Source organism: Arvicola amphibius, chromosome 10 (assembly GCF_903992535.2).
Source record: "Arvicola amphibius chromosome 10, mArvAmp1.2, whole genome shotgun sequence".
Classification (NCBI taxonomy): Eukaryota; Metazoa; Chordata; class Mammalia; order Rodentia; family Cricetidae; genus Arvicola; species Arvicola amphibius.
Window position 1 is genome coordinate 99074345 of NC_052056.1, and position 67224 is coordinate 99141568.

At 54.0% G+C, this 67224-nt stretch overlaps 2 protein-coding genes across 2 annotated transcripts; one reads left to right on the plus strand and one right to left on the minus strand.

Moving 5' to 3' along the window:
• The first annotated feature begins 12672 nt into the window (after nt 1-12672).
• Lfng (LFNG O-fucosylpeptide 3-beta-N-acetylglucosaminyltransferase) lies at nt 12673-21004 on the plus strand. The gene is made up of 8 exons (XM_038345673.1): nt 12673-13153; nt 17190-17238; nt 17631-17730; nt 17825-17978; nt 18112-18197; nt 18521-18686; nt 19705-19790; nt 19899-21004. Exons 1-8 carry the CDS (start codon nt 12725-12727, stop codon nt 19963-19965), a joined length of 1137 nt encoding a protein of 378 aa, XP_038201601.1. The 5' UTR covers nt 12673-12724; the 3' UTR covers nt 19966-21004.
• Nucleotides 21005-25989: 4985 nt separating this feature from the next.
• Ttyh3 (tweety family member 3) lies at nt 25990-55220 on the minus strand. Its single transcript, XM_038346319.1, has 14 exons — nt 54926-55220; nt 42602-42771; nt 42198-42309; nt 41872-42092; nt 41452-41547; nt 40258-40330; nt 39931-40006; nt 37961-38016; nt 37208-37300; nt 35541-35633; nt 35211-35347; nt 32210-32383; nt 31496-31571; nt 25990-28953 (listed from the first exon to the last, which is right to left on the minus strand). The coding sequence occupies exons 1-14, from the start codon at nt 55046-55048 to the stop codon at nt 28879-28881; spliced, it is 1575 nt and encodes a 524-aa protein (XP_038202247.1). The 5' UTR covers nt 55049-55220; the 3' UTR covers nt 25990-28878.
• Nucleotides 55221-67224: the final 12004 nt, after the last annotated feature.

Below are 67224 nucleotides of genomic sequence, written 5' to 3' on the forward strand. Positions count from 1 at the left end.
GAACAACTGCCAACACGGAGATCCAAAGACGCCGTTGAGCAAGACTTGGTAGCAAATGTTATTGTTTGTTTGTTTGGTTTGGTTTTTCAAGACCAGTTTTCTCTGTGTAGCCCTGGATGTCCTGGAACTTGCTCTGTAGACTAGGCTGGCCTCGAACCCAGAGATCTGCCTGCCTCTGCCTCCGGAGTGCTGGGATTAAATGCAATGCATGCGTGCTACCATTGTCCAGCAGGTTAGCAAATATTTGTAAATCCAGCTACTGGTAGGTGGAGCTGAGGAGAAAGGAAACCAGGTTCAAGTCCAGCCTGGGTTACTGAGTAAGTTCAGGGACACCCTGGGCAACTTAGTGAAATCCTGTCTCCAAATAAAAAGTAAAATGAAGTTTGGCATAGTGGCACATAGTTGGAGGCAGAGGCAAGCTGATCTCTGTGGGTTCGAGGCCAGCCTAGTCTACAGAGTGAGTTCCAACACAGTCAGGGCTAAATAGTGAGATCCTGTTTATGTTTATTTGTTTTTAAAGTGGGCTGGAGAAACAATATTTTCAGTGGTAGAGCCCCTGCCTAGAATCTCCCAGTGAGGGGCTGGGGTGTGGCTCAGTGGTAGAGCACCTGCCTAGAATCCCCCAGTGAGGGGCTGGGGTGTGACCAGCGGTAGAGCACCTGCCTAGAATCCCCCAGTGAGGGGTTGGGGTGGGCTCATTTGTGGAGTACAAGGCCCTAGGTTCCATTCTCAATATTAAAACTTCACTTGTACAAGTGCAGGCAATAAACCACATGATCTCCTATGTGTGTGTAATGAGGCACCAGGAGAAGGCAGCTGGGCTTCTGCACAAGGCCAACAAGGGGGTCTTCTACCCTCAAGGGGGGCAGGTAAGATGGCCCTGGCTATCTAAGCAGGCATGGGTAGGAGGATGGGTGGGGACATTGTCAAAGAGAGCAAGGAAAGCTGAAGTCTCAAGATCACGAAGGTGGGCTGAAGGCATTGTCAAGGCTTCTATACACCTATGTGTATGTTGCACACTGGCTAAGGTCACACATTGGATGTCCAGTCACTCTGCGTGGAAACACAAGGAAGCCATCCCTTGCCCTCAAAGCAGTGGCCCTGAGCGGCAGACAAACTGTAAGACAGACCTGGGGTCCATGTCTTCCCTGGCGCCCACTATGGCTACGGGAGTTTCTCCCACTCCTGGCCTTCCAAACAGCTTAGAGGATGCTGGGACCCAGGGGCAGGCAGGCCAGACTCTCTCTGTCTGGGAGGCCTAGGTTCCCAGGCCATCACAATGGCCACACAACAGGGGTCCCGGGGGAGGGAACATAATCTTGGGCTGGCTATTGAAGACCTGAAAGCCATGGTCCCTACCCCAGCAGGCAGACGCGCCTGCCTGCCCCACCTGGGACACCTGATCCATCATTGGACCTGCCTCAAAGGGGACACTGTCCCCCCAGGGTCTCCAGTCCTGAGGCATAGACAAGGAGGGAAACTGGGTCACAGGGATAGAGTAACATCAGGGTTGTATTGGATGAGACAGGCGGGCGGGGTGGCCCATTGCAGACAACAGAGCACTGAGAATGGGCAGTCTAGAAGAAGAGCTGAAGAGTGTGGGGGTGACAGAGCATTAGGAGGACCAAGGTGAGACCTGAGACTAGACACACACGCTAGGCCGGGCTGCAGACTGGACTGGGGAGTCAGGCCTATGCACGCCGTTTTCAGACCTGGTCCTAAGATGTACAGCAGTTCCTGGGTGTGGCCTCAGGCGGAGCCTGTCTTTATAGTCACACTCTTCTCATCTGCGAAATGGAACTATAGCCCTAAAGGCCCTGGGGACCTTGTGTATGCACAGGGAAGGATCCTATCCAGGGAACTACCTTCGTGTTTGGGCGGCTGACACTATCTGGTCCCAGGCTGTGTGCAGGGCTGGAGGGGACAAGGGTAACGGAGGGTGGATGGACGAGCCCTGCAAACCCAGGCTTCCTGCAGGAGACAGAAACTGAGCAGCGAGGTGGAGCTTTCCTGATAGAGTTGAAAGGTGGGGTGGGGAGATTCCAGAAGCCACCAAAAGTGGCCAAGTCCAGGATTTTCAACAGCAAATGAAGTTGGGAGGTCATCAGGGTTCAGATCACGGTGGCCTCCCAAGGAAGGGACAGGCTAGAACCCATGTCTAGGATCTGGGAGCTGGCCTTCCTTCTCATGGAGTAGTGCTCACCTACTCCAGCTCAGAAGAAATGAGAGGAAACTGGCCACGGGGCTGGCATGGAACTGTGGTCTAGGGAAAGGCTGGTCCAGCGAGATTGGGGGTTAGCACAGTGGGGTAGCCTTAGCCCTGATGAGAGACTCTTAGGCAGTTGCCAGGGGCAGTTAGACACCTGCTGAGCCAGACCTCTCTGCCAGGTGAGGTTGCTGCCTAGAGTGATTGCCCCAGCACCCTGGATCATCCCGTTGCCTCTTGGCCCGCTTCCTCTGGTAGGGGTATATATTCTCAGTGTCAGCTGCCACCCCTTTCATACCAGCTTGGTCCCTTCCAAGTGTACCAGACAGGAGATGGGGGTGAGGGTGGGGGGGGGGGCGAAGACTCTCTGGGATCAAACCCCTCTGCTGGGCAGATCCTGTGTATGGTGGTGGGGGTAAACACTGTGTGACCCAGGTTGGCTCATTTCCCTCTGGAGCCATTGTGGCTTCCTTGTTTATAAAATGGGGCTGGGGGAGGGAGGGCCTCTACCTTCCTGCTCCTCAGAACTTGGTCAACAGAACACCCCCTTCCCCATCCTCCACCCATGCTTGCAAAGCAGGAGAGATACTTAGCCCTGAGGTACGGGGTATGTATGTGTGCGTGTGTGTTTGTGTGTGTGTGGTGGGGTGAGGGGGTTGGAAGCACCAGTGTTGGATGGCAGGGTATGTGAGGATGTCTCTGCACTAGGCAGGAGGGGGCCGGCCGGGAGCTGAACCTGGCAGGCATGAGGCCCAGTTCCGTCTGTGGCTGTGGCGTGTGTCAATACCAGCCTTCCTGTTTTGGAGATTAAACCTTAGCTGAGCAAACAGTGGCTCTGGGCTCCTCCCTCTCCTGTGTCCTCAGCCTGCTCCACCTGGAAGCCCTGGGGGAGCCAGGGACAGGTGGGGGGTGACTCTGCCTCTTCTGCCCTCTGCAAGCCCTTGTTCAGACCCCCAAGCTGCCTGGCTCCTGTCCCAGTGTCGCCAACCCATCAAGGCCACTACCTGCGGAAGCCCCCAGTGCGATCCTTCCGCTCTTGGCGGCCACATGTCCTGACTGCAGCTACATCCTCTGCCCTCGAGTGACCCCCTGCAAGAAGGCGGGAGAAAACAACTCCAGAGCCTCACTGCTGGGCACATGCCCAGCTCATGAGGAACCCAGGCATGGCAAGAAAGTCACCCTGGAGCGCCCCTGAGCAGAGTCCTGCCACTTCTCAGCAGCTGCATTGTGGGTGAGATTATTTGTGGGATGCCACGTCCTGTGTGACCTGGGCGGTTTAGCAGCACCCTGGCTTTTCCCCAGTGCTCAGCATATGTACACCCACCCACCCCCGTGCCTGCATATTGGTGCCATGCTGAGGAGAAAACCAGGGACTTTGTGAGCCACACACACTAGGGCTTCTAGGCAGGTGCTCTACCACTGAGCCACACCCCAGCCCCTCACTGGGGGATTCTAGGCAGGGGCTCTACCACTGAGCCACACCCCAGCCCCTCACTGGGGGATTCTAGGCAGGTGCTCTACCACTGAGCCACACCCCAGCCCCTCACTGGGGGATTCTAGGCAGGTACTCTGCCACTGAGCCATAGCCCAAACCCATTTCTGCCCAATTGTGATAACCAAAGCTCTTTCTTGACATTCTTGTCAGATGTCCAGGACCAGAATCACCCCGAATGAAACCTACTGGGCCACAGACACTGAAGACAGCAAAGGAACAAAGTGGTCCTGGCTACAGAGAGGGCAGAGCCTCAGAAGCCCAGTTTCTCTTCCATGCTAGCCTCAGCTGGCCTCTGCATTCCTAGAGCCTCCTGTCCCCTCTCCTGGTGAACCCCTGACCTACCTGGCAATGCTTACTTCTACAGTTCTCCCACCCCCTGCAAGACTAAACTCTAACATTGCCTAAAGCCTCCTAAGTCAACAAGGAAAGAAAACAAAAGCTGGCCCAGGCAGTCCCCCGGTGCCTCCCAGTTCTCCTCTCAAGGCTCCAAGGACAGGCAGACCTAGAGGCTGGGGGGGTGGGGAGATGGACTCCACGGGACTCACAATCTTCTCTTCATTTATGCAGCTTGTGGCCCTTCCCTTGGGCTTGCCAACCTGCTGTGGCTCCCTACTGTCTGTCATGTAGCATCCTGACAGGCTCAAGCTAGTTTTCTCTTCCATCTGGTACTATCCTTAAGTACGCCTAAGCATACAACCTCTACGTGACAGTATCCCTCCACCTGCCCGGAATGTCTAGTCCTCATGCTGCATCAACAAAATGACCCCTTGGGTTAAGGTGCTTGCTGTCAAGCTTGAGTTTGATCCCTGGGACCAACATGATGGCAGTAAAGAACTGACTCCTGCAAGCTATCCTCTGACCTCCACATACATACTACACATGTCCACGCACACACATAAAAGCTCTAATAAAACAATTTTTTTTTCTAATTCTCCATGCTAAGTCAGGAGTAGTGGTTGAGGCTAACCCATCACTTGGGAAGGTGAGGCAAAAGGATTGCTTCAAGCTTTAGGCTATCCTGGGGTGTACATCCGGAGACCCGATGTTAGTTAATAGGAGTTAAGGAGTTGGTCCCATGGGTAACATGCCTGCCTTATGGCATGAGAACTTGACTATATCCCCAGCCAGGTGTGATGGCACACATCTCACCTGTAATCCCAAGGCTGGGGAGGGTGTAGAGGCCGGTGGGTGCCAGGGAGCTAGCTAACGGGCAAATCTAGCTGAACTGAGTGGGTTTAGGTTTAGTGAGAGATCCTGCCTCAAAAACCAAGGTGCTAAAAAAAAAAAAAAGGCAAGGTGGTGAGTGACAGAGGATGACACCCGATACAGATGGCTGTCCTCCACATATGAACTCACAGATGAGCACACATGTACACACACCACACACACACACACACACACATACACCAATAAATAAGTAAACTAAGTAAGTTCACACCTGCCAAGCAAAGTTGAGGGTAGAGATTTAGGGACTATGTTGGATGGTTGGGTGAAATAGGAGAGAGGCGGAGTGGTCAGTCAAGCAGACAGACAAATGAGTAGAAACCCTCAGAGCCTGTCATTGACTCTCTGATGCTATGATGGTAGCTTGTCTCTGGAGGTGTGGTTGGCATTTTAGTATGTATCCCCCACCCCTTTCCACACCAGCCTGGCTTACCTCAGATGCCATAGGAAGCTGAACCTAGTGTTGAAAACCTGTCATCCCAGCTACTCCAGAAATGGAGGCAGGAGGATTGCCGGTTTGGAAAACTTAGTGAAATTCTGTCTCAAAGCAAAGTGAAAAGAGAGTTGGGAATGTAGTTCAGTGGTAGAGCACCTGCCTAGAATCCCCCAGTGAGGGGCTGGGGTGTGGCTCAGTGGTAGAGCCCCTGCCTAGAATCCCCCAGTGAGGGGCTGGGGTGTGGCTCAGTGGTAGAGCCCCTGCCTAGAATCCCCCAGTGAGGGGCTGGGGTGTGGCTCAGTGGGAGAGCCCCTGCCTAGAATCTCCCAGTGAGGGGCTGGGGTGTGACTCAGTGGCAGAACACCTGCTTAGCATACTGAGGTCCTAAATTCAACTAGTACTACTAAATAATATATAAATAAAATAAAATAAAGGAGAAAGAGCAGCATCAGACAACTTTACTGAGGAAGAGCTGATGGTCAGGGAGACACTCCCGTCAGTTAGTAAGCAGCATCCCATTTGAGCAGAGACTCTGACCTCAGCTACCACCACCCAGCCCAGAGCCTCCTCCTTATGTTCCTCGGATCCTGCTCCACTCACTGGGCATGGGGTCACGACTAGCAGGCTCCAGTACCACCGGGCCCACCCCTGCCTGCCCGTGGCAGCTGCACAAGCTGGCCATTCTTAAAGAAACAAAGGCTGGCTGGGCTGCGGTGGCTCTGGCGTCTCCCTCGAGGGTGTCTGGCCTCTGTGGGATGTCAGGAAGTAGATCTGGGTGGTGGTCAGACTCTGCCGCTGAAGATTGAAAATCACATTAAGCCAGACAGCCCCCGTCCAGCTGCCCTCATGGGGTCATAGGGAGGTTCAACCACCAGCCCAAGCAGGGATGATCCAGCTGAAGGTTCTCCCCATGCCGGGGAGCCCAGGGCTTGCCTCCTTTTTCCTTTCAACCCCATTTGTGGGAGACCCTTTGGAGCCTGTGTGGTAGCTGTGGGCCAGCTCAGAGCAGATGGCCCTGCCACAACTTCTTACTCCCAAGATGCATGCTTTGGAGGATAAAGGCAACCGAATAACTCCTCAGCCCACAGTATGTGTGTCTGTCTGTTATCCCACCTGTCTGTCTGACACGTGTCCATTAGTCATACAGTCCATGTCAGGCTCTCTTCTAGGCACGGGCTGAGCCTTGGTGGTTTCTACTCTCATGGAATTGACATCTGTCACCTTCACAGATATCCACGTCTTTACCTATCCTGTGGCCCATCCATCCCTCCATCCATCCATCCCTCCATCCATCATCCATCCATCCATACATCCTCCCACCCACCCACCTGCTCCACCACCCATCCTTTCATCCATACATTTATCCTCCTACCCATTCATCTATCCATTCTTACTCCATTCACCTACTCTTCCATCCACCACCCATTCACACATCCATCCCTCCTTCCACCCATTCAGCCATCCCATTCATCCACTCACAATCTGTCTGTCCATCCTCTACCCCCTATGCAGCATGCTCACTGAGCCCTATTTTGTGTCAGACCTGGATAAGGAGTAAAATGTTACCCTGCCTTCAGGGAGAAGGACTTGTAAGCATGGTATTCTCGATCACATGTTAAATACCAAGATGAGGGGGTGTCAAGGCTTGGTAAAGGAGCACCATTTGGGGCTTGTCAGGACACCCCAAGCCAGAGTGTCCTCTGAGGTCTTGCTTAAAAACCCAGTCAAAGGAACCAGGCTCTAAACCACACTGGGGTCCAGGAACAATTAAGTTTCTGGGTCCATTGAATTGTGTCTGCAAAGCACCAGGGCAGAAGGCGCCAGCCACGTCCCTATTACAGGGTAGCATGAAACCCTCAGCCTACAGTGATCTGGGAACTGACCCAGGACCACACAGAGTGCGGGCAGCGGTGAGGGGTGTTGGGCAGAGTAGGCAGATGGGTGGGTCTGGATGGGGAAGCTCTCTCTTGCAGCTGGAGTCTGTCTGATCTGTTCTTGGGGAGTACCCACCCCAGTGTCCACCTCAGCTGATGGGAATCAGCCGCCATGCTGTTCCTACCCTCATATCCCTTCCCGCTTGAGCTCCTGCCCTCTCCCTCTTCCCGCTGGATCTGGCTGTGCTGAGCTCCTAGCCAACCCCATCCCTTCCCCCTCTGCCAGGAGAGACAGAACTTTCTGTGCTATTCCTCCCCCGAGGTCACCTTGATTGAGTCCCATCTCTGGTGTCTGTGTACCAGGTAAGCCCTATCTCATTGCGTCACCTTGCTATGGCTTTAGGGATCCTGCCTACCCTCATGAGCATATGTAGGTGGCCAGTAAAGACCTGAGGTCTCGACCTCAAGCTCATCCATTTTGTTTTGTTTTGAGACAGGGACTCTCATTGGCCTGCATCAAGTCAACAAGCAGGCAATGAGCACTAGGAAGCTGCTGGTCTCTGACTCCCCAGTGCTGTGATTGCACATGCACACCGGCATGCCTGGCGTTTTCGTGGGTGCTGGGGATGGAACTCAGGTCCTTGTGCTTGCACAAGTATAACACTTCGCCAGCTGAGCTGTCTCCTCTGGCCCCTAGCGTTGGCGTTCATGTAGCTCAGGCTGGCCTTGATTCTCCTGTCTCTGCCTTTCGAGTGGTGGGATTGCAGGTGTGCCCACCACCATGGCCAGTCTCTCTGAGCTCTGCTGCCCTGTTAAGGAAGGCTGGTTTCCAGACTGCCAACTCCAAGCAGTGATTGGTGCTGGGCTGCCTCGGATGGCTTCCTGCAGAGTTAATAGGTCACTTATTGAGTCTCCATGGATCTTCCCAGGACCCTGCGTGGGGAGAGCAGTCTGCTGCAGGGGCCTCAAGACACCAGGAGGTGGATGGTAGGCAGATGGCAGGTTCCAAACCAGTTCTAAGAGACTAGGGGGCAAGGGAAGGACTTTGTGTGTCTGACTCCAACTGGAGACCCTCTGGCTCATCCCATTGGGCAACTATAGTCGCTGGGGACAGAGCTCTATTTCTCAGCATACCAGTTTTGAGCAGACCTAAGTAGTCACTTGGGCATCTACCAGCCAGGGACTGACAGAGTGATTTGGGATGCAAAAGCTACGCCTTGAGTCTGAGGGTCAGGCTGGCACTTTTACCTGCTCCGTCACCAAGAAGCCTCAGGACCCAACTATATCCCTGTTGGCAGTAAATAAGGAAAAGTTAGTTTTGGCCATTTGAAATGAAAGCTGTGATTCAGGTGTCTCATTAGGGGACATCGAGTATTCAAATAGAATCTTATATAGAGGATTTAAATTCATTGTGGGTATTCAGTGGGTGGGGGAGACTGTGCAATGGGTTCAGATTCGAGGGGAGAAAGCTGACGGGGAAAGCAATGGAACCGTGGGGACAGGTGTTCTGCAGAGTCAGAAAGACAACTGTGAACTTCTCAGTGTGCCTCCCACTCGATAGGAGAATGAAGAGTTTGTCTGGAACGCAGGTGGTAATATCACAGTCAGAACCTGGAACCCAGATGCTCTCAATCTTGGGGGTCTTCTGTGGCCCGCTAACCTGCTTTCCAGCTTCAGGGTCAGCAAAGTCCCAGCTGTAAGGAAAGGGAATGAAGTTGAAGTCCAAGAACTCACAACCTCAAAGTAAATGTGGTCATTAAAAAAGAAGAGATAAAAAGAATCTAGGGGTGTGGCTCAGTGGTAGAGCACCTGCCTAGAACCCCCCAGTGAGGGGCTGGGGTGTGGCTCAGTGGTAGAGCCCCTGCCTAGAATCCCCCAGTGAGGGGCTGGGGTGTGGCTCAGTGGTAGAGCCCCTGCCTAGAATCCCCCAGTGAGGGGCTGGGGTGTGACTCAGTGGTAGAGCCCCTGCCTAGAATCCCCCAGTGAGGGGCTGGGGTGTGGCTCAGTGGTAGAGCATCTGCCTAGAATCCCCTAGTGAGGGGCTGGGGTGTGGCTCAGTGGTAGAGCATCTGCCTAGAATCCCCTAGTGAGGGGCTGGGGTGTGGGTCAGTGGTAGAGAATCTGTCTAGAATCCTCCAGTGAGAGACTGGGGGCATGGTTCGGTGGTAGATCTTTTGCCTAACAAGCATGGAGACCACCACCACCACTAACAACAACACCAATGACAAAACAGGACAGTAATGTCATCCTGTGGTTACAGGTGGGGATACAGAGGCTAGACAGAGCAAGGTCACAGGTCTAAAACTGCTAAACAGCTCCTCTTGTGTATTCTCTTTGTTCCTGCTGGGCCTGGGTCCCAGGCCCCAGGATCTTCCTTTCCAGGACTGTTTCTGAGGACCCCAAGGGGCTTCTTGAGTGTCCTGGTCTTCCCTCTCCAGCCCCCCATTTCCTGTCCTGGAATAAGTGCCCAGCTAAGCCCAGTAGGTCCCTGCAGGGAGCCTTAGGGTCTAGGGGAAGGGAGTGTGTCAGGCTAGAGCTGGCCGAGGAAGCAACAGGGAGGTTGGCCAGTCATGTCTCCCTCTGGTTTTTCAGACCTCTAGGAGTAAGCACGGAATTCCATTCTCCTGACAGCAAAGACACTGAATCACTCTTGCCAGAGCCTGCAGCCCCCACAAGAATGCCGTAAGGCTTTGACCCACCATTCTCAGATCAGCAACCACAGCCAGAACAGGGCTCCTCGCTCCCCTTCAAGCCAGCTTCATGCACAAGGCTGACTGGATCTCCCCTGCTCCACAACAGCTGCGCTATTGCACACTGCTCCAGCCCCTCTCTGAGCATCCACTTGCTTGCTTTCTTTACAATGGGCACACTCCTCACTCTCCCTGGTGTGTCAAAGCCAAAATAGCTATGAATAATGGGGAGCCTGGAGGCTTGGTTCTTATAGCCTTGTGGGAGTCCCAGGTCTGGGGTGGAGCCCCACAGAGACTGATGTCCAGCTAGTACCTGGTCAGGTGGGTGTGGAAGGCACGGTTAATTCTCGTTTGTTCTCCTGCCCCTCACAGACCTGCCCACTAAAGATCCTTGCCCTTGGTTTAAATTGAAGCCATGCAGAAATTTGGGGGGTGGGATGACTAACAGACTTGAGCTGTTGGGGAAGGCTGGGGGGGGGGCTAGGAGTGCCACAAGTCAGGGGAACATCAGGAGAGTCTTTGTGTAGATAAGAGGAATAGGGGATAGACTGGAGGCTGCTACGTGGTCCGGGGGTGGGGGGGAGGAACCTCATCCTAAAATATTTGGACGGCAGATAGACAGGGTTGGTAGTGGAAAAGGATCGGCACCCCCGAGGCTGGATCTGAAACTGGGATAAATGAGTTAATGTTTGGGGGGCAGTCCACCTTTTCCCTCTTGTCCTTGAGGGACTTTGCTCTGCAGACGGGGGAGGGGTTTATTGCAGGAGGTGACGCCATGGGAGACTTGTCACTCGGGCACAGCCAGCACCATCTGCTTAGGCATCTGCCTACCAGAGGTGGTGTCTTCTAATTACCTGGGGGAGGAGGGGTCAAAAAGAGGCCTGGGAACCACTATATCCCATTCCCTCCCACCACAGAGGGCTAGTGTTATCCCACAGGGCCCTCGGAGCAAATGGACCACAGATCCACTCCTGGGGGCAGGGTGGGAGGGTGGTGGAGGAGCCCTGCTACACATCAATCCAATGTCATTTTATTTTTGAGATAGGGTCTCATGTAGCTCAGGCTGGACTCAGACTCATTACTAGCGGAGGAAGAGCTTGACCTCTGACCTCTATGGGCATGGGTCACTATACCCGTTTTTGTTTGGTGCTGGGATGGAACCAAGACTTCACGCATGCTAGGCAAGTGTCTACCAGCTCTGCTGCCTGAGCTCCATCTCCAGCCCTTTTTTCACTCTAGCAGAGGCTGGCCTGATAGTCACTATGTAAGTCAGGCTGCCTTTCAAGTCAGGCTGCTCGAGGGTCCTCTTGCCTGTTCCTTGGGTTGCCTGTCTTCGGAAAGTTAAAAAAACTGTTTATTTGTTTGCTTGTTTATTTTGAGGGCAGTTGTGTGTGTGTTGCTCAGACCAAATTGCACGTGTGGAAATCAGAGTAGACAACAAACTGTTGATTATTTCTGACTATGTAGATCCTGGGAAACAAAGTCAAATCTGCCGCTCAGGTAGCAGCTGCCTTTACCCACTGAGCCAACTGGCCAGCCCCTTCAATAGTTTTTTCAGAGTACCTGATCCAGCCTGGGATCCAGCCTTATGCTGACATTCTTAGAGAGGGACATTAAGAGAGTGCGGTATATAATATAAGTAACTAAAAATGGCACTCCAGTCTTAATTATAAGTGCTTGGGAATCGGCGACAGAAGGAACAGTGGTTTATTCGAGATGGCAGGGTGGGCTCAGACTTCCTTTGGAGGGGGACGCGGAAACTGAAGCCAACCAGACCCAGGGGCAGCCAGGCGGAGAGCCGCCCCCAGCTGCACTCCCGGAAGAAGCAGTGGGCTCGGACCCTAATCCCACTCCGGGGACCCTAGGCCACTTCCGGACCCGTTGCCTCTCACCCTACCATCAGGCGCGCATTCCTGCCGCCCCCGCTCGTGCTGGGAGCAGGCAAGGCCCCCGCCCGTGGGAAGGGGGCCGTGTGCCTGGGAGGCGGGGCTGGGAGGGCGCACAGCTGGGTCACATCTGGTCGGAGTGCGGAGGAACCAAATGGAACAGAAGGTAGCCTTTCATCCCGCGAGGGAAGGGGAGGCCAGAGTGTCTCCTCGCCACAGGGCGCCTGAGGTTTTTGGGGACCAACCCTCCCCATATAGCAACATGATGCCAGGACAGGCCTGCTGGGGGGATAAGTAGAATTTGATTACAGGTACCTTCTTACTTGAACCTCAGGTCCACACTTAAGGCACAGGTGCCCGTAGGGGCAGCCCAGAACTAATCGCTCAAGGACACCCCGCAGGCCACCACTTTGGCTCTGTCAGCACGGTCCCCAGGGAAGGAAGCCTGCTCGGAGACAGGAAGTGCATAGCGAGAAGCTAAGGATGTCGCCCGCGGAGGAGCACGGGTCCTATCACCCAGGTTCCAGCGCCGTGTGTGTGTGTGTGGGGGGGGGGCGAGTGTCCCTCACGTGCAGCCGTGGCAGGCGTTGGTCAGCCTGGATGTCGCCCAGAGTAGCTCAGGAGGGTGACACGGCGCGGGCCGGACGTGCTCCTGCGTAAAGGGGGCTGGTGCCGTGGGTGCCCCAGCTGGGTCGTTCCCAGCCCCCCCCCCACCCCGTCTATGTCCCACGTGGGAGCCCGAGATGGCCCTAGAGACTACGCCCCCAGGCTAGCAGCCAATAAGCGCGCGGGGGCGTGGCCGACATGGGAGGTTTAAGAGCGCTTGGAACTAGAGGCGCGCAGCTGGACCGGGAGCCTCGGGCAGCCGGACCAGCTGGCACTGGGAGGGCACAACGTGCGGCCGCCGGCCACTATGCTTCAGCGCTGCGGTCGGCGCCTGCTGCTGGCGCTGGCGGGCGCGCTGCTGGCTTGCCTCCTGGTGCTCACGGCCGACCCGCCGCCGACCCCAGTACCAGCCGAGCGTGGACGGCGCGCGCTGCGCAGTCTGGCCGGCTCCGCTGGGGCGGCTCCGGGTTCTGGGTCTAGGGCGGCCGCGGAGCCCGGATCCCTCGCCCGCGAGGTGCATAGCCTCTCCGAATACTTCAGTCTACTCACTCGCGCGCGCAGAGACGCGGATCCACCGCCCGGGGTTGCTTCCCGCTCGGCCGACAGCCACCCGCGTCCCCCGGCCGAGGTCCTGTCTCCCCGCGACGTTTTCATCGCGGTCAAGACCACCAGAAAGTTTCACCGCGCGCGTCTCGACCTGTTGTTCGAGACCTGGATCTCGCGCCACAAGGAGATGGTGAGACCCCGCGCGGCCTGGGCAGGAGGATGGAGTAGGAATTACCCTATGTCCTTAGCCGCTTTGACTGCATCTATAGCTTTGGGTCTATCTGGGAAGCGATGGCATCAATCTGTCCCATTCATGTGTGGCTACTGGGCCCACTTTGCCTTACAGCCCTGGAAGTTTCCTCCCGTGTTGCCAGGGTCACCCCAACCACATGCTCTAGGTCTGGATGAGTAGCCTCCAGCTTGGGATTGGCCTTGTGATGCTTCCCCTAAACTCTGGGGTGAATGGTCTTGTTTCCAAACTTTTCCAAACAAATTGGCTCAGCTCCATTCTGGATCCTCTCCACTCTGAACTGATCCCCTTCTTCCTGGTTAGGGGGTACTTCCCTTGAAAGGGAGGGAAGGGAAGGAGAAGAGTAGCACCTCTGGACCCCAGATATACTGAAAGAAATAAGGTGCTGGTTCTCCAGGCTTGTGCCGAACCGTGTCTTTAGTAGCCGAGCTCCCCCCAGTTAGGCATCAACTTCATACACATAATAAAAAGACACACCCCACTTTGAAAATCTCCCTGGAGGCTACGACAGGACCGTTGGGGCGGGGAGAGCAGAGTGCACTCTAAGTGTGTGTGTGTGTGTGTGTGTGTGTGTGTGTGCGTGTGTGTGTGTGTGGTGGGGAAAGCACTGGGTATTTGGTGTGAAGATGAAGGTTCATTTTCCTTCCTGCTCCAGCCCCAGGGAGCCAGGGCCATCAAACTTGGCTAGGCTCTGTTTTAGGACAGAGAGGAGGTTAAGAGGACAGGCTCCTATCTAGTCTTGGTCAGAGAGGGGCCCTGAGAACCCCATGGCAGCATCCTGAGAATGAGGCGTCCCTTTCCCAGGGGCTCAGCAGGCTTTCGGGAGGGGGCAGCGGGGGCCATGGGTTTTGTTTGGCTGCGTTGCCGTTAGGATTCCCAGCGCTAGGCTGCTTTCACGCCGGCCCCTTGGGCAAGGCAACAAAGCCCCTTTCTCCAACCGAGAAAGGCGTCGGCCTCTTGTGTACAGCTATGCGCTCCATGGGAACCGTTGGCTGGCGTGCTGGCCACTCAGGTTGCCTGGCGATGAGGGGACCTCAGTGTCCTTCCCCCAACCCTGAATGACAGCCCTCGTGGGGCACGATCTCTGAGCCAGGGCACCCCCACCCCCTGCATTTAACCTTCCTGCTGTGTGGTATTGGATAGCATCTATCCCCCTCTGGGCCACTACTAGTTCTAAAAAACTCTCATTTTGGGATTCAGGCACTTTCTCTGGCAGAGAGGACCCAGAAAAAAGTCTCAGTTGGGCTATGTGATCTGGAAAAAAGCCTAGGGTCTTTGACCCTCAGCCCCTTGCTCCTTGAAAATGGAAATGATTGTCTTTCCACTAAGATATTATAAAGTGGACTATGTAACTTTGGAGGCTTGTGGTGATCCCTGAAGTCATTCAGAGTAAGGGTCCCCTCTACCTAGAAAAGACTGGATTGACCCCCATGGCCAGCTGATGTGCACATGGCAAACAAAATTTCCTTTTGGTGTGCTATGGACAAGGGCCAATTCAACCTGTAGCAAAGGGTGGCCCTTCTGTCTGGTCAGGGCAGCTGGAAGGTAAGAGGCTGCATTAGGTCACATTGGGTATGAATGGGAAGAAGACTTCCTGGAGGAGGAGGAAGAGGAGGTTGTTCCATCTGAACCAGAGTCCTATGGCCCAGGATGGGCAATCTTGGCATCAAGCATTATTGTGGGGTTGTACAAAAGAGCCGGCAACCTTTGGAGAAGTGGAGAAGCTGGTCAGTAGGGGATAGGCAGGGCCGCCTGGCCTCTGGCCTGCTTGCTCCTCCCCCACCACTAAGGAGTGCGCCAGGCTGCAGGCTGCCACCGCCACAGCCACAATGGCTGGGGCAGAACTTGGCATCCTGTGTTTCTTTGAATCTCGGCTCCAGGAACAATGCTGCTTCCTGTGTGTCTCTTTCCCACCCCCTTGCCTGCCCTCACCAGTTGGACTGCCCTCACTGCCCTGATGGTCCTCCTTCGGGGAAGTTTTGGTGGGGGATGTTGGGAGATGTGGGTCCCTGGAAGGCATTATTTCTTCCTGAGTATGGTCACAGACTGGTGTCCTCTGGTCTCTTTACTGCATACCAAGGAGGAGATGGTACCCATTTCCTCGGGACACTAGGAAGAGTCCATTCCTAGAACTTGGCTCTGCACAGGCGGGCTGTGTTATACCCACTTTAGAGTGTTTCTGGGGGCTGAGTGATACCCACAGGTGCAGCCCCTGCCCCCTCCTCTCCTGATTTCCCTGTACTGGGGAGACAGCAGGGGGAGCACCCACAGCTCTGCCTCAAAGACAGAGCGGGCCTCCTGCAAACTGCCCCCTCCAACACAACTGAACAAAGGTGACTTTAATCTCCGTAGCCTTGGGCTGGGTTTTTAGGACACCATCGAAGCGCGGGAGAACAGGCCTCTCTCTTGATCTCATTAAGAAAGCATTTTCCTTTTAATCCAGCAGCAGCGTCTGCACAGGCCAGCCCGCTGCACCTCCCACGGCATTCCTGGGCTGGGGTGCAGGGGGGGTGGGTGCGAGTCTGTGCGTGTGGGCTGCCCTGGGTGTCTGCAGAGCCCTGGAGGGAGAGGTGCATGCTTGCAGATGATAAAGGTCTCTCACCTTTTGCTCTCCTACCTGGGCCTCACTGGAGTGAGCATCCAGGCATTTGGTCAGCCTGGGCAAAGAACTGGGGCCGCTCAGGGCATGGTGTGCCACCCCTTCAGGCCTGGGGAGGTTAGTTCCTTGGGTAACTGAGGTAAATGCTGACCTCCAGGCTTGCACACACCGGGGTTTCCTTGGGACCCTTTTGTGCACAAAAGGAAAGTGAGGATTGGTGGTTTGGGAGGGGGGTTGGACTGCCGCCTCTGCTAAGCATCCCCCACCCGCCCTGGGGTTGCACTCTGCCATGCCAGGGTGCGGCAGGCGGCACGCGCTGGGCGGGCCGGCGGAGGAAGGAACATTCCTTCCCGTGTGCTGACGGGCCCAGGCGGGCGCCGGCAGCTCCTGGCCCCGCCCCGGCGGCCCCCCCCCTTCCGCAAAATAATCCTGGCAGGGGGTGGCCCTGTGCCGGGCCAGGTGGAGTCTTGACTGTGGCCTTGGGCAAGGTCTTCAGTGTGTAGGGAAGTTTTCCTCTTCTAAATTGGGCTGACTGCTTGGATGCCCTACTGCGGGCCTGGGAACACGAGTTCTTTTCTGCCACTACCACAGTGACCACCAGTGACTTCTCAGAACCTGGCTGACTGCTGTGGCTGGGGGAACCTGCCCTATAGGGCGCAGCAGGAGGTGCGGGCCAAAGTACTGCATGGTCAATGGTCTTACCCATATCCCGTATAGGACCTCTTGCCCAGCCGGCCCAGTTAACTAGGCCAGCTGTATGGAAATGACAGCCGGGCCACTCCCGCTTAACTCGGCAGAGTTAAGGCTGGCCCAGCCCAGGACAAAGCTGGCGGACAATGGCTGGTGATTCATCCTCCCTCCGGGGCCCTTTGTCTGCCAGGGCTTGGCAGCAGCCCAGCAGAGGCCTTTGTCCCCGACCCGAGAGAGTGAAGCTCAGCTTCCCAAAGCGGACCTCCTCCTATCCCCCACCCGCTCCACAGCTCGGAAAGCCTGCAGGCTGGGCGGGCAGGCAGGTTGTGTCAATAAGGGTGTGTGCCCCGCCAGGTGCACAAGTTGGCGGGAGGATTAGCTGCGGCCCGTTTACCTGGCGGGTGGGTGGGACACCCCACCTGGCTCGTGCCTCCCTGCTGCCTGTGGCGACCTTGGGCCCAGCTGTCTTGAGGTTGGGGAATGAGTCCCCCTCCACCCGACAGCCCAGTTGCCACTCACCCTGGACACTTGAACACACATTCTATGTGCAGTGGAGAATTCGGGCAGTTGTGCGGGGTGGGGAGGGTGGGAGTATAGACCTACAGCTGAGGGCACTCCAGGATGCCTTGACTGTGGCTCTGGTGGGGGACTTGGTGCTGCAAACTCAGGTCCTATCTCTTCTTCCAGACATTCATCTTCACTGATGGGGAGGACGAAGCTCTGACCAAGCTCACAGGTGTGTCCCAGATTTGGGGCGAGTGGGGGGAAGGTGGACCTGATTCTAAGCAACTTCTTCCCCTGAGGCACCCTGGGGTTCAGAGGTCACCAGTCACTGGGCTCAGGGGCCAGTTTACTCTGATGGTTTGCTTCATGCCCCGCCCCACCACTCCCAGGGCCCCCAATTCTTATGCAGAGGAGCCCCTTTCAATCCTCTGGGGACCTTTTGAGTCCTGCAGGCAGCAACAGGTGGCCAGTACGGGGGGGGGGGGAGGGAAGCTGGTTGAATGAATGGGCAGGGGTGGCTACCCTGAGGAGGGGGTGGACTGGGGGTAAAGTCTGAGGCAGTTGGAAAAGAGCCTACTGCTGTGCTCCCCGGGCCTGCTAACAACCCCCCCCCTCCGTCCACAGGCAACGTGGTCCTCACCAACTGCTCTGCCGCCCATAGCCGCCAGGCTCTGTCCTGCAAGATGGCTGTGGAATACGACCATTTCATCGAGTCGGGGAAGAAGTGAGTTCCTCCCTTCCCCACCGGGTCCCATCCATACCCCTTCCCTGGCAGCCTGGCAGTCCAGCCCACTGACGCCATCCTGCCTTGTGTTCAGGTGGTTCTGCCACGTGGATGATGACAACTACGTCAACCTCAGAGCACTGCTGCGACTGCTGGCCAGCTACCCCCACACTCAGGACGTGTACATTGGCAAACCCAGTTTGGACCGGCCCATCCAGGCCACAGAGCGGGTCAGCGAGCACAAAGTGGTGAGTGTCTCCCATCATCATCCCTGCTGCACATGCTTCCCCCCCCCCCCCAGGACTTAGGGGGAGGGGGTTGAGCACCTCTGCCACCTGGTGGGACCCAGGAGTCTCATGACAGCCATCTCGCTTCCCCCAGCGACCTGTCCACTTTTGGTTCGCCACCGGAGGAGCTGGCTTTTGTATCAGCCGAGGGCTAGCCCTAAAGATGGCCCCCTGGGCCAGGTGAGTGCCCCCTGCACGTGTAAGACCATCCACACAGCAGGGTGTTCATTTGTGGTCCTGGGCGCCCCACTGCAGGGCCTGGCTGGTTGGGCCATCCTTTCCCAGCTGCGCACTCCTCCATGAGGTATCCAAATGCAGCTGTGTTTACAGCCACTCCCTCTCCCTCTGCTCTGGCTAGAGCACCCGTGGATGAAACCCTTTGGCATGGAAGAATTATGGTTCATAGAGGGAGGAAGCCCCGTTTGGCAGGGTCCTGTCTACCCTCTCCCCAGCTACTGGCTTCAGCCTCCTCTTACTGTCCCCTGGGCCCTTCCCTCTTACAGTGGTGGACACTTCATGAGCACAGCTGAGCGCATCCGGCTCCCCGATGATTGCACCATTGGCTATATTGTGGAAGCACTGCTGGGAGTGCCCCTCATCCGGAGCGGCCTCTTCCACTCCCACCTGGAGAATCTGCAGCAAGTGCCCACCACCGAACTCCACGAGCAGGTGTGCATGCATCCTGAAGGCCTGGGTGGCCAAGGAGTGAACTCAACAGGGCCAGAAGGGACAGTCTTCCTTCCTTCCTTCCTTCCTTCCTTCCTTCCTTCCTTCCTTCCTTCCTTCCTTCCTTCCTTCCTTCCTTCTTTCCTTCCTCTTGTTTGTTGAGATGGGGGTTTCACTATGTAGCCAAAGCTAGCCTTGAACCGGTGATCTCTTGCTTCAGCTCCATATGCTAAGATTCAGTTGTGTGCTACCACATCTGCTCAGTGTCGTTTAGGGATGTATGTATGTATGTATGTATGTATGTATGTGTGTATATATATATATATATATATATATATAGTGGGGGGGCGGGGGGTCTCCTGTATTCCAGGCTAGCCTTGAAGTTGATGTGTAGTTGAGGATGACCTTGACCCTGAATTCCTGATTCTCTTGCCTCTGCCTCCCTGGGCTATGATTACAGGTATTGGGGGAAAGAACCAGGGTTTTGGTATGCTAGACAAGCACTTTCCCCATTACATCTGTAGTACAGGGTCACTGTTTTAAATAGGGACACTATTTTCAGGTGTCACAATCTGTCCCGAGCTGCTGGCTCTGAGCTGGGGCTGTCGCTCTGTGGTAGAGCACTTACCTACATCTACATGTATGAGCCACCCGAGTTTAATCTTCAATTCCTCAAAAAATAGTGAAGTAGACTCCCCCCCCCCCTTTTTTTTTTGTTTTGTTTTTTTGAGACAGGGTTTCTCTGTAGCTTTGGAGCCTGTCCTGGAACTTGCTCTGTGGACCAGGCCGGACTTGAACTCACAGAGATCCGCCTGTGATATAGACTGTTTTAAATCGCTGATCCTGCTCTTTGAAGGGACACACCTGCTCTGTCTTGTTCATAGTTGAAAGTCCTCCCCCTGGAATTCATCCCCAGGTGGGCAGAGCAGGTGTCCTTGGCCCAAGGATGAGTTTGTCGAGGGAATAGCCAGCCAGGCAGGACTGTCACCCCTCCAGCATTGCTCCCTTGCTCCCACTGCAGGTGACCCTGAGCTATGGGGTGTTTGAAAACAAACGGAATGCAGTACACATCAAGGGACCCTTCTCGGTGGAGGCTGACCCATCCAGGTAAGGGCTTGCCAATGGTCACTAAATACCCCCAGTGCTATTGGGACTTCCAGAGGGTGCATGGCACCCCCACTCCACACAGACCAGTCTTCTGCTCTCTCCCGACAGGTTCCGCTCTGTCCACTGCCACCTGTACCCGGATACACCCTGGTGTCCCCGCACCGCCATTTTTTAGAAGCTGTGGCTGAGACCCTGTCCCTGGGCGCCCCTGGTATCCAAAGGGCCCAGGGACCCTTGTTTGTGTCCTGACCTTGGTGTACGAGGCTCTTCAGGGCTGCGTGTATGTGTGTGTGTCTGTCTATATTTGTGTGTTTGTGTGGCGTGCCCACCCATGTTGCAGACTGCTGGGCAGTCGTGTTCTTCAGGGAGTGGCCTGTCTGTCCCTAACTATCTTTTCTACGTTCTGAGATCCACTCCAAGGGCAGTTCTGTGGGATCTGTGTTTGGATCTCTGCAGTGGGGGGAGAAGCCTCAGGGCTCCCCTCAGGGGTACATGGGTGCTGTCTTATAGCACCATCTCTTAAGTTGGAGTGCCAGCACCTACCTGGAACCTTCCCTGTCAGCTGAGCCATGCCCAGTGCTAGGGAAACTGGTTTGGGTAGTAAAAGGCCTGGGGCCCTCCTTCTGGCTTGGGCACTGCCACTGACTGTTCAGGTGACCAGTGCTTCTCTTCCAGCCCTCCAGGGTGGGGTGAAGTCTTCAGTCCCACCCCTTGAGGTCCTATCTTTGTCTCCCACACTAGGGAGTTCAGAGCTATGAATTTTATCTCCTCTCCAAAGTAGAGAGTGTCGCCCATAGTGGGTGTGCCTGTAAATATTGTGACAGTATTTTTTTACTGTACTGTTTCTTGAGATGGGAGGGGTGGGTGTGAAGGGAGGGGGGGTTGTTTTCTGGGTGGGCTGGAGAGGGTCTTATTTTATCTTTTCTGTGGATCAGAAAAAAGCAGAAGCCAAACAGGCTTGGTCTTTGGAAAGTTGGACCATGAATGCCTTAGTACTGTATTTATGCCTTCCAGTATCTGGAATCCTGCTCTCCCCCACCATCCTCCCCAGCACCCCAAGGCTCACCTCACCCCACTCCATGGGCTGCGTTCTATGTTCTTTTTGCAAAGACCTTAGCTAGGCAAGCTAATGATAAGGGAAATGCTCTCAGGGAATTGATGTGTTGTTGCCATGGTGACGTCCTTCCGCTGAATAAAGGTGCTCTTTGCAGCAACCCCAGGGGCCTTAGTCTTGCTTGGGAGTTGGGTCTAAGCCACCCGTCCATCAAGATCACTCCATGGGACACTCAGATGAGGGCAGGGGAAGCTGGCTCATGCCATAGAGAAGGTGGTTGATAGGCATCCTACAAGCCGACTATAGGGGAGGGAAGCTTGGTGTTATAAATCAGTGAGAGAGTAACCAGTTCCGTGCAGGTTTGTCACTGGTGGGTGGCCACCATGCTGGGAGGAGGGGGGATGGGTGGAGCTGATGGAGGTAGTTGCTTGTTCAGGTCTGTTAAGGTCGTGGTGCCATTGTTAATATCGCTTGTGACAGCTAGGGGTGCGGCTCTTCCTGAAGGAGGGACAGTGGCTATGGTGGGCTAGCCAGAGACCCACTTTGCAGACAGGAAAACTAAGACTTAAAGTAGGTTAATTCAGAATGCTCTGGGTCAGGCAGCCAGGCTGAAAGTCCCTAGATCTCGGTGACCTATTATTAACCTTGCCAACACTGTCTTGCCTCTCATCTGTCTTAAGTTTGGAGGTATTCTCTGAGGATGGGCAGTGTCCAGGCTGGGCACAAGTGGAGCTGGTGGGGACGCCTATTTTTCTTAGGTTCTCCAGGGAGCTTCCTCAAATCCAGCCACGAAGGGTGGGGAGGGAGGGTGTCTGAGCACGGGGATTCCCCACCCTACCCCCTTCCTGTGGTCTCCTTGCTTCCTCTTCTTTACGGTGTAGCTCCTTGAGGCTGGCAGACTGGTGTCGGCCACCTACTGCCCCTCTGCAGGTGCCTGCCTGCCCTGCCCTGGATCCCAGCTCACCTGGAGCTCTGTGTCCTCACTACCTGCCACCTCTAGGTCCTCTGCCTCTTTCCCTACCCCACCCCTAATTAGAGATCTCCCCTCCCCTCTCCACCAGAAACTTAGCACAATCGCTCAGCACCCGCAGGCGAGGCTGGGCAGGACCTTTGCTGGTAACCGCTCTTGCCTTGCGGGGCACCTGGCCAGATCCTGACCCCCACCTTGGCCCTGCAGTTAGACTTTTTAAGGCCTGAGGCAGCTGCCTGCAGATTTCGGAGTAGGGGATGGGGAGAGAGGACCCTCAGCTGTGGCCATTGTCTTCAGCATATCGTGCCTGGTGGTGGTGGCTCAGGGCCCCACTTATGGATGAGGAAGCTGACATTTGCTAGGGGGTGGAAAGGTCATGGTGGAACAGTCTGCGCACAGGCTGTGGGCCTCCTTCCTGCCCGGATGAGTCAGAGGCCTGTTGCCCTCTGCCCTGGTCTTCACAGAGACTCCTGCAGTTGGCATCAGCCTCCCCACACAGCTGGAAGGCACAACGGCTACTCTGGCCTGATGGGCATGGAGTAGGGGCCTCAGCCAGGGTAGGGTTCCCACTGGGATTGGAATGGAGTCAAAGGTTTTCTTCATGGTGGGTCCTGATCCTGGAGGGACATGGTAGCAGCAAGGAGCATGGTGGCAGAGGTCAGCAGGAGGATCATGAGATCAGGACTAGCTTGGGCTACAAAGTGAAGTTTTATTTCAAGAAAATCATCTGAGAAACCGGAGCCAACTACGAAGGTGCCAGTAGCCTCAACTATTTCTCCCATGTAGCTGACCAGGTCAGCTTATTCCTCAGAAGGGAAGCAAGCCGGCCTATTTATTTGTTTGTTTGTTTAATTCTGGGTGGGGGTTTCGAGACAGGGTTTTTTTCTGTGTAGCCCTGGCTATCCTGGAACTCTCTCTTGTAGACCAGGCTGGCCTCGAACTTAGAGCTACACTTACCCCAGCTGGGGATTAAAGGCATGCCCCGCCAACAGGCTGCAAGTTATTTCTAAGGCCCACTTCCATACAGGTCTGAGCAAGGGTCCTCCTCTTAGGTCAGCTACTCAGGCAGGGAAGGAACTCATTTTCTTCTCCAGGTGCATTAGGATTCATCCTTGCTCTTAACACATAACCCAGGCTGAGAGCACCAGAAGGGGCCCAGTCAGGGGTCCTGTTCCAAACCACCCTTCATGGAGAGCTTCCAAAAGTAAAATTGCAAGCCAAGTGTCTTAGTGGCTCATGGCTGCACTCTCTGCACGTGGGAGACAGAGACAGGACTGCGAGGGTCCAAGGCCAGCCTAAGCTACCTGCAGAACGATGCCCCCCCAATAAAAGTCGAACTGCAATCACAAGTTATAGGGTGTCAGGGAGGGTGCTGAATGCAGCCTCAGCCCCCAGCTTCCTCTCTCATGCTGAGTTGGAGGAGCAGTGGCGGGACTAGCTGAGCTGGGTCTGGGGGAGGGCTGTAGGGTGGGGTTGACGTTTTCAACTTCCCTCTCTGAACTTCCCTCCCCACTGGGGTCAGCAGGGCTGACTTCCTGGAAGAGGTGCCTCGCTGCTGGAGCCGGAAGGCCAAAACCACAGAGTATGAGCAAAAGTCAGTTAACATGAGCATGTGCTCGTGTGTGTGTGTGTGTGTGTGTGTGTGTGTGTGTGAGTGTGAGCTTGGCACAGCCCAGACAAAGCCACCCCAGAGTGGGGTTTTCGGGGAGATGGTCAAGAGCAGTCTGAGAAGGGCAATGAACAATGGACCTGAGACTTCCACACTCTCCCTGCCGTAAATGGCCCTGACCTCTGATGCCAGAATCAGAGTCCACTGTATTTCCTCAGCCTGCTCTCCCTGCCTTCTGGGCCTGAAGTTTTGGGAGGAAGCAGGAGGCTCAAAGCAGACAGAGTAGTTCAAAGACTTATCGGCCAGGCCTGTGGCACACTCTCCTATTCTATGCCCACCTGGTCATCCTGACCCAAGTTCTACTTTTTTGACCGCCCCCCCCCACAAAAAACCCCCACTTTCTTCCTTTTGATGATTGGAATAATAATAATAATAAAATGGGGCTGGAGAGATGGCTTGGCAGTTAAGAGCATTGGCTGCTCTGGCGGAGGACCCAGGTTTGAGTCCGAGCACTCACATGGCCGCTCACACCACCTGTAACTCCAGTTCTAAGGGATGTAACACCCTCTTCTGACCTCTGCAGGCACCAGGCATACATGTGGTGCACAGACATACATACAGGCAAAGACTACCTACAGATATAGGTTCTTCCACTAAGTAGGCCCCAGGGACTAAACTTAGGTCAGTGGGCTTAGCAGTAAATGCCGTAACCAGCCGAGTCATCTCATTGGCCTCTTGGTGCTTTTTTTTTTTTTTTAAATTGGTGTATTTTCATTGTTCACAGTAATTAATTTCATAAAAATAGCCCCATTCATCACATGTTCTGACCGTATCCACCCCTTCTACTGTCTCCTCTCCCTCTTGGATAATCATTCTGCTTTGCACAGATAGTCCCACTTCTATCATCACACACACACACACACACACACACACACACACACACACACACACGTATACAAAGTCATGCACACGTGCACACCAGGGCTGGCAATGCGGCTTAGTTGGTAGAGTGCTTGCCAAGCACGGAGAAAGTCATGGGTTCAATCCCCAGCACCACATGACCATCCTTGGCTACACAGAATTCAAGACTAGCCTGGACTTTGTCAAACAGAGACTGGAGAGTTGGCTCAGTGGTTAAGAGCACTGGTTGCTCTTTCAGAGAACCCAGGGTCAAATCCCAGCATTCATATGGTGGCTCAGAAAGTTTCCGGGGATATCTGACCTGACACCATTTTTGGGCCTCTGTGGGTACTGCATGCATGCAAAACACCCATACACATAACATAAAAATATTAAAATAAGTAAGAGAGGGAGAAAATATATAAAATCTCACGAACCCTATTTGCTACTCGATTACATAGACACTTGGTAAAACCCTGGAAGGGACCCCAAGACTAAGAGGCACCCTATATTGGACCCTGGAGGTTGCCTAGATGTCATGGAGTTTAGGGGCTCAGTTGCAATGGTTCGCTCAGATCCAGTGCCTCTGCCACTACCCACCATGGCCCTTGGGCGCCTCCTGGTGGTCACAGTTGATTATTTTCCCTAGTCTGAGTTGCAGCTTTCCAGAGACCCTCCCCTGAATCTGGGTAGGGGTGAAAAAAAAAAGAACTGCAGGTCTTTGCTTTGGACTCAAAGTTCCAAGTGATACTAAATATAGTCCCTAACCTGATTTATTCCTTTTTTCCCCTTTGTAGTACTGAGAATTGAACCTTGGGTCAACAATATACCAGGCAAATGATCAAACCACCGAGCACATTCCTAGCCTTCTGATGTTGGATTGATGCAGTATGAGTCAGGTGCAAGGGCTGTTCATGTGCTGGCTTTTGAGTGTGGCTCAAGCAGCAGGTGCCAGCAGCGGCATTGTCAGCAGAGTCACTGCTTGCTCTCCTCTCCAACAGAAACATGACCCACTGGAACCTCTAGGCACTTTAGATACAGACTATTGGGTACTTCTGAGAAGTACACCTATCACGGTTCCTGAGGGAGAACCAGTGCCTCCATGGGTGTTTGCTTTCCATGAACCTTGTTCCGTCTTTTCACATATAACCCCATCACTGGGGATTCTAGGCAGGGGCTCTACCACTGAGTCACACCCCAGCCCCTCACTGGGGGATCCTAGGCAGGGGCTCTACCACTGAGTCACACCCCAGCCCCTCACTGGGGGATTCTAGGCAGGTGCTCTATCACTGAGCCACACCCCAGCCCCTCACTGGGGGATTCTAGGCAGGGGCTCTACCACTGAGCCACACCCCCAGCTTCTCAATGGAGTCCTATTCCAGTACAGAGCTGATTGATCTCCTGCTTCTATCTTTCCTCGATCCCTTCCTGATTCAGCAACTAGAGCAATTCAGTTGAAATGAAGGTTAGATGGTGCCACTCTCTAAGGCTCCCTCCCAGCCAGTAAGTTCCTGTCTCTACCCATGAAGTCCTGGCTGTACTAAATGTGGTTGGTTCCTCACAGACCTCACTCAGGAGCCATGACCCTAGCCTGAGCTGCAGGCAGTCACCTGTGTACAGCTAATGGCTCTGGATCCTCCAAGGCAGTTCAGGAAAGTCAGACCTGTTTTTCTTAAAACTGTTTATTTTAAAACATGAAACCCAAGCTGAATAGAGATCACAGAAATTACATGGACAAGAACTTTAGTTATTTGCCAAGAAAAATAAAGTTCCCCAAAGAAATAAAAATCGAACCCCAAACCCGGTTTAAAAAAACAAAAACACAGCAACAGTAACACACAGCCATGGTCCTACAGAGGCTGGGGGGTAACTTGGGGCTGGCTCAATTCAGATGACATTGTCCACTGGGGGCAGATGCAGGCAGGGGGACAGTAACTGGGAGGCAAATCTCACAAAATCATATATATGAGGAAGGGCATGGCACACCATCATTATGATTTGAAACAAACAAGAGACCCTGGTCACCTTTAGCCCAGGAGCTAACCACCTTCTGGGCTGGGCAGAGCTGGGACCTGGGTAGGGCAGGCATTGGGACCGGGGCCAGGAATTGCATAGTGAGAGAGGGTGGGTAGGTGGGCACTGAGGGGAAGGTTTGGAGTTTGTTCCAGGCCAAGATCTGTGACTTAAGCTCTATCTCACAGAAGAAGTATGTTTGTGGGAGATGGTGGCCATCAGTCCTATCAGCATTGCTGTCCCAGCCAGATCCCTCCTGGCTTGGCTAGGGACCTGGGTCTGGTTTGGTGGCTCAGCCTTCCTTGTTACCCACCAGAGATGTAGGATCCCCTGGGGTAAAAGTGAGTGGGGACCAGTCCCAGGCAGCTGGCACTGGACTGTTCATCCCCTGGAGAGGTGGAGGGACTGGAGGGATTGAGGAGACAGGTGGCACCCCAAAAGTCAGAAAACAAAACAAAAACAAAAACCACAGTGGCAGGAGCCTCTCCTCCATGGAGGTCAGGGTAGGAATCCCCTTGTTTCCTTTCTTCAGCCTCGGTGAGTGAAGAGTCACAGATAGGGGCACGCACGCACACGACGGTCAGGACTCCCAAGACAGCACAAGTTCACAGCCACATCCGGGCAGTGCCCGCCTCTCATGCTATATACATTCACCTTGTGGCCAGCTCACGGCCAGGGGGCAGCATTTGTGCTTCTGAGAGGCCCCAGGGCACACCCAGTCATCCAGGCAGGGGTGCCCCATGCCTCCCTCAGAACCTGAGGCCAGGAACACTTACAATGGGCAGACTGGCCACAGCTGGGCCTCCATGGCCCTCCATGGCCCTGTAGATTCCTGGCGCCAGCCCAGTTGGAGCCAAAGGCAGGGTCCCCTCCACTGAGCTCATGCTCAGGAGCTACAGATGGCCAGACTTGGACCCTAGGCCCAGCAAGTCCTCTGCTGACTCCTTTTGGTCCCAGACACCAGCACAATGAAAGGGGTTGTTGGAAGGAAGGGAATGCAGAGCTCTCCCCTCTGGGGAGAGCTGAAGCCTGGGGTTCTGGGATCTGTAGCTGCCAGGTTTGCTCCCGGAGGACCACAGGTCTGTAAACCACCTCCTGCCACGGGGCCCCAGCCTTGGTTACCTACACATGCTGCTTGCTCCAAGCCTATGCTATAGCTGCCCACCCCACAGGGCAGAGCTCCCACTGGCTGGCTGGGCCAGGGTAGAGGCTCCAGGTCCTGATTTGAGAGCTGATCCGGCTCCTCACAGCAGGAAGCACAGCAAACATCACACACTAAAGCCAAAAGCACCTTAGGGGAGCAGTGTTCCAGGGTGGGGACTGAGGTCAAATGTGGGCTTCAGTCCACAGTTCCTGGGACATGCTCCTCCTGGGGCAGCACCTGCCTGGGGAGGGGTCTCGAGGCCCTTTGAGTTGCTTGTGGGTCTGGCCCCTCCCCAGCAGCACCCCACAAAGAAATGACGACTCTAGCCCTGGCTCCAGGCTAGACTTAGGGTCATGCTTGCTGGCTCAGGGTCAGCCAGGAGTGCCCATGGCAGCTGAGAGTGAGGTTAGTGGTTAATCCCAACAACAGCATCCTGAGGCTGGGGGCACATTCACAGCCATCTCAAGTCCAGCCCTCAAGGCTCCAGAGGGCACTGCCGCTTGTCCTGGGCAAGAATGGAACTGAGAGGGAAGGGGAGTGGGCAGTGTCCTGCTTCTTCTATGCCCCAGACTGCCCTGGAGATGATAAATGCGGTCCGTGCAAAAACAAACGGATGAAGCTGCCACTCTTCGGGATGAATGGGAAAGAGGGTTTGGCACCAAGAAGGCGGCCAGCACTGAGGGGCCAGGGAGTGACCTGGGCTCTGTGTGGCACCTGCTGTCTGGGGAGAGCTGGCTGGGCGCTGAGGGAGAGAATCATGGGAGTAGAAAGTGCAGGAAGAGCCCCACCCTGGAGGCAGCTCAGAACTGACAGGAAGGGCCAAGTAAATCGGGTGGGAAAAAGAAGGCAGGTGCTGGATGTCGCAAAGACGAGCATGTGTGAAGGGGCCACTCAGTGACGAGCAGGTGGGCACCAGGCACAGGGGCTTCCACTGCCTACGAATGGAGAAACGATCCTCAGAGGGGTCAGGGGCCAGGGCAATGCCAGGAAAGGTTCGGTGCAGCTGGAGGGGAGGGAGCTCCCAGAGTGCAAGGGACAGCATGGAGGGCCACCTGCGGAAGGAACATGGGGGTGGAAGCACCTGGCACAGAGCAGGGCTCAGAGAGCCCAAGAGGACAGAGGGACAAAGGGAGGTGGAGGCAGGCGGGGTCGGGTTGCTGGTGGCAGTGTCTGTCCAGGTGAGTGCCCAGAAGTCTCACTTCTCAGGCTGGCCCAGAGCTCATGCTGGGCACCTACATGCCTCCTGCAGGGTGGGGACAGTGGGGGCGGGGCTTCAGATGTGCCTAGGGCTGGTCTGGTGTAGCTTGCAGAGGGTCCGGCAGGGTTGAAGCAGCAGTGCTGGCATAGGAAGGGTGGGGCAATTGGCACGTGGGGGCAGATGGCTGGCCGGAGTGCGGTCTAGTGCCCGCTGCCGCTGGAGTCGGGGCGAGGCTGGCTCGTGGCGAGGTATTTGGCTCTCATGCTGGAGGTGTACTAGAGGAGAGAGGGAGGGAGGAAGCAGGGTCAGCTGGGTTTCTGGGCAGGACTGAGCAGCCAGTAGCCTCACTGATGTGGTCCTTGGTAGGGTGAGCCACAGCCGACCCTTGGGGGGCAGAATACAGCAGTGCAGTGCGTGGTTGGCAGAGTCTACGGTAAGAGCTGCTGGCCCAGGGCCAGGACCAAGGACTGGGTACAGTTAGGAAAGGATCTAGCCTCTATAACCCAGGCTGGGCCACAAAAGCAAGCTCCCTTTCCTAATTAAGTACATTCAGTCCCTTATTGTCATTAAGCCACTCCTAGAGCCCCAGTTAGATACTTGCTACTTCAAAGACCCTAATTGCATCACACACGCCAAGAACCTGAAGGCCACACAGACCCCATCTCTACGCCACTGCTTTAGAGCTCTGCCCTGGGCCAAGACAAGGTCTCCCAGGGCAGGTCCGCATAGGCCACAGCCTATAGCTGGCGAGTCCACTGGAGTCAGGAGGCTTAAGCCCCCCCCCCCCAGCCATTCAACCCCATCGCTCCCAGGAAAGGGGGGTGTCAGGCTAGAGTGACTCTGCCCACCCCTCAGATGGGGACATTAACTCCTCCAGATTTGTGATTTGAGATGGAGGTGAATGGCTAGTTCTGCATATTATGGTCTACACATCTTGGCCACCCTAACAGTAGCACAGGTGTAAAGGTTTGGGTAGTGCATTTGTGTGGGGTGTACGTGTGTGTGTGTGTGTGTGTGTGTGTGTGTGTGTGTGTGTGTGCATGCGCACAGAGGATGTGCCAATGCCAGGCCAGGCAGTGTGCAAAGGGTTTGCATGCCTGTATCAGGGACAAAGGTGACCACTGCTCAGAAGGCTGAGCAGGCTGACTCCCAGCCACCGTAGGGAGCACAGGCTGGCTTCACAGTCCCCAGGAAGAGGGGCAATGCTCCTGGGGACCTGAGTGCTCTCTTGAAACATTCTAGGTTAAGGTCGCAAGCAGCGGCCGTGGAGCAGGGGTGGGAGCAGCAGGGGCCCCAGAGCCATGTCATTCCATGGACATGCAGCAGTGACAAGGGACAGGGGGTTGGGATGGGACACTGGTGGGATGGGACACTGGTGGGATGGGACGGAAGATGGCAGCCCAGAGACCTGGAGGAGCCCAAGCAGGCATTGGCACAGGGAGAGAGGTTCATACCCATGTGAGCACACCTGTATACCTGTGTGCATGGGCCAGCATGCAGGACCACATACCCAGGGACCCAGCTCTGCATCCAAGGTCAGATGCACATAGGGTCTGGGTAGAAGTGAGAAGATGGCTGGCCACCTGCGGCTGATGCCAGTAGAGTCAAGCCTGGAATGGGGGTTCACTGTGATAGCAGTGGGCTCAGGACCACTTCAGAGGCCTCCGGTCCCCTGAACAGTGGATTGGGGACAGTGGTGAGCAGAGGGTGCAAGGCATGGAGGTACAGGCGGGCAGCCGTGCAGGGTGGGGGGCTGGGCGGGTCAGTACCTGTCACTCTTTGAGGGTACAGCTACCACAGTGTTCGGGCGCTGTCCATGGGTTTAAATTGCCAGCCTGCGTGGCTGCCAGAGTCCAGGGCAGCCAGGTAGCGCTAGGAGGGCCCAGGGTGGGAGGGATGCAGGAGAAAGAGAGAGAGAGGGGTGTCCTCAACGCCAGGCGTGGCTGGCCCCAAATAGACCGCAAGACCAGAGGGCAAGGGTGAGGGCAGTCGGGTGTGATACAGAGACCTGACAGTTCCTGGTCCAGGTCCTTGGCACCCTGGCACAGCCCTGTGCTACGGAACATTGTGGTGTTGTGGATGACACACTGCAGGTGTTCCTAAAACAAGGCGGCCTTCAGCCTCTTAGAGCCTGTCCTCACAGCTCAGTCCTCAGGGGAGCCCCAGGGGCCCCCACATTTCCAACAGCACCTACTCTTTGACACCAAATCCACCCTGATTCTTTTGTCTACAGCTCACTCCTGAGGCTTAGAAGAGATATCAGGCCTGGGTTAGAACAGCCTGGGGCTCAGACATGGGTGGATGCCTAGGGAGAAGGGAAGGAGGGATGGAGGGAAGGAGGAAAGGAAGGAGAGACGGAGGGAGGAAAGGAGGGAGGGAAGAGACAAATGGAAGAAAGGAAAGAGAAGGGAGGAGAGATGGAGGAAGGGACGGAGGGGTGGGTGGAGGACGGAAGGAGGGAAGAAACAGGGCTCTAATGATGGAGCTGCCTTGCCGAGGCTTTGGGAAGCCCAGGGGAAAGATGGGAAGAAAGTACTGGGGCCCTGCTGGCCACCTGCTTATCTCAAGAAAGAAACAAGGGCTGACTGCTAGGTAGCAGGACCCCAAGATTGCCCACGCTAACCCCCAGGCCCCTCAAGAGTGCCAAGAGCTGGAGGACCCACCCGGTCCAATTGTTTAGGCCCTGGTATTACAGGCCCACAGCTTTCTCAAGAGCCCAGACAGCCTGTGAGAGCAACACCAGGGTACCATGGCGACAGACTGTAGAGCCCTCAAGCCAGAGAATCTTCCCACCCACCCTCCTGCCCTGAGACTTACTGAGGGCGGTGGGGACTCGCGCCCAATGAGGGGGGTGTTCTCACAGCGGGGATTCTGGAAATTGGCATTCTGGCTCCTGAGTGGAAGGGGAGAGAGAGCACATGAATTGTCATGGGCCATATGGTCCTTACTCTGGGGAAATGGCCCATCTTTTTATTGTTTTATTTTGTTTTAGATAGGGTTTCATGTAGCCCAGGCTGGCCTCGAACTTGCTATGTAGCCAAGGATAACCTTGAATTCCCGATCTACCTGCCCCTACCAACTGAGTGATGGGATTACAAGTGTGACCACCTTAGAGCCAGACAGGTCCTATGCCTGGCCAGCTCTGCCAATGCTAACTTTGTATAGTGTCAAGCTCAGAACAGTCCTCCATGCACGCCGGCTTCCCTGGCAGTCAGAACCCATTTCCCACCAGGTCACCTGCCTACCACAAAGGCACACACCCTCCACCTGGCCCTGTGGCCACCCCATGGCTTTTGACTGGGTTCACCTGGTCACAGGGGACGCTTAGTGCCAGGCCATTCCACCTGAAGCCCTGGCTGCCCAGCCTTGGTGAGAGTGCCCCCCCACCCCCCACCCCTTCCTGCAGCTGTACAGGCCCTGTACCCCGCCTCCCCATCCCCTCTGACAGCCTGACAGTCCACAGGCTCCCCAGTTGCGTACGCACACCACCCCTGGCCCTACCTCTGCCTGTTCCCAGCCGTTGCAACTCACATGTACTCGGTGACTGGCGCATTGCTGACGGTGTGGGCAGCGGCTGGGATGCTGGCCTCACTGCCGTAGCTGCTACCGCAGCTGTACAAACTGGGCATGTGCACTCGGTAAAGGCTGTCGTGTGCCTGCCGTGGCCCCGGAGCAGTGTCCTCTTCTCCATCCTCATCTGGGCCTCTGCAGGGAGGGACAGCGGCACAGGTTCAGTGTGTCTAGTCTGGGGTGCCGATGCGTGGCAGGGCCGTGGGTTGGTCAATCTGTCCTCTGAGATGCATCGTTCCCTGAGTTATGGGGTCCTCTTTTGGCTTTGTGGGGCTTGTTCTCAACCTTGGGAGGCCTGAGGTAACCTGCCCTGCTCCCTTCTGGCTTCCCACCCTCTGTTCCATTACTGGCTGTGGGCCAGACTTTGGTTGTTCTGCAGCAGCCCTGTGCTCCTATTCCACATGGACTGCAAGGCTAAGCCACCGTGTGGGAAGCACTCAGAGGTGGGACAGTGTGAGCGTCTGGTGTGACCATGGCTGAGCCCTCAATAAATGTCCTTTAAAACAAGAATTATTAGCTGGGTGTGATGGCGCACACTCGAAAAACCAAAACTAAAAATCAAAACCAAAAAAAAAAAAAAAAAAAAAGAGAGAGAATTCTTATTTTTTTATTTTTTTGAGTCAAAGCTTTTCTGTATAACCCTGGTTGTCCTGAAACTCCCTCTGTAGACCAGGCTGGCCTTGAACTCACAGAAATCTGCCTACCTCTGCCTCCCAAATGCTGAGATCAAAGACATGTGCTGCCACACCTAGCTTTTTTTAAAATTAATTATTTATTATTATGTGCATTGGTGTTTTGCCTGCATGTATGTCTGTGTGAGGGTGTCAGATCCTCTGGAATTGGAGTTACAGACAGTTGTGAGCCACCAAGTGGATGCTGACTGAACCATGTCCTCTGGAAGAGCAGGCAGTGCTCTTAACCGCTGAGCCACCTCTCCAGCCCCTATTTTTATTTTTAATTTTGTGTACTTGTATGAGAAAAGGGTTCGTGCACATGAGTGCAGGTGCCTGTGGAGACCAGAAGAAGGCACTGGCTCCCTTGGAGCTGGACTTCAAACAACTGTTAGCTGCCCAGCGTACGTGCTGGGAACTAAACTTGGGTCCTATGGGAGAGCAGTGTGCATTCTTCACCTGATCCATTACTGCAGCTCCACAGCATGTGACCTCTTAGAGCTCACGTTGACAAACAGCTATGTGGTGACCCATTCAGTCACACAGCAAGCAAGAGTAGAGCCAGGACCTGAACAAGCATGAAGGTCCAGGGCTCGTGGCTACTCTCCTGCAGTCTCCTCGTATGTTACCACTGCCATCAGCACTACCATGGACCACCGTCACTTTTGCTAGAGCCACCAGCACATCCTCAGCAACATCACCATCACCACCATCATCTCTGTTGTCACCAGAATCACCACCGCCATCATCACCACCATTGCTACCATCACAACCACAGCTACCACAACTTACTGTCACTGTGACTTCTACCACTGCCCTCAACATCCCCATCACCAGAACTACATCATAACTGCAACCATCGCCAGAATCATGATTGTCACCATCATCCCCGCCAACGTCAGTCATCCCCATCACCACCACCATCAGTACTGCCACCATCCCCACCAAAATCGCCATCACTGCCACCATTACAACCATCACCTTCTTCATTATCACCACCACCAGCACCAGGCTATTATCAACACCACGACCAGTACCACTGTCACTACTGCCATCTTCGGAATCATTACCACCATTATCATAACCACCTTCATTATCATGAGCAGCAGGATCACTATCACCATGATTCTGTCACCACCACTCCCAGCACCACCTAAAACATCACCGCCATCTTCATTGCCACCTCAGACCACCCATCCTCATCATCCCCGCCATTATCACACCCGCTTTTTCTTCTTTTCTGTTTGTTTTGAGACAAGTCTCTCTTTATAGCCCTGGCAGTCCTGGAACTGATTCTCTCTGTAGACCAGGCTGGCCTCGAACTCACAGAGATCCACCTGACTTTGCTTCCCGAGTGCTGGGACTAAAGGCGTGCGCCACTTCTCCCAGCCATCACCGCCCGCTTTATCACCACTATCTCCATCACACTTAGAGGGAAAGGGAGCAGAATAACAGCACAGGCACAGGGGACAAACCTGAGCCGACATATTTGCCATCTTAGCTGGACCACAAACAGCATCGTGGCCCCAGTAGAAGGAGCTGAAAGGGCTAGGAAGCCTGACTCTCCATGTCTCCTCAAACTAGTCCCAGGCTGAGGAGACTGAGACAGGATCCATGAGGACTCCTGGCTCCAAAGATAAGGACACACTGTGTTGGGGCAGCTGGCCCAATCCCTGCGTTCAGGGGCGTGGCTGCCCCAGTGGAGTAGGATACCCCTTAAATAGGATCGGGGCGCCGGAAGGAGCCCCGTTTTGCTATCCCCCGCGTTACCTTCTACTCCGCTGGACCCTTGGTTCTGTAAGTTCCCTTATTTCCCCTTTTATTAAAACTGATTTATTATAAAAGGACTATCTTGGTTATTTCCTAACCCCTCCGACCGCCGGTACCGCCGGTACCCGCCGGTACACACAATGCACCATCTGGATCCCGAGCAGGATATGGTCACCTGAACATCCTCCTCCAGAAGCCAAGTCCTCACCACCCACAGCTGTGCACATCTGTCCCTGGGACTACAGAAGACACAGTCTGATGTAGTCTTTACAGAGTAGGGCATAAAGTCAACACAAGGGGGCAGGAGAGCCTGGCTCTGACCCCGCCTGCACTGGACAGGAATTTCTGCTGCCATCACTACTCCGATCATTAGCACAGGCTTCAGGAACAGCAGGCAGCCCCCAATGTGCTTCAGAGGCCTGGGAAGCAGTAAGAGCTGAGGAAGTGTATGCCTCTCACCGCTGGAGACAGGACCAAGTGTCCAGAAGGGCCAAATTCCAGGACCCCAGGGAAGGCCTCACCTCTTCTGTTGCCAGGTGTGCGGAACGCTGCAGACGATGGAGCTGAACATGAGGGCTGTGACGAAGGAGAAGAGGGCCAGGTAGATGAGGCCCTCGACACCATCGTAGCAGAAGCCGGTCAGCGCCTGCACGTAGTCCTGAGCCGGAAGAATGGGACACAACGCCAAGGACAGGGAGAGAATTGGGGACAAGCGGTGAGATCAACTTGCGAGGCCACACTGGATGTTCCTTACACGAGGCAGTGTAGAGGGCCCACCATCAACCCAGGGACCATAAATCTCTCTCTGGTGGTTCCCCTCTGCCCCGCCCCCAGATGCCCAGCAGCCTCACCAGGTGCAAGCTCCGGCAGTCCACCAGGGCGGTGAGGTGTTGGAGATTCACCTCTGTGCCGTTTAGCACCTCCTGGACTCGGAGCAAGGGATCCTGGGGTGGACACAACACTTGATGTCAGGGTAATTGGGAAGACCCAAATGAGCCATGGAGCCCTCAGTCTCCTTCCATCTCACAACTAGCCACAGAGCGAGCCCATCCCCTGAACCCCAACTCTATGCCAGCCCCTGAGGGTCTTCCGAAAAATGGCAGGCCTAGGTTCTGTGCCTTGGAAACACAGGAACCAGAGAGTGCACAGATACCTGTCCAATGCAGTCACTCCAAGATAGAGTTAATTTAATTTTCTTATCAAGAGTCTTGCTACATACTGTAAGATGGCCTCAAACTCACAATCCTCCTGCCTCAACCTCTTCAGGGCCGGGTTAGGGGTATGTGCTACCACACCTAGCTAGATTTCCTTCAGGTTCGTGGGAGAACCTGACTCACTATGTGTCACCGACTGGGCCTCGTTCTGCTCTTAAAACATATGTTAGGGGGCAGAAGGAATGGCTCAGCAGTTAAGAGCATCGGCTGCTCTTTTGGAAGAACCAGGTTGGAGTTTCAATGCCTACACAGTGGCTCACAACTGTCCGTGACTCCAGTTCCCGGGGATCTGATGTCCTTCTCTGGCCTACACAAGTACCAGACACTCATGCAGGCAAAACACCCATTACATAAAATGAAATTAAAAATAAATTTTACAAAAGTCAGACTTTAGGCTGGTTGTGGTAGGCAAGCCTGCAACCCCAGCACCCCAGAAGTGCATGCAGGCCACCTCTTGAATGCTGGGACTAAAGGAAAGTGTCACCTCACCTGGTGAAACGTTATTAACAGACTGAAGCTTTTATCGGGAACATGAAACCTGGTATGACGGACTGAGTCCCCAAATTGTGGGCTAAAGGCCCAACCCAAATTCCTAGAAAGTCACAGTTTGGAGAGAGATCTTTTTTCGTTTCTTTTTTGCAGTGCTGGGATGGAACCTAGGAATTCCTTGCCTGTGCCTGACAAGTTCTTATCACTAAGCCCACCCTCCGGCTTACCTAGAGACCTGTGGGCTCACTGCAGTTTCTCTCCCTACGGAGCAGAGGAGGAGTTTGAACTCCTGATCCTCCAGACTCTACTTCCCTAGTACTGAGAGTCAGGTAGGTGCCACCACACCCAGCCAGCCTTGCATATTTGAGACAGGGTTTGGCAATGTAGCCCAGGTTATCCTAGAATTGAAGATCTCGCCTCAGCCTCCTGAGTCCTACAGGCGTGTCACTACGCCAAGCTTGTATTACTTTTAGTATAAAGAACGAAACATTTGGTGTGTGTGTGTGTGTGTGTGTGTGTATGTGTGCGTGTGTGTACACAAGCATGCCACAGTGAACAAACTGAGACCAGAGGACAGCTTGTAGGAGTCACTTCCCTCTTCCACCATGTGGGTCTCAGGGATTGGACTCAGGTTGCCATGCTTACATTTTGAGCCATCTCAGCCTCCCAAATATTTTATAAACCCATGAACAAAGCCCAGGAAAAGGGGGTGGAGGGTAAGGGAAGGGAGGGTGCAAAGACTATGGGAACAGAAGGAACAATCAAGACCCTCAAGTTTCCATCCGTCAGGGCCACCCTTGCCCACAGCCCCTCACCTTGGTGGCTGGGTGCTCCTTCGGGACACTCCTCAGCAGCTCGGCCACGACATCCTGCATTTCCACCAGAGCTTTGTGGCTTCCTGACAGCTTCTGCTCCACAGAGAAGTGCGGAATCCAGCAGCCGCCTGCTGCTCTCCCAACCCAGTCCTCCCAACACAGGGAGCAAGGCCCCCCCGTTGGCCAGTTTGCCCGACTATCCCTGTAGGCTACAGGACACCCCTTCTCTCTGAAGGTGCCCACACAGGGGATGATACACACCCCTGAGGTGGTAACAAAACCCTGTGCCCACTCCAGAGAGCAAAGTAAAGCACCATCAATGAAGGTGTGTCTTCAGGATGCAAAGGGTACTCTCACCCCACTGCAGGGACAAGTAGTGGGTACAGGGTACGGCTAGTTAGGGCTGCCAAACTCTTCAAATGCCACCACTGAGACCTCTGAACAGGTGGCATTTTACAGAGGTGCCCCCTGGGCTCCTCTCATATTGTCTACATTTGCCAGTCAGCTAGCCTCTGTCCTGCAGGGTTGCTGAGGGAACCCCAAAGAATGAAAGGCATCTCAAGGATCCACATTAAATAGGTCACTCCATGGATGGGGCAAAAGATTAGCATCCTCCGATGTGGGTTTGCATAGAACCTAAGGGGCCAGTAGCTTCAGCTATGTGGGCTAACAGGACAAGCTCATGGCCCTTTCAGCCTCTTCCCGCATCCTGTGTCTCTGGCCTTGGCCACCCAGGACCAGTCTGGCTCTCACCTGTTGGAAAGGGTTGGTGGCACGGGGCGAGCAAGCCAAGTAGTATTGCAAAATGTCTGTGAAAAGAGGGAGGAGGCGCTGAGGACAGGTCCTGTCTGTGTCTGCACGCAAGTACATGCATTCACATTGTCCTCAAGTGTGCCTGCCTGCGTCTGGGTGTCTACATGCACCAGCGCTTGCAAATAATGCATGTTTGTATCCCTGTGCATGCACATGCTTGCATGTACATGCATTCACACACATGTATGTACGCTTGTGCTTGTGTGTGAGGCTGAGCCGTGACCTCCAGGGAGACTGTGGCTGAGCCAAGATCCTGTCCTCAGAGTGGGCCCCTGAAGGGTGCAGGACACTCCCATGGGTTTTCTAGCCCTGAAGCAGTGACAGTGGGCAGAGTGGGGTCTCTATGCCAGCACCCACACTCAGACTTAGGTTCTATGTTTCATTTGGTTTCTAGGCGTGCAGGGGCTGTAGGACCAAGGACACGGCTCCCCAATCTCTTCTTGTATCCAGTGTGTAATGAAGTTGGTTGCCACACCAACTCCAGTGTTGTCTGTGTGACATGACATATGTCATTATGCCGGACAGGAGCGACGTGTCCCATGGGACTAGGCTTCCTGGAGGTCAATGGCAGACAGCCTGGTATTGGCTGCCCTTGGGGCATAGACAGGTTTCTCGATTAGCTGGGTATGCGGGATATGAGCTTTGCACAATTTCTTTCATAATAATGATAGTCTTTATATATACAAGACAAGGATCATTCTCTTCAGGAACAGCTTTGAGATAGGGAAGCACAGTATGGGAATGTATGAGACTACAGCAGAACCTTTGTCATACACGGGGTGTATGATGAGCAAGGGAATAGATGGGTTAATGTTGATGGATAGACTGTTATGTTATACTTTATGGATAGGCTTGCTAGATCCCAACCCCCATGGTGTCTACTGCATAAGAAGGTACTAAAAAGTATATCTCCACAGATACAGAGAGCTGATTAGGCATATTTGGTAAAGAAAGGGTTAGAAAGAGGAAAGGCCATGATAGCGATAATGAGACAAAAACTTTCTATTCTTAAGATGAAACCACTTGACTGAGGTTTACATTCCCAAGGACAAGATTTCCTTTTCTAAGGATGTTTTATGTCTAACACCTGTCCCTGAAAATGTAACTAAAAGAAGCTTTCATACTGTGCCAACTGATGACACATGACCTTCTGATTTGTTCTTTGTTTGAATACTATATAATGAAAACATGAATTTAGTAAAATTGTAGCAGATTCCAACCACTCTCTTGTGTGTTGTGTCTGTCTGTCATTCGCCAAACTGTGCCTTCCTGTTACCAAGACCCTGCTTCTCCCACGGTCTGAGTGGCTCTCCTGAGCCGGTCTGTGGCAGCTGGTCCCACCTTGAGGAGCATCCCTGCCCACTTCCACCTGCTCAACCCTTCATTGCCTCTACTATCTGGGGCCTGTGGCTCTCTGACAGCTTCCCCTTCCTTTGCCCGTCATGCCAGTCAGCAGCCTTGGGAAGCTTTTGTTTGTATTTTTGTGTTTTTGAGACAGTTTTACCCAGGTTGGCCAGCAACTCAAGCTCCTACTACTCCAGCCTCCCGAGTACGGGGATTCAGGGCACGTGCCATGCCCAAGCTCAGGAGGCCTTTACCGGGATCATCACATGTCTCAGTACTCTCTCTTCTCCACCACCAGAAAGCCTATACTCCCAGCTGTGGCGCAGCCTCCCGGCTTCCCACTCTCTGTTCCCAATTAGTGGCCTCACAAACATAGCTGGGGCTTCCGCCTCAGGCATCCACCAGAGTTGCAGGCTCCTGAGCAGGTGTCTATCCCCCTGGCTGCCCACTTGGAAGCAGCCTGGGACACCAGCTTCCTGGCCTGTACCATGCCCGCCTAAGGTCAAAGGCTGGTACAGGTAGGGACCTCAGCCCTTTGTCCAGTCCACACCTGGCCACAGACTCACCCCCGCTCAGCACTGAGTGCTCCTCCACCATCTTGGTCACAAAGGTGTCAGGGTCTACGCAGAAGTCGCTGGAGCCCTGAAATGGGTGAGGCATGAAAGGGCAGGTGACCAAGATGGGCCTCAGAAGCAAGCCACGACCACCCAGAGTTCTCAGGGAGATTTTGTCCCTCACCCCCCAGGATCTCCCCTTAATTCAGAGAGGCAGAGTGGGATATAAGGAGCATGGGTCTGTGTGAACCAGGGCAAGGTGACAGGGCACAGAAGAATGGCTTTTTCCTCCCAACCAAAGCCCATTAGATGGGGATTCCTGGTCCCCCTGCCACTCACCACAGACACGGCCAGCTCCAAGCCCAGTGCACCCCAGCTGATGACCAGGGCCAAGACACCCAGCAAGCAGACCCTTGGGGCAAAGAAGGCCCATCAGGCTGGGAATAGGGGATAGGGGACATGCCATACACACAGCTGCAGCACAAAATGCCAGGCCCCTGGGGCCTGAGTCTGGGCGGTCCCACACGAGACAGTTGAGTCTTCCTGTGACCTGGTCTTAGAGTCACTCAAGGCCCGGGACCTGCACAAATGCTCCTCCCAGCAGGGATGAGACTCACCCTGTGAGTGCACAGCTGGGGACAAGTGACAGCAACCTAGGCTTGGGTAGGAGACCCTGTGGCACCCTAGGTCTCATACATCCTGTCTACATGAGCCCTTGATCACGTCAACCCCTCCGAGTATGCCAATGACACCCATTCCTATGCATGGCTGGCTCTTCCCTCCCTCGGGCCTGCTCCAGCCACACAGGGCTCCCTGCTCTCCCACACATCACCCAGGTGCAGGTCTGTGCATCGGCCTGCACATCTTTCCCCAGGGTCTACCCATTGCTTGCTCTTGAGGCCTCAACCCTGCCATCCCCTCTCTTAGAGCGCCTTGGCTGCATCACACACACTGAAGAGGGCCCTGGCTCTGGCTCTGCTTCCCAGTTCAGCATCACCCCCTGACCCTCAGACCCAGCAGGTTCATCTGTTCATCCTTGGGAGACATGGAGGTACAGGGGCTGGAGGGTTATGGGGCTCCACAGTGCCAGACCCACACAGTAACTGAAAGGCGGCTGCTCGGGTGGGACAGTGACATCACCCCGCAGCCACCCCATTGGCAAGTTGACATCTTTATCTTTCAGATGAGATGGGTCTGGCCCCGACGGGTCCAGCTGTTCAAAGTGGTTGACACGGTAAGAAGCGGAGCTGGGCTAGAACCCAGTCAGGTTGCCTGGTGTCCCCTACCAGGGCAGCTGTAAGTAAACCCTGTGCAGACTCTCCTGGGGAGGAGCATAGCTAAAGACTATACACAGGCAAGTGGCTCCTGGCACTGGTCACAGCAGTATGGCATCTCTGGGAGGAAGGCTGCCCTTAGGAGATGCTCATGGCCAGAGCCTCGTGGGTCTCACTGATAGAAGGAGACAGGGTTATATTATCTCAGACCATCACTCCATCCGTGGGCCCATAGGACCCATCTTCCCCTTTAACTCACCCAACCAAGATACCCTTGGAGCTGCGGATGAGGCCCACCAGCACCAGGAGGCAGATGATGACATCAAGCAACAGCAGGCCCAGGTACCCCAGCCACCTGTGGACACACACAGCTGTGGGCCAGGCATGGATAATGGCTGGGCAAATAGCCCAGGGCTTAGTCTTTTGGGTCAGGGTCTTGCCATTTAGCCCAGGCTAGCCTGGTGCTCCCAGCCCCTTTGCCTTGGCCTCTACTGTGTTGGGATTATATACCACCAAGTCTGACTTGATGTCAGTTCTTGAAAAAGACAGCACCACCTCCCACAGGGATTCCTGCTATGGCTGGCAACCTCAGGCACTAGGTACAAAGTGGTCCCGGAGGGTGATGCTCTACCCAGGTGGAGTGGGCCCTAGGGGGAAGGGTCCACCCCACCTGGCTCACCTGTACCAGTCATAGAGGTCCACCTGTTCAGCCAGCACCTCCAGTGATACGCCAGGGTTCCTCCAAAAGGGGATGGCAGCGGTGTAGCCCAACAGTGTCCCCAGAAGGCTCTGCAGCCGCTGCACGGCCCTCAGTGGCTCCTGTCGCCCGGCCAGCTGCCGCTCCAGGGTCTGTAGGTTGGGCTCTGCTGTGCGGTTCAGGGCTGCAGCGGTATCCCACACCTGTGAGGGGAGCAATATGAATCGGAGCCAGGTGCAGAGCAGATCATCCCACATGCACACAGAAGGTTCTAGAGCAGACAGGACGCTCCCCAGCCAGTCACTCACGCGGTCCTGGACCCCTGCCACTGTGCGGTTGGCATGTCGGAGAGAGTAAGTGGCTCGATGAACACCATCACTGGTTTCCCCGTTGCCATAGAATCCCACAGCGATGCCCGCGCTGGGGGAGGTAGAGCCATCATTTGCAGGGCTTGCAGCCAAACCTTCCCACCGGCCCAATCCTGGCTCCCACGGCCCCCAGCTTCTAGCCCCTAGCCCCTTACCCTCTTCAACCTAATCGCCTTAACAGCCCCACACCATCCTTCTGGCCTTGGGTCCCACCTCTCTCTTCCGGTCCCGCCCAGACTTCCCCGCCCTATCCTCTAGCCTCCCTAACCACATCCCCAAGCGACCCCGCCTCCAGCCCCTCCCTCCTGAACAGTCACAGGCTCCGTAGGCCCTCTCCTGCTCACCTGCAGACCAACGTGGCGATGATGACGCACCAGGCGGTGCAGCAACAGTCGGCTTCCAGGTGTTCATCTGTCTTCCGCCGCCGGCAGCACAACCAAAAGGAATAGAAGAGCAGGAAAAGAAGGTCGAGGGCCAGGCAGGCCAGGGCGGCGGCCCCCAGCAGCAGTAGCGCCTGTGAGCCGGGGTAGACAGAAGGGCATTGGAGGGTGTGGGTGGGGCTAGGGCGCAGTCCCATGTCAGCCCTTCTTCCTAATGGCTCTGCATTTTTTTTTTGAAGTTTGCCTGACCACGTGCTTTCCCCAATAAAGAAACTTCAGAAGCCATGTGTCCGGTGGCACATTCCTGTAACCCCAGAATTCTTCGGGAGGCTGAAGCAGGAGAATTGCTGTGAGGGGGCATCCAGCCTGAGCTATACAGTGAGTTCAAAGCTATGGAATACACAACAGAACTCTATTTCAAAAAACAAAACAAAACATAAAAGCCAGGCGGTAGTGACACATGATTTTAATTCCAGCCCTCTGGAGGCAGAGGCAGGGGGATCTCTGTGAGTTCGAGGCCAGCCTGGTCTACAGAGTAAGTTCCCGGGCAGGCTCCAAAGCTACACAGAAAAACCCTGTCTTTAAAAAGGAACAACAACAAAAAAAAGCTGGAGCTTCAGAGATGGCTCAGTGGCCAAGAGCACTGACTGCTCTTCCCAGGTAGCAGGGTTCAATACCCAGCAGCCACATTGTCAGCTCACAGTTGTCTGAAACACTACTGAAAGGGGACCTGGCCGCTGAGGGTATGAGGCATACCCGTGGTGCACAGGCATACATGAAGGCAAAATACCCATGCACATAAAACAAAAATACATAATTTAAAAACAACAACAAAAAGCTGGCTCTGTGAGATGGCTCAACAGATAAAAGTGCCTGCTACCAAGGCAGACACCATGAGTTCAATCCCAGGACCCTCATGGTGGAAGGAGAGAACACCCCTGACTCTCTCTAGTCGTACTTAGTAGAATATGCCCCTCCCGCCCACCATCATGTGTCAGAGAAATAGAAAGGACAGGCTAGTTAACCATGCATTCTCTTAGGAGCCACATGACAGGAAATGTGTTCTCAGCTCACTTCCTGTGCAGGGTGCGGAAGCAGGGTGTTGTTCAGCATCAGTTACTGGTCAATGGGGCAGCGGAAGGATGCTGAAGGGTTACTTTTTCTGAAGCTACCCAGACTGTCCCCTGGCTCTGATTCTGAGCTTCTCCTGGCCCCATCCCAACCTCTGCTCCTCCTCAGTCAGGGAGGGATTGCTGATGGCCCTGGGACAGGTGCGCCATCCTCGGGGCCAATGCCTGAGGAGCTAGAGAGGCAGAACAACCCTTTGCCTGGCCCCCCTTGGGACTACAGGCTGCTCCATCAACAACCCTGGCACCCAGTGGGCCATTTCCCAGGAGACAGTTGCCAGGCAGCAAAAGGATGGTGTTCCCTGCCCTCCCAGAAGCCAGCTGGCTCCCACACCTGGAGGCAGGCCTCAGCACTTTCCATCTGGCCATGAAGGTGCTGCCTGCACATCCAGTTAATGAGGGCCAAGAACTAGATTTCTGTAATCCAGAGCCATGACACTACCCTGGAGGCTGATGGGCCACTGGAGATGGGACCTCTGCTTGTGGCATAGTGCAGAAAAAAACTCAGGGAAAGGCCAGCTCCACCTTGATGCCACAGCCCATCCCCCACCAGCTTCACCCCGTCCCTCTACCCTGTACCATGGAGCTACCCAGCAGTCTGGGTGCTGCGAGGCATCTTTCTGTTTTTGCAGTGTACAGTATAGGCCCACCATCCCTGCAGAGAGGGGAATAGGTGCAGTTGGGGGTGCCAGAGCTACCCTGTGAGCCCTAGTGCTTACATCAGAAAGGCCTCCAAAGCCCAGGATGGCTGGTCCAGGAGTACACAGGGAGGTGGGGACAGGAGCATGCCAGTTTGCAGCAGGCAATGCAGACAGAACCCAGCACACGCCTATATAGGCCAGTATAGGCCAGTCACAGCGTTCTCACATAGTGGCCATGAGTAATCACCAGCACACTTTAGCTACAACATCCCCTGGCTTTCATCTGGATCTGTTGTTGCCTGCTTACACCTAGGCCTGGACCAAAAGTGCCAACCCAGTGCAGGTTCCCTCATCACAAATCAGAGGCAAAGGCTGTACAAGCCTGTGAGAGCAATTGACCACTCTCTCCCTGTCCTTCCATGAAGAGGGCCATCCTAGGGCTCCCCATGTCAACCAGACCCACTTTGGGCCATACATCTAGAATGTACATCTCACTGGAGGGGAGTTAGGGATGGGTCCCAGACACATGGCAGGCACCAGGCTTCGGCTCTGTGGCCAGGGTGGGCCTGTGCACCCAGTATTACTTGGCTGATGCTAGGACCACATCCTCCCATTTGCTAGAGGAGAAAACAGGTTTTATAAGATAAGTTCCAATCATGACAGGATCTGGGGTGGGGGTGGCAATTCTGCTCACAAATGGCACTACTGTGTTGCAGAGGGCTGATGCTCACTTACAAAATGCCACAAGATGCCAGGGACATACAGGACCCAGCTGGCAACAGCCTCTGTACAGGGAGGTAATCTTGGCACTAAGCTTACTGAAGGGAAGGAGACAGGCCATGAATAGCTGAACGCTGGCTTGTGAGACAGCTCAGCAGGCAGAGGCTCTTGCCGTCAAGCCTGAAGACCCAAGTTCGATTCTCAAGAGCCACATAGTAGAAGGAGAGAACTAATTCCTACAAGTTGTCCTCTGACCTCTATACATACATCATGGCATGTAACATGGGTGTACACAGACACACATGTACAACACATAAAGAAAAAAAGAAAAAAAAAGATGGGCAGGGATGTCAGGCCATCTGTAGTGAAGAGCAGCCAGGGTCAGTGTGTGAAACTGAGTCTGTGGAGTCCCCGGGGAAATACAGACTTGGGAATAAAGGCTTTGAGCTCCACCTTTGTGGGGAACCCCTAGGAAATCTACATGTCCTCAGTCGGGTGTGGGGGGAAAGCCAGAGAAAGCACACACCCTCATCCACATTCGAACATTCAGGCCCTGTGTCCATACATCTGCTCACAGCTGCACCCACACATACCAGTGCCAATAGGTGTGGCTTCATGAGCCCCAGGGCGTTTATGCTCTTATGGGTGTACACGGCTTTAATCCCAGTACTGGGGAGGCACAGCAGTCTAGGCCAGCCTAGGCTATATAGTGAGTTCCAGGTTAGGAGAGAGAGAGTGTGCGCGCCTTAAGAAACCAGTCACCCAAGATTGTACCCTGGGGCTCAAAGAAAGGAAGTCAACCAAAATCCCAAAGCCAGTGAAGATCTATAGGTAGTGACAGTCACAGCAGGTGCCTAGCATTCTCAATTTCTTACTCTTAGGGTGGCCAAGAAAGGGTTCATACCCATCTGTCTATGTTCTCCCCGATTCCATCCTGGTCTGGCCTTCTCTGGGAAGCCCTTTCTGAACATGTTTCTACCCTTTGTGCCTTGGGGTCTGCTTGCATAGTGTCAGTGGATGGCTGGAAGGTGTTGCCAAGCTCACGGATGGGGCAGGAACGACACTAACATCGCTACTGAAAGCTAAGGGGAGACTATCCAATCAACTCAGGACTTGTGCTCAGAGAATGTGTTCAACCATAGCAGGGATAAATTGAGATCTCTGTTCCCCGAATTCCAAGAGGCTGGGGGAACTTTCTGGCTCCATCTATTCCTCCCAGATGGGGCCAACTGTAATGAGTGCTGAGGCCAAGGGCAGTCAGCAGAATCTGTCCCAGCTCCAGGAATGGAAGGGATAGCACCCTCCGATTTACAATGAGAAAAAGCATGTCAGCATAGACAACTTGAGGCCCTGTGGGACAGCCGGCTGAGACAGCATGACCTCTTCCTAGTCTCTGAGGCCAGATCCCCAGGACATGCTTCTATGGGGGCACCAGGCCAATGTATTCAGTGGCAGAGCAGCCACCACTGCCCACAGACCACTGAGGATGATAATGGGAAATGCCACTCAGCAGCTAGGCTCTGACCACATGGAATTTTCCGTCTATGGTAAAAGTGATCTAGAGGCTCAGGCGGGTGAGGCAGGCACCTATCCCTGTTCTAAGCTCCTAGCCACAGTGTGGGCTGCAGGAACTAGGCTCTTGGTTAAGGTAGGTAGGGACAGCACCCTCCTCTCCAGCTCCCAGTGGCCTCCTATTTTACTGTACCAGCTCCCCAGGATGTAAATACTTGTGAGCTCTCACACATGCAGAAGGTAAGAAGCATCTGGGTAGTCATCTAGAGGGAGTACATGGCCCCAGTAACATCTACTTTTCTGGATAGAGATGGGCTACCAGGGTCCCGTTTGCCTACTCGGAGTAGGGAGGAGTCACCACAGCATCGCACCAGCTTGCCCCAAGGAGGGATAAGTCACCAGAGTTGACCTAAGATAACCAGGATGTAGGCCTAGAGCGCATTCCTTCTGGGCCACCAGAGGGCTCCAGGGACCCCCAGCAGCACAGTTCAGTGGCCTTGGGAATCTGAAGCAGAAGTAGGTCTCAGACTGCCATTGTGGGGTCACAGGCTCCTGGCTGGGCACCTAGGAAAGCCAAGGCTCAAAGATGGCTTTGTGATCTAGAGACCAGGATGGGATCAGGGAGCAAAAAGGAATTCAGGGCACAGGGTTGGAACATGCACAGTATGAGTAAGAGAAGGCAGGGAAGCAGGACACCCCCCCCCCTTCCTAGTACAGAAAGCTTCTAATGGGAACCCTTCATCTGCCAGAGGAAGAGACCACGTATGGGGAGGAGGGCTGTCCAGAAGGCTGGCTGGGTTAGGCTAAGACTCCACAGGCATCTTGGGCCAGAGTAAGGAAAGGGGAGGGCCCACCAGACTGAGCCATGCCTCGGGATCACGAGGGACACGCAACTAGCTGAGCATGCATACAGCTGGCTCAGCATGTATAAGCCGCAGGCCTGGTTCCCTGAGTCTGAGGCTTGGGGGTCCCCAGATCACTGAGCAGGAACTGATCTGTGCCTCTAGACATCTAGTGCTGGCCAGGAAGCCCACTCTCACCCCCGCAGGGAGAATCTGGGGGTCCTGGATGGGCTGCCAGGGCGCTGAGCTGGATGCATGACCACAGACGCCCCCACCCCCAACACACTTGGCTGAGGAACCAGTGATGCCGGCCAGAAATTAAAAACAGATTTTCCACCAGGCCAGGCTTGGGTTTCACAAATTCCATGACAGTGAGTTCGTGGCGGGGCCTGGAGAGAGTGTAGCGGATGGCTGCAGGATAGCGGGAGCCAGGGGAAGGGGAGAGCAGGAGCCCAGCTTACTACCACTGTCCCCCACCCTGAGGTCTGAAGCCGAGACACCTCAGCTGGGTAGTCATACACTACTGTCCCTTTGGCCTCATTCTGGAGGTATCTGCTCAGATAAGCTGACAGGCCCTCATCTCAGGGAACCCTCTGGAAAGTGGCTCACTCTCCATTTCTAGCAGGACAAGTGGCTCCCAGCCCTGTGACACAGCTCCCATCAGAGCGTCTCAGGTCTGGCTGCAGCAGCCACCCAACCCCGATCAACATCAGAAACCACTAAGGGACATGTGCACCCCAGTTTGACAGGGCTATAGAAGGGACTTCAAGTCCAGTATGGTCTGGTCTCTATGGTCACATGTCCAATCCCTTGGTGACCACATGAGGTACTTCCCATATCCCTGACCCCAAGGCCCTGACTACATAGCAAGGTCCCTTTTTTAGCCTAAGCAGAACTGCCTGTGGGTGAGGGGTTGATGCAGATGGCGGAACCCACTGCTGCTCCAAACCTGGGTCCACAGGGAGAAGCCAGGTATCTAGTCCAAAGGCCTCTGCCTAGAGGGCACCAAAATGTCCAGCTCCAAGACTACAAGGAGAAGGAGCTAGAAACAGCTGAACAGCTGCAGGAATGAACAGCGAGGCAGCTGCCGCCCAGGGGTCAGGGTGACAAAGCACACAGCTCCCTAGAGCATGACCAAGAGAGCTCCAGGAAGTAGCCAGATGGACCAGCATGGGTCCTGGTAGCAGGGTGCCACATTAGGTGAAGCAGGGTTCCTGCTGGAGAGGTGAGAGGAAGGGGAAAGGTTGGGCAGACACCACTTCCAACCTCAGCGGGAAGCCAGAGGGAGGCTGGCATCCTCGGAGAAAGCTCAGAATGGCCTTGGGGACATTTGACCCCGACTTCTACTCAGGAGCCCTTGGGTTTGATTTCTGTGGTTGTTTGGAGACAGGGTCACATGGAGCCCAGGTTGGCCTCGAACTCCCTATGTAGGGGAGGGTGGCCTTGAATTTGCCTTCACCTCCAAGTGCTGGGAGTCCAGGTGTGCACTACTACCTTGGTTTCTGTGGTGCTGAACTTTGTACAGGCTGGGCAAACATGCTACCAACTGAGCTACAGCTTTAGCACGATTTGCTGTTTTAATGTGATCATTCTATTTAAACTGATTATGTGTGTGGGACACATATATGCTACTATACACACATGGAAGTCAGAGGGTTCTTTCCTTCTCCTTCACATGGGGTCTGGGGACTGAGTTCAGGTCTTCAGGCTTGTGCAATAAGCGCTTTACCCACTGAGCCATCTCATTGGCCCATTTGCTTGATTTTGAGACAGGGTGTGTAGCCACACTGGTTTCAAACTCATGGTAGTTCTGCCTCAGCCTTCCAAATGCTAGGACTATAGCGTACAGACATGTACCACCATACCTCGATAGCAGAAGCCTTTCCTCCACTCTGAGACAGGGTTTTCTGTGTACACTTGGCTGTCTTAGGACTCTGTAGACCAGGATGACCTCAAATTCACAGAGTTCTGCCTGCCTCTGTTTCCCAAGTGCTGAGATTAAAACCATGTGTCACCACCTCCTGGCTAGCAGAAGTCTTGTTTGTTTGTTTGTTTGTTTTTAAGAGAGTTTCTCCGTGTAACAGATCTGGTTGCCCCAGAACTCACTTTGTAGAACAGACCGCCCTTGATCTCACAGAGCTCCACCTGCCTCTGCCTCCCAAGTGCTTGGGATTAAAGGCGTGCGCTGCGCCACCGCTGCCCAGCTACACAAACCTTAAAGACTCCCTTCTTCTTGGGACTTCTGCAGGGCCGAGGACTGCATGACCAGAGATTCATAGTCTCATGGCCCCGGAGCTGATCTTGTCTTTCTGAGGCTCCTAAAGCAGCAGCCATTGCATGGCTGAACACCAAGGCCCGATACAGTGGCATAGCATTTTCCAGGTCCAGGCAGTGAGGCCCTAGGACCCACCCCCAGTAGAGTGGATGTTATGGTCCAGAGTCAGTCTCAGCATCTCCTGGCTGTACTGATTCAGACTTGGTCCATGATTCTTCCCTGGGACTCAGTGTTGGTCATAATGCACAAACATGCACAGCCAACTGGGCCTGGCAGGGACTTACCTGCCTCTCCCAGCCTAGGGCCCTTGCTCCTTGTACCATCATCTCCCACCCAGGGGTTGCTCTGGAAGCCTCCATCTAGATCTAAACCGGGAAGGGGGAGGGAGGCAGGGTGGTCATGGTAGATGCGGTTTGTATTTGGCCTCCTTCTTTCCCTTGCAACTTCAGAATTCTGGCCAGCACTATGAAATGCTAGGGAAGCACCCAGAAGCACATGAGTGGCCATGTCTAAATTATGCAGTATCTAAGCTTAGGCAGGCAACAAAGGCTGGAGGCATGGCTCAGTTGGGAGAACCCTTGCCTAGAAGGCATGAAGCCCTGGTTTCCACCTACTGCACCACGCAGACCAGGGGTATGGATGCAGTGGAGACCAGGTCATCCTTAACATGCTGGGTTCAAGGCCAGCCCTTATGTGAGCCGACTCTGAGTTCAGACATCCAGAACCAATAGGGAGCTGAATGCGGTAGTGCGCACTCCTGTGTCTGGTGAGATGAGAGGCAAGGACAGGAGAATCCCCAGAAGCTTGCTGGCCACCAGCTGGCACAGGCAGTGGCAAAAAAGAGACCCTACTTCAAAGATGGTCCAAGGCAAGGGCTGGCATCTAAGGTTACCCCTCTGATCGTCATATGCTCACCATGACACATACACGCCTGCAATCACATACAGGAATGCACACACACACTGAACATGCACACATACATACCATATACATACACATCACACAACACACATATACACGATTCAAAAACAAAGCAAACAATTTTAAAAAGGGAGACAAAGCTTGGGGTGTGGTTCAGTGGCAGACTACTTGCCTAGCGTGCAGGAGGCCCTGAGTCTGAGCTCGAGCACACGGAGCAAGGGCGGGGGGGTGAAAAGAAAGGAAGGAAGGAAAGGACGAACAAACGTGACATGGCAGTATGCAATACAACTCTGGTTTCAAGTGGCGTCATCCCAAAAATGCAAGTGCATGGACGGACTCCAGCTGGGTGGCTCCTTTGTCTTCGCATGGTCACCCCCCCCCATACACACCCGAGTGTCCCACAGACGTGCGCTGCCTGTGTAAGCTGGAAACAGGCGATAAGGCTGCTTTTTCAGACAGAGCTCATTTCCTGAGTTGTCGGGAGGATGACAATGAACCCAGCCCTGCCCAGAGGACACAGCCAAGCTGCCAACCTGCCTGCCATGCTGCTGACCTTGTACATTGAGAGGCCAAACTCTTATGAGCTGCCTGCAAGCACTGAGGGCAGATTCGTAGTCCTGAGGGACATTGAGCTGGAGCCTAGAAAGTAGCCTGTGACACAGGATGGCCAGTACTCCTAGGCAGCATATTTCCCTGTGCCACGCAGGCAGAGGGTATACCTGGTTTCTCTGCCTCACACCTTTGCCTACTTTGTTTCCACCCTCTAAGACCATTTCTCAAGCCCTAACTATACCACCTGGGTCCCTCCCTCCCTCTATAGCTCAAACCCAGAGCCCTGTGCATGCTAGGCAAGCGCTCTACTACTGAGTGCATTCTCTACTCCCACCCCCTTTTTAAAGAGACGAGATCAACTCCATTGCTGGTTTTGAACTCATTCTGCAAGCCAGGCTAGCCTTGAACTTTCTTCCTGGCGAGCAGCTGGGCTAACAGGTCTGTATCACCACGGCTGACTTCTGGTGAGTTCCAAGCCTTGGCTGGCAGTTTCCATGGCAGGCTAGGTAATAACGGCTTCATGAGGCCCTCCCAGACCGCCAAGCCTTACAGCCAGCTCCTGCTCTTTTTTTTTCTTTTTTTGGTTTTTCGAGACAGGGTTTCTCTGCAGCTTTTTTAGAGCCTGTCCTGGAACTAGCTCTTGTAGACCAGGCTGGCCTCGAACTCACAGAGATCCGCCTGCCTCTGCCTGCCGAGTGCTGGGATTAAAGGCGTGCGCCACCACAGCCCAGCCAGCTCCTGCTCTTGATCCCATCCCTAGTCATAACAGTTCTCCGTCAGCAAACAGTTCCTGGGCTGCCTCGAACTAAGAGAGACAGCGAAGACTGGAAGCAAAGAGTATGAATTTGACCCCGTACCTAAGGCAGCAGGGTCATGCTGGGTCATGAGGGCTGATGGAGGACAAGAAAACAGCTATTTCCCCCCATACCAGAATGAGGTCAGCAGGCTGTACCCAGGTGTCAATAATCTACTCGGAGAGGGGCCTGATGCCCAAGCTTAGGGACTGCAGGCCACCAGGACAGGCCCAAATGGAAATCAAGACTTCAGTCAGGACAAGCTGGTTGTGGACCATGTCAAGTCCAAAGTCTCTGGGTCCCGTGCTGTCTGCCGCTAGGACTTCAGTTCCTCCCTGCAGGTGAAGGCACCTACCCACACAGAGGATCTAAATTCCAAGTACCCCAGTGAGGCAAGGGGGTAGGGGAGCTGGGGCATGCTGGGGATGGCCTCATCCCAGAAGAGAGCAGTCAACAGCTCCTGGGGACAGTCTAGCGAGAAACCAGCACAGAACTAGACGAGACTGGAGGAGCCCCTTCTGTCGTGAAGATGCCATCGGCACCCATACAACTCAACCAGCGACTGACTCCCGGCGGCCCTTCCACTCAGCACCATTACAGGCTTCTAAGAAGGGATGCGTCATGCTCCGAGACCCCCGATCTCAACACTACAGGATGTGAACTCGTACCGTCACCCGTGTAAAAGCTGCACGGCATGCTGAAGCTCTGCACCCTTGGAGCAGCCAGTCCACCTCTGCTGGGTCTCCAGGAGGGAGGATAAATGGTCCGAGGGAAGACTCTGCCCCCAGTGCTCCCTGAAGGAGGCTAAGCCTTAGTCTGTACACTACAGACAGTTACACAGCCCTGTGTGAAAGGAGGTGAGTACAGGCAGCTCCACACGGGGATTGACTGGGAGTCTAATTGTGGGTTCCACCAAGTTCCAGACAGTGGGCCATGAATGGAGGAGAGAGCAAAGGACAGGCCTGGCATCCCCATGCTGGGAGACATAGAAGCTTCCTTCCCTAATGGGGCACAGTGCAGGTATGGGCAGGGTGGACAGCAGAGAGGGTACTCCAGGTCAAGATGGGTGAGAGGTCACGAGACACAGTGGGATGGGACAGCCACCCCAACATGCGTGTAAATACAACCCCACCCACAGAGTTTGCAACACCTCCCCAGGGAAGACGTGATGGAGCCTGTGAGGATCCTACTGCCTGCCCGCTCAGAAAAGGAGCTCCTGCCTTCCTCCTGACAGGTGACCCTGCACAACCATCACATTCCGGGATGAAGCTCAGAGAGGCTGAGCAATTGCCTAAAACACCTGCTGAAAGAGGGCAGGGGCCCCATGCATATCCACAGCCCCACTTCAGGAGCGGAGGCGGCGGGGGATGGAGCCAGGCTGGGTTCCACACCGTGAATTATTCAGTGGCTAATTCTGCTCCTGGGAGAGGAGGCAGGAGGGAGAGTGAGTCAGAGGCCTCCCACAGCGGAGCCCAGAGCAGGGGAGCAAAAGCAGGCAGGACCAGGCTCAGCCAGGGCCATGGGGCTGAGGGCCCATGGAACTGAGGGCCTGGGCCACTACCTTCAGATCCCCAAGGGCTGCAGGCACTGGGCCCTCACCCTCTCCGTCACAACTGTGCCAACAAAGCAACAGCAAGTTAAAGTCTGCAGCAGGAGCAGGTGGCAGCCCACTGACCACAGGAAATGCTACCAGGTTGCCCCAGGTGTCAGTGGACCATCAGAACTGACAATCAGGCAAACCCTAAGTAGGCAACTTTCTAAGAATAGCTCATACAGTTCTTCCAGGAAGGAGGGTGACAACACCGTCACACAGTAAGAGAAGCGCATGTGTTTCCCCAACCCCCATCCAGGGCTTGTCTTTCCCCAAAAATCCCCAGGTGGGCTCAGATCTCCCTCCCCGTTGCTGTCTCTCCAGGCTCAAGCTTGGTCTAAGCCCTCGCTTCCATCCTCGTTTTAGGAATGCCATCAGCTGCTGGAGCTGGGCTCAGGATGGCATCGAGTGAGAGCAGGGGCAATCCTGTGCTCTCACCCTGAACTTCTCAATAGGATGAGGGTGGCTGCAGAGAGAAATGTGGCACAGTCCAGGGAGCACGATTCCCAGGCTGTGGTCCAGGGACACCTCTGAGGTGCTGGGGGACCAGGTGGCTGACTACTCTGTTTCTAGAATCCGGAGCGGGAAGGAAAAGCCCACAGCCTGGTCCCCCTGCCCTGAACTCAAATGACAGTGGTTCAGGAGTGGGGGTGGTGCTGGGGCTTGGCAAGATGCCAGGCTTAGGGCTTCGCAGGGAGAAGGCTGCCAAGTGCCCCATGGCCCCCAGCCCAGACTGAGGCCCACTTCACCCCACTTCAAGCCAGGCCTCATTTCCCACCCTGGGTTGAAAGACTGCTGGCACCCTGGTTTCCCACAACCGCAGGACACCCTGTGTACATCCCACAGCCCGACCATGAAGCAAGGGGTCATTAGCAGCCACAGAGGGCTGGCCATGGCCCAGGTTACTCACCCACCAACAGCCTGGCACTGGGATTCCCTAGCTGGGGGAAGAGGAGAGGAATCCCCTTCTGCCTGAACCCAGGGTTCCAGCCTCGGCTAGCGGGGGCTCTCTGTTGGGGAGCAGCTGATCGCCCAAAGGATGGAGACGAGCCTGGCAGGAACCCATAGGATCCGAAGGGGTCCATGAGGGGAGGGAGGCGGCTCCACCAATCCAGATAGGAGGCCCTGGTGACACGGAGGGTCTAAACACCTTCTAAGGGGGAGGGAGGCTCGACGTTAACCCCTGGAGAGGATCAGAGGGGACCCCCTAGAAGGAAAGGGCCACGACCCCACATAGAGATGTGGAGGCTCCAGTCCCTCGGGAGGGGCCAAGACCCAGGACTCCTGATCCCGCACCCAGGGGCGCGCGTCACCTGCTGGTAGTCCGCGTCCTCGGGCCGGAACTGGCTGCTGGTGGCCTCCCACCGCAGGTCGAAGTGCGGCAGCCGGTGCAGGAGGTTCACCCACCAGGGCGCCGCGTAGCTGACCCCGGCCATGGCGGGCGGCCGCGGGCGCTGCGCCGGGCTTCTCTCGCTGCCCGGTGCTCGGGGCTCAGGGAGCCGCCGACGCCTGATCAGCTGCCCGCATTGTGCCCGCTATCGTGGGCCCTGGCCCGGCCCGGCTCGGCCCGGCTCGGCCCGGCTCGGCTCCGCTCGGCTCCTCTCGGTCACCCGCGCCCGCCGCCTCTTTGTTCGCCGCCGCTGCCGCCGCCCCCTCCGCGCCCCCGCCCGCTCGCCCTCAGGCCCCACCCCCACACCGCCATAGGCTCGCCGCTCAAAGGCCCCACCTTAGTCGTCCTCCCCGGGCTCAGTCCCCGCCCGTACGCCGCCATTGGCCGACAGCCCGCAGGCCCCGCCCATACAAGCGCAAACCCTGCCCCTGGCTGCCATTGGCGTATCTCCCATAGGCCCTGCCCTCAGCAAGCCTATTGTCCCGCCCCGGCATTGCCATTGGTTCTATTACCTACTAGTCTCCAACCCTCGGCTTAGGCAAGACCCTCGGCGTCTTCGGCCATTTCTTCCCTGTAGACCGTGTATCCTGGAACCCGAATCTCACGTGTAGCTTGCTCTACGTCCCATACGTTTGCTTGCTGGTTCGATCGTTACACGTTTCTTCGCAGGGGTCTGCCAGGGACTCAGTAGCCTGTCTGTAGAATGGGCATGATTTTTCTGCATTCGGGAGCTGCAGCCAGCTGTGTGATCTTGGGCGAATGACTTAGCCTCTCAGCATCAGTGTAGTAGTGTGAGAAAAGTCGTTGTGGAACTAAAACGAGTTTACTGCCCGAAACAAAGCCCCCGGCGCATAAGCCACAAAGACATGTTTAAACATGTCTTAAGGCGATGTTGGGCAAATAGCTTGTATACCCACCTGCCCTTTCTGTGGGAAGGCCTGCTTTATTTTTTGTAATTGAACCCAGGGCCTTATGCATGCAAGGCAAACACTTTACCACTGGCCTACATCCCCTGTCCCATAGGTTTTCCAAGACAGGGTTTCTCTGTAGCTTTGGAGCCTGTCTAGCTCTGTAAACCAGGTTGGCCTCAAACTCACAGAGATCTGCCTGCCTCTGCCTCCCAAATGCTGGGATTAAAGGTGTGCGCCACCACCGCCCTGCTCTGTGCTATATTTTTTTTTTATACGAGGCAGGATCTCAATAAGTAGCCCAAGCTAGTCTCGAACTTAAAATCCTCTTGCTTCTGCCTCCCAGGTAGTGGAGGCAGGCCCGAACCACCACACTCCAGAGGGTTGCATCATTTTAAAGACTATGACTGAAGGCTCCCTGTCCCTATTTTGGAAACTAGGCTTCTGGTCAGGACACAGCCTATAGAAAGGGTATGGGGTGGGGGCACAGTAGCTGCATGACTCCCCACCCCCTGTTCTTGCTCTTTTCCCAGGGTTGGCCTGCATATCCTTGAGGCTCTGTCCCCTCAACCCTGAGGCCTTATTGCAGGACCCCTTGTCTTCTTAGAAACTGGCCACATTCGTCAGCTTCTCCTGCGTCTGCCAGGCAGCCTCCTGACTGGCTGGGCCGTGGCTTCCTGACAGACCTGTATTAGAGTTTATCCAACTGCCTGAGGCATCTGCTTTCTCGCACTAGGGCAGAGGTTCTTACAGAACTGTGGGTTTCTGTGCTTTCGGTGTCTGGGAGAAGCTACCCAGCTGGAAAACAGCCTGGAGCAATAGAAGAGAAGTTCTCCATCCCTAAAGGCCCATGAAGCCTGGAATCTGGTTTAGTCTTCTGACTCTAGGAACAAATCACAATGAATTGTCTCCAAGCTTCCCAAGACTAAGGTCACTTGGCCTGCTGAGCTATCCTCCCTGGTGTCTGATGAATGCTGGCTGGAGTCAGTACAGCAGGTGTACCAGTTGGCTTTGTGTGTCACCTTGGCACAAGCTAGAGTCATCAAAGGAAGGAGCCTCAGCTGAGGAAATGCCACCATGAAATCCAGCTGTAAGGCGTTTTCTCATTTAGTGATCAGAGGGAGAAGGCTCAGCCCATGGTGGGACTACTGGTCCTGAGTTCTATAAGAAAGCAGGCCGAGCAAGCCATGGGAAGCAAGCCAGTAAGCTGTTCCCCTTCATAGCCACTGCATCAGCTTCTGCTTCCGGGATCCTGCCCTGTTTGAGTTCCTGTCCTGACCTCCTTCAGTGGTGAACAGCAATGCTGAAGTGTGAGCCAAATAAACCCTTTCCTCCCCAACTTGCTTTTTGGTCATGGTGTTTTCATCGCAGCAATAGAAATCCTAACTAAGACAGCAGGTAAGAATCCCATACCAGTGGACCTGGCTAGGCTGTCACCCTGACTCTCCTGTACAGTGAGAACCAGCCCTGTCCCATCCCATCCCTTGCCGTCAGGGATGAATAGCAACCTCAGGGATAGTGATGGGCTGGGACAGTTTCTGGTCCCTGTCACACACCTTCCATAGACAGCCCCTGTATCCTTGCTTGGTCCCAACAACAGTGATGATAGCAGTGGTACTGCAGGGTTCATACATGTAGGCATGAGGCTTAGGGGTTTCTTTCCTCGCTTCCAGAAGCTTCCGCAAACTGGAGATTTTCTTCTGATAAGGCCCACAAAGACATTAGATAACTCATAAGGATGGGCAAATTGCATTCCTCAAAAGATGTGTGTAAAAGCCAGGTATGGATATACATACAGGGAAAGATGATTGCAAAGTTTTTTGTTTGTTTGTTTGGTTTTTGAGACAGGGTTTCTCTGTCTCACTCTGTAGACCAGGCTGGCTTTGAAATCACAGAGATCCGCCTGCCTCTGCCTCCCAAATGCTGGGATTAAAGGTGTGCGCCACCACTGCCCAGCTGATCACAAGTTTGAAGCCAGGGCTACATTGCAGATCTGAAATCAGCCTGGGCTAAATTGTAAGATCTATTTTAAACAAAGGGGGGGGGGTGGACAGCAGAAAGGGGAGGGAAGACAGGAAATGTATTAATTTGATTAATTAGTGGTGGGTATGTCTGGTCTGTGAACTCCTTTCCTGAGAGAGTCCTCAAAGGAAAAGAAGGAAGAGTTAAAGAGCTCTCTAAAGTGGACAAGGCATGGAGGGCGGCTCCACAGGTAAAGGTGCTTGCGGCCAAACTTGATAACCTGAGTTCGATTTCTGGACTCCACGTGGTCCTGGAGAGACCCCACAAATTGTTCCTCTAACCTCCATGTGTGCACTGTGCACAGAGTAGAAAAACTGAACATAATAGAGAAAAGGTTCCCTAATACACGGTGTGGACCAGGACAGCCAGCACCTCCCCTGGGGGAGTGGAGCCCCCATCCTAATGTTGCTCAGAGAGCTGCAGGAGAGAGGAACCCTGGGAAATTGGCAGCCCATCTCCCGGGAGAAAGAGAGTTAAAGGAGAGAATGCCACGTGGTGACTATGGGCACAGGGCAGGAAGGAAGGCCCTCCGCCCTGCCCACTTTGGCTAGCACTGTCCGGCCAGAGCTGTTATTCTTCCTGCTCATCCAGAACAACTGTAGCTGGAGGCTGAACTTTCACACACCCTATAGGAAGAGAGACTGAGACCTAGGCCTCACCATTGTCCAGGACACTCAGAGAGTCACCAGTTAGTCAAGGAAGCACCATGGTTCAGCTTCGGGCCACCACCGATTCCTTCCTCCCTCCCTTGTTCCTCCTTCTCTTCCTTCACATTTGACTAAAGTAGGGTTTTGAGAGCCAAAGATGGGGATGAGGGGCTGGAAGATCGCTCAGTGGGTAAAATGCTTGTTGTACAAGCATGAGGACCTGAGGTCAAATCCTTTAAATACTTGACTGAAAGCCAGGTATTGGAGGGGTAGGAGGCAAAGATGGGCGGATCTTGGGGACCTGCCAGCCACCAGTCTAGTCAATTTGTGAGCTCCAGTTTTGGTGAGAGACACCTCCCTTCATCTCAAAAACTAAGGCAGAAAATAGTAGAGGAAGAGACATGATGTCGGCCTCTGGCCTACATGGCCATTTCCATGGGTGAGTGTACTTGCAACACCAATGTACACATGTACAAATACTATACATACAATTTTGTTGTTGTTGTTGTTTCGAGACAGGGTTTCTCTGTAGCTTTGGAGCCCGTCCTGGAACTAGCTCTTGTAGACCAGGCTGGCCTCGAACTCACAGAGATCCGCCTGCCTCTGCCTCCCGAGTGCTGGAATTAAAGGCATGTGCCACCACCGCCCAACTACATACAATTTTTTTAAAGGCAGAAATAAGAAAGTCTATGTGAGCAGGGCACGGTGGCATATGCCTTTAATCCCAGCACTTAGGAGGCAGAGGTAGGTGGATCTCTGAGTTCAAGGCCAGTCTGATCTACATAGTGGGTTCCAGGACAGAGAAACCCCGTTTTGGAAAGAATTTTTTAAAAAGTTTGGTTTGGTGGCTAACACTAAAGGCTGAGCTACTGGGCACACCAGCAGAAACAACTGAAACAAAGGACCTTGGGGTTGAGGTCAGGAGTCCTCCAGGGGCTGTCCCCCTAGGAAGGGTTGGGCTGAGGCTCCTGAGTGGCTTTCCCTTTAGCCCCTGGGAGGAAGCCAGGGCCCAGTTGCCTGAGTCCAGCCTGGGCCCGGCCCCCAGATGCTGGGGCCTCAGCCAGAACAATGGAATTCCCTGAGTTTGGACCGCATCCAGTGAGGTTCGCAGTTTCCGGAAACAGAACTCACGAGCACTAGCAGGAAGAGGAGAGGGTTGGAGGCCCAGACCCGCATCACCCGTGCATGCTGACATGTGACACGGTGACACCTGGGCCATTGAAACACCTGGCAGATGCATCCTGACCACAGAAAAGCCACAGGGACATTTCTTTTTAATCTGGCTGTGTGGCCTGGAGTTTGAGAGAGAGAGAGGCCAGTCAGACAATGCTGTTGTCAGAGGACTGTGGAGCCATCTAAGCTCTCCCAAGCCAAGAAGAGACCTAAGATAGACAAAGGCTGGTGCTGGCTCCGATGGCACAGACCTGTCATCACAGCCACTTGCGAAGCTGGGGTAGGAAGATCACGGTTTTGTTCAAGGGATGCCTGGACTTTAGTCAATTTGGGCAACTTAGCGAGACCATATCTTAAAAAAGTGGAAAGATGGCTAGCAATACAACTCAGTGATGAACAAACATTTGCCTAGAATTCCTCAGTTCTCATTTCCACAACACACACACACATACACAGACACAGATTTATATACAGAGATACACACACACAGACACATACACATATATACACACACATACATAGACACACGCAAATACATACATACACCACACAACACAATACATATACACACAGCAACACACACATATACATAGACACACATTTATATACACAGAGATGCACACACAGAGACACATACACACACATATATACACTATACACATACATAGACACACAGAGATACATACACAAACACATATACACACAGACATACATCCATATATACACAGCGACACACACACATATACACACACACACACAAAGGGAGAAAGGGGAGACAGGGATATGCTTTCCTACTGTCTTGGTAAGCTGGGGTTCTTTTGGTGTGAGAACTCTCTCCAGGCCTGGCCCCTCTCCAGGGTCAGTATCTTGGAGAATGGATCCTCACCCTCTGTGAGTCTGAGGAAAGTATGAGGTTCCAGGGGGAATTTAGATGAGGAAGTTAGCCAAGAGTGGGTCTCAAGGAACCCTGGACTCTACTTGACCTTCCTCCCCCACAAAAACCCCAAACCAGCCAGGGCATTAAGCTGCCTTGCCCCTGTGTGTGAAGGGGAAGGTTTGTTTGCCGTGGCTTTGAATCTAGAGGGGTGCAGGCTCTCCAAGACAGAGATGGGGACCCAGGAACTTGGGTTTTAAAAGTACCTTCCAGGCTGGGCAGTGCCACTCGGGGAAGCAGAGGCAGGCAGATCTCTAGTGAGTTTGAGGCCAGCCCTGGTGTACAGAGTGAGATCCTAGGACAGCTAGGGCTACACAGAGCAAACCCCCATCTTGACAAACACAACAAACAAACAAAATCAAACAAACAAACAAACAACAACAACAAAATCAAGCAGAAGTAGCTTCCAGGCTGGCTGTGGAGCATAGCCCCAAATAGGTCCGGCCCTTCTCCTTCCTGTACAGTATAAGGTGGGGGAGGTTCTAGAAGCTTTGAGGGTAGCATTCTTGCCCTTCTTAGAATGAATTGTGGGGGAGGAGGGGCCCTTTACTGATCCCTTGGAGGCCTTTGGCTTTACAAGAGCCATCCCTTAGTGGCACCCAACCCTAGGCCTCCTTATCTGTACACATTGCATCAGCCCTGGTGAGGGAGAAGCTTCCAGATCCAAGTCTGGCCTCAGCCTCATGGGTTAGTGCCTGAACTCAGAAAAAAAGAAGAGCCTCATTCAAAGTCAGGTCCCCAGAGTGCGGGGTAGTGAAGGCCATGCTGCACCCTCCTCTCTCTGCCCCTCCCTTGATGGCCTTTCTTTGACCTTGCAGGGCACAGCGATCAAGTCCAAAGTTCCCAGAACCAGCCTCTCCCTGAGAAAGAGCAGGCAGGGATAAGCACATTGTAAGGCCAGGTGTGAATGTTTCTAGAACACCTGTGGGTCTCCCTCTTCCAGAGCTCTGCTGGTAACATGGGCGGCCCCAGCCGCTTGCTCACAGACACCCAGAGAGACACCAGGGTATGCTTCCTAACTTACAGATAGGGAAACTGAGACTTGCTTAGTTCACCTGCTGTGGCTGGACTGGCCAGGTGCATCCCCACATGGACTCTCTTGTATGTGGGCTCTTTTCCCATAGTTAGCTATGAAGTCCAGGCTCTCCTTCAGATTTCTAGGGTGAAGTTGGGCATGGCTAGTTTTACGTCAACTTGACACAAGCTAAAGTCATATGAAAAGAGGGGGGACCCTCAAATTGAAAACAATGCCTCCATAATTGCAACTATAGGCCATTTTCTCAGCTAGTGCTTGATTGGGGAGGGCCCAGTCCATTATGTGTAGGGCCATCCCTGGACTGGTGGTCCTGGGATCCGTACAAAAACAGGTTGAGCAAGCTATGTGGAGCAAGCCGGTAAGCAGCACCCCTCCATGGCCTCTGGATCAGCTCCTGCCTCCAGATCCCTGCTCTGCATGAATACTTGTCCTCACTGCTTCTGATGACAAACTGTTATATGGGACTGTGAGTGAAATAAACCCTTTCTTCCCCAAGTTGCTTTTGGTCATGGTGTTTCATACAGCAATAGCAACACTAATTAAGACAGGCGTGTTGATGCATGCCTGTCATTCTAGCATTTGGAGAATCAGAAGTTCAAGACAAGCCCCAGCTAGTGAGTTTGAGGTGCAGGAAAGCCTATACAAACAGCTGGAGTGGAGGTGCAGCTCTGGGGTCCCTGTGAGCCATTGGTGGAGAAGCCTGTAACCAGTGGCTCTGGAAGAAATCATAGATGAGAGAAGCATAGAAAATTTTTTCATCTGAAGTTGGGCATTGTGGTGCATGCCTTTAATCCTATTTCCCAGGAGACAGAGGCAGGGGAATCTTAGCTTAAGGCTAGCCGGGTCTGCAAACTGAGATGCAGGCCAGCCAGGGGTACAGTGTGAGATGCTGTCTTTTTTTTTTTTAAAATTTAATTAAAAAAACCTCTCTCATCTAAGGCTGCTTCCTCAAGGTCAGGCCTCTACCCATCTTAGCCAGCAGCCTAGCTGTCCCCACCTGGGGAAGTCTCAGGATGACTCTTGAGCTGTCATGAGTAAGGGGTCCAGTGGTCAGCACTCACATATTCCCCCCCCCCACACTTCTTCCTTCTAAACAGTGAACTCCATTATCATTCTCCTGACAGCACTCTCTGTCCTCACATCTCTCAGGGCCTGATTCAAGCACCCCACAGAACACACAAGGACTCCCCACAATAGCCCTGGCCTCCCACCTGAACCCCAGGGCCCACACTATACCCGCTGTGTCCATCGGCCACCTATGTGTCTATACTTTTCTATGTTCCTCCTTCACCTCCATTCCTGGAGAATAGAGGTTCCAAGAGGAGGCCTGCAGTGGGTCATAGGGCTTAGAGAACTCGCTCGGTGTTAGAACAGCTGAGTGGGGATGGGGGGAAGGGGAAAGAAAGGGAGAGGAGAGAGACCGTGCACAGCATAGATCTGAAAACATGACACACAAGATAGACAACTTGATATATGATACTTAGCAGTGTTAGACGTGTAACACAGAGAGAAAGCACTGCCCAGAGGACAGAAGTCTGGGCATAAGCTGTGCTCTACGGGACCTGAATACGAATACCATGCTATAGCACTTGGACACTGAAAACCAGTATGGGCAGGTGGTCCCCTCAACTCAAATGACATCCATCATCTCCCTGCATATCTATCCATCCACTCACCCATCCATCCTTCCTCCAGGCACTCCTATATAAATGAAGATAGTGTCTGTAATTATACACAGAAAATACCAACAGTAATGATTTCAACTTTTAATTTTATGTGTGCTTCACCTGCATGTGTATCTGTACACTACATGCCTGGTGCCTGCAGGGGGCAGCAATTGGAGCTACAGACTATTGTAGTGGCTGGGAATTGAACCTGGATCCTTTGGAAGAGATGCCAGTGCTCTTAGCCACTGAGCCATCTCTCCAGTTCTCAGGAAGAGAAGCTGCCCTACTTGGGCCCTTCCAAGGTATCAGAGCATACAGTGGTTAACTAGCTTCTACACACACACACACACACACACACACACACACACACACAGAGAGAGAGAGAGAGAGAGAGAGCATCTTGGGAAGGAAGGGGAGGAGAGATTGGAAGCAGTACTTACAGACGTGTTAGCACAAACAGCTAACAGGTAAATGGAACTGACTTCAGAATTCATCACAGTTCTGGGGGCAGAGCCTCTCATTTGCCAGGACTGGATATTGCTGTTTGTTGAATGAACAAAAGATATACCTCCACAGGTAATATTTGGTTTGGCATGCTGGCCTTGGGCCTGGGAATAAGTCCTGATGGGAACATACTAATCAGAGATTTTTGCTTTTTGGGTGGCGGTGGTGATCGGTGTATCTATGTTGGCCAGGTTGCACTTTACCGGATTGTAATTTATTCTCTGAGAATGTGGTTCATGCAGTGTGTATTCTCATCATATCCACCCTCCATTCCCAGTTTCCAATCCTCGCCAGGCTTCCTGCCCAGTTTTATGCTCTCTTCCTCTTTTTTGTTCTAACCTGCCAAGTTATCGCCACTCATGTGTGCATGGATGTGAAGTCATCACTGGAGCATGGCCAGCCTACTGGGGGGCCTCATCCCTGAAGAAAGCTTTCTCCTCAAGCACCAGGCAGTAATTTTTTATCCTACTGCCTCAGCCTCCCAGGTGCTGGGATTATGGATACTGGCCTTTCTGTTTTTTTTTTTTTTAACACAACAAAGCAACCTCAGATATATTTCCGTGTGCATGTGTGTGCATCTATAAGCCAGAGGTCAACTTCATCACCCTCCCCTCTCTTTGAGGCAGGGTCTCTCAGTAGCCTGGAGCTGGCCAAGTGGGTGAGGCTGGCTGGCCAACAGCCACAAGGATCTGCCTGTCTCTGCCTCCCAGCACTGGGAGAACAATTGTGTGCCACTCAGTCATTGCTTGTTTTGGTTTTGGAGGCAGGGTCTCACTATGTAGCCTTGGCTGGCCTGGAACTACTAGACCAGGGAGGCTGGTCTTGAAGCTACAGAGATTTGCTTCCCTCTGTCTTCCAAGTGCTGGAATCAAAGGCACAAACCACCATGTCTGGAAAGTTTTTTTTTTCTTTTAAATGTACATTCTAGGAATCGAACTCAGGTCCTCCTCACTTAACCTACTGAGGCATCTCTTTGGCCTGCATGTAATTTTGTACATGTGCTTACATTTTTTTATTTGTGTGTGTGTCTGTACATGTGAATGCCTGTGAGTACACTGCTTTTGTGACAATGTGCCCATCTGTGTGCGCACATGCATTTGTATGTATGTACATACATATCTGTATGCAAGCCACATGTAGGTTTGCAATTCATATGCCTGTGTGTTGCACATGTCTTGTGTGCACATGGCAGGACAGCCTCTTCAGGAACTCAATTTTGCTCTGGAGCCTCTGGGAAGAACTGTTCGAGTCCCCTCTACAGGCGATAATGAGGCAGCAGGGCCGAGGGCTGCCTAGGTGGTAACCCCATAGCACCCGACGGTTGTGGGAGTGTTTTGGAGGTAGAGGAAAACAGGTGACCTCAGATCCTGGTGGGGACCACCAGGTGGCCTGGCATGCTTCTCACCCACAGCAGCAGGGTCGGAGCCTAGGACAAGCTGAATTGGCATACTGTATGTGCTGAAGGCCCACAGGTATCCAGAGGGGACAGAACCTGAGAAGAATTCATTTAATAGGAAGGAGCAGAGGGGAGGGGAGAGGAAAAGCAGGAGGCAGGGAGGTAAGCAATGAGCCAGAAGGGCTTCAGGTGGGTCAGCCCTGGTTCATCAGCTAACCCTGTCCAAGGGAAGTAGCAGATATGCCAAGGGAGGAGGAGGATGGCGGCACTGGCATGGAGCAGTCTTTCTCATGTATTATGTCAGTGGTGCCCCCTCCCCGCCCACACCACGGCCTCTCTGCTTTCATCTCTTAGAAGCTGGGCCTGGGAAGAGAGAGACTGAGAGGAAGAAAGCCCCAGGCTGGGTCCCATGAATGGCCCCCAGGAGCCTTGGCACACACTGGACTGTTCTTTGAATCCTGGCTGTTCTGGGCTTAATTAACGAGTCGCTCAGGGGCACCCCTTTCTCCTTATTCAGAGAGAGCCCCAGCACCATGGAAACCTCTTCCAAGCTCCTCAGGCAGGCACCGTCTAATGGGGCTGTCCCTCCAGCTGTAACTGGGTCCAGCTTGAGGGAGCCCATGGGAAGACATGCTAGCCAAAGGCCATTAGTGGGTGCCTGTGCAGACAGGCCAGCCTGTTTCCATCCCCATCATTCGTATTCCGAACCTGGCAGTGCTGCCAAAAGGAACAAGGGATTCAAATTCTTCCTGTGTTCCCTGGGGACTTAGGGGAATGGTGGATTTAAAACGGGCCAGTCAGGCACGGAGTTACGGCTCCCCAGGCTTTAAGAAGGCATGCATGAACCAGGCCTGGTGGTGCAGGCTTATATTCCGAGCTCCTTAGGAAGTTGAGGCAAGAGGGTCCCACATTCAAGGTACGTCTAGGCTACAGGCTGAGTTCAAGGCCAGCCTGGGTGATTGAGATTGTGCCTTTATTTTTTCCATTAAAGAGCTGGGGAATGAGTGAGATGGCTCAGTGGATTAAGGCTTTGCTGCCAAGCCTGATGACCTGAGTTCAATTCCTCGGGTACCCACATAGGAGACAAATGTATTTTGTAAGTTTTCCTCTGATCTCCGCAGCATGCTGTGATGCGCGGACACGCACATGCGCAGACACACTTTTTACAAAAGGTCTGGGAGATGGCTCGGTGCCATGTAAGCACGAGGCCCTGAGCTCAGATTGCTGCCACCTGCTGAATGAGGTAGCATACATCTGTAGCCCGGCATGGGAAGGCAGAGACAGGCCGGTTCCTGGAGCTCATTAGCCAGCATAGTTGAATCAACAAAGTCCAGGTCAGCGGAAGTTCCCATCTCAAAGAATCCAGAGGAGCTGGCGAGATGGCTCAGCAATCATGGGTACTTCTTGTTCTTGCTGAGGACCCAGGTTCTAGTCCCAGTACCCACATGGTGGTTAGTAATTGTAACTCCAGTTCCAGGGGGATCTGACGCTTTCTTTTGACCTCCAAGGGTACCATGTACACAGACATACATGGAAGCAAAACGCTCATACGCTTAAACCTTAAAAAAATTATACATAAAAAGGTGTGGAGCAATCGAGGAATACACTGGACACTGAACTCTGGCACATACACACCACACAACCCTGAACATCCACACAAATAGGCATACACACACATATGCAAAAATTCAAATGTTCTCATTACAATTTTTGTGTATACATGCACACACACATGCACCATGACATGCATACCGACATCAGAGGACGACTTGTGGAATCTGGCTCTCCTTCAGCCATGGCGGTCTGAAGATTGAATTCAGGCTGTCAGGCTTGGCATCAAGTGCCTTTATCTACTGAGCTATCTTGCTGGCCCTAAAATTACCATTTTTAAAAAAAGCTGGGTGTGGTGGTGCATGGCTTTAATCCTATGCCAGC

Excerpts from the sequence above, each read along its gene's own strand:
- Lfng (XM_038345673.1), top strand. The coding sequence starts at position 12,725 with ATGCTTCAGCGCTGCGGTCGGCGCCTGCTGCTGGCGCTGGCGGGCGCG. Across the intron at positions 13,154-17,189 it reads TCTCGCGCCACAAGGAGATG|ACATTCATCTTCACTGATGG; the intron begins GTGAGACCCCGC and ends CTCTTCTTCCAG. Across the intron at positions 17,239-17,630 it reads AGCTCTGACCAAGCTCACAG|GCAACGTGGTCCTCACCAAC; the intron begins GTGTGTCCCAGA and ends CTCCGTCCACAG.
- Ttyh3 (XM_038346319.1), bottom strand. The coding sequence starts at position 55,048 with ATGGCCGGGGTCAGCTACGCGGCGCCCTGGTGGGTGAACCTCCTGCAC. Across the intron at positions 40,007-40,257 it reads TGGAGCTGGCCGTGTCTGTG|GGCTCCAGCGACTTCTGCGT; the intron begins GTGAGTGGCAGG and ends CACCCATTTCAG. Across the intron at positions 31,572-32,209 it reads GCGCCAGTCACCGAGTACAT|GAGCCAGAATGCCAATTTCC; the intron begins GTGAGTTGCAAC and ends CCTTCCACTCAG.